Source organism: Biomphalaria glabrata, chromosome 9 (genome assembly GCF_947242115.1).
Source record: "Biomphalaria glabrata chromosome 9, xgBioGlab47.1, whole genome shotgun sequence".
Classification (NCBI taxonomy): Eukaryota; Metazoa; Mollusca; class Gastropoda; family Planorbidae; genus Biomphalaria; species Biomphalaria glabrata.
Genome location: NC_074719.1, coordinates 45,944,931 through 46,008,720, shown reverse-complemented (window position 1 = coordinate 46,008,720; position 63,790 = coordinate 45,944,931). Strand labels below are relative to the sequence as shown.

General features: G+C 36.6%; 2 protein-coding genes across 2 annotated transcripts in view; both read right to left on the bottom strand.

Annotated features, from left to right (window-relative positions):
* Positions 1 to 20,058: 20,058 nt before the first annotated feature.
* Positions 20,059 to 45,203, bottom strand: LOC106068329 (degenerin mec-10-like). The gene is made up of 14 exons (XM_056042659.1): positions 45,086 to 45,203; positions 41,814 to 41,911; positions 37,544 to 37,598; positions 35,834 to 35,922; positions 35,240 to 35,320; positions 34,435 to 34,526; positions 30,876 to 31,039; positions 27,663 to 27,764; positions 26,123 to 26,243; positions 23,633 to 23,711; positions 22,911 to 22,968; positions 22,400 to 22,488; positions 21,115 to 21,190; positions 20,059 to 20,397 (listed from the first exon to the last, which is right to left on the bottom strand). Exons 1-14 carry the CDS (start codon positions 45,137 to 45,139, stop codon positions 20,245 to 20,247), a joined length of 1,311 nt encoding a protein of 436 aa, XP_055898634.1. The 5' UTR covers positions 45,140 to 45,203; the 3' UTR covers positions 20,059 to 20,244.
* An 18,179-nt stretch (positions 45,204 to 63,382) lies between these two features.
* LOC106068328 (mucin-5AC-like) overlaps positions 63,383 to 63,790 on the bottom strand; it is a 19,396-nt gene continuing 18,988 nt past the window's right edge. Inside the window, exon 7 of the mRNA XM_056040773.1 lies at positions 63,383 to 63,581. Coding sequence (XP_055896748.1) covers positions 63,415 to 63,581 — 167 coding nt within the window. The 3' untranslated portion in view covers positions 63,383 to 63,414. The remainder of the gene's footprint in view (positions 63,582 to 63,790) is intronic.

Genomic DNA, 63,790 nt, shown 5'->3' with positions numbered 1-63,790 from the left:
ATCAACAGAACACCAAAACAGCAGATCCCTATAATATGCCCTGTTAGACACTTAGTATATTTAGTTTGTATAAAGACGCACCAAAATTGACGGACTATGAACGCGACTAGTGACGTTAAGATTTAGTTGGGGTTAGAGGCTACATAGAGACATAAAGTCAGTTGGTGATAGGATTTCTGAATGGTAACACGTATCTATCGACACAGCCTCGACTGTGTCCTTTTTGCTGCATAAAAACCACCATCTGAATTGTTTAACGGTTTTGGACTTGACTTCTTCACTTTGTTTGAGTCTATTTTCTTGTTGGTTAATCGCATTGAAATTTACCCGCACAAGAAATCCAGACATCTCTATAGTAATTTGTCGAAGTCAGACAAGCATCAATAACTGCAAGACAGATAGACGTCATCACAGCCCGCAAAAAGAATTGGGAACCAGAGTCCTTGAGTAGAGGAAAGTATCCTAGGTCTCGATTTCTTTTTTTTTTTTGGAACGGAGCAGTCAGTGTTTCTTGCAACGTCAAGGGGGATAACTATCCCATAACAAGGAGAAAAAATTAGCAAAAGTCTTCGTGTGATTGCAGAGAAATTCCCAAATCTACCCCGTGACTTAAATGGAATAGTTTTTTTTTTAAACAGAAAACCGGACACCACTGCTGTTTATGAGTTCATTAAAATTCAGACCACGAAAGAAGAGTTTATTATTTTAAAGTGTATATGTTCATTAAAGCGTAGGCTACTTTCTATTACTGTTTCTGTAGCGTCCAAGATCTAGGTAACAAACTCGAACTATATACAACTACCATATTAAGAGCTCCTCTTTCCGACCGATCCATAGGGCAGATGTGAAGATTATCTGTTTCTGTAGGGGCAGTAAACTAAGGTGTTATGTGGCCAGCACAACGATCAAACACCTTTACTTTCCCTCAACTATTGTCAGGTACCTATTAAAGCTGAGTGGACTCAGGGGGGCAAAATTTAAACTCCCAAACACAAAGGATTCGAACCCTGAATCTCAGGAAGCCAAGCGCTTGACCACACAGCCACCACATCCCCGTCCATACATAGACAGGCTAGTTAGGTACACATCCATACATAGACAAGCCAGTTACTCGGACACGTCCGTACATAGACAGGCTAGTTACACGGACACGTCCGTACATAGACAGGCCAGTTACTCGGACACGTCCGTACATATACAGGCCAGTTACTTGGACACGTCCGTACATAGGCCAGTTACTCTTCTATTGCTGTATGTGTGTGTTGGGGGGGGGGGTCGCGGCAGAGAGGGGGATTGTAAAAAGGGGTCACCGAGCTTAAAAGGTTGAGAACCTCTGTTCTATAGTTGGTTTCGCTCCGTACATAGACAGGCCAGTTACTCGAACACGTCCAGTATTCCCTCTGCCTTGAAGCTCCAACTTGAGTGGCGTTGACACCAACATGGCTTCTCCGCTGTTATAAAGACATGTAAGCACCATGTCTAGCTTTAAAAAAAAATCTCAACTCATTGGCCACATCTGGACAACTCGAGGTCGACCGTTATATCGTTTTGAAAATTTCTCTTTATCAAAAAATTAATTTTGGCTAGAATGTTTTATGGATGAAAATTGACGCCAAAGGGAAAAAAAAACAAACTTGACACCGCTTACGTCACTAGGTTCACAGCAGTACACTAAGACTTTTCTTCGCAAACAAGAAAAAGTTTTAAAGAATCAATAGACCTAATTAAACATTTGCGCACCATCTTATTGTAGATTGATCTATTATGTAACCATGGAAGAAAAATAATTTTTATTAAATGAAAGCTGGCGATGCCGTTTTTTTATCAAGCGTAGGATTGGTGTTTACCATATTGATTGACACCCCGAAATTACAATTTTGTCTATTTTTAAGGACATGAGTTTCAGGAGATTTCCAGGAGCTCCTCGAAAACAAGGAAACCACTGGAACCTTATTATAAATCATAATGGTTTAATTTAATAACGCCATCTTTTTAAGTCCCTTAGGAAAAAATGCGCTTTTTTTTTACTTTGTTACAAGGCCCCACGTTTTACCCTATAACGTAAAGATTTTGCATCACGTGATGCCTGTACTAAGGACTCAATGAATATACTTATTGCATTATTAAATGTAAGAAAATAACCATTTTAGAAGTTACACTGCAAAGACTTTCTTTCATGTCGATTATAGCCCAATCGTTTTAGGGAAAGGGATGCAATGTAAAACGTTACGACGTGAGCTGTGGTTTTCTATACTATTAAGGGGACTTATGAGTCTTTCTGTTCTGATCGCCGTGTACAATTACATTAACAACTGACAGAACGAAAAAGCAACTCTTCAGACTTATAGTATTTACCAGATCGTTCATTTTCGTAGTTACAAAACTATTCCCAAAATGACTATGGGTATATATCCTTCCATAACAAATTATTCGACCGAGCGAGGCTTGGTCACCTGGTACTGTAGTTTTATATTGTTAACCCTTAAAACGCGTGTGGTACTTTAGCCTCCAATCATAAGAATTGTAATTCCATTTTGTATACACTCATTGTATAACATCTCAGCACTTTAAGGGTTAAAGGCGTAACCTAGTTTTCTTTCTTGTATCATTAAACGTCTTTATCTTACCTTCCTTCATTGTGGTACTTGCTGAAAAATTAACAACACTATTATTCAACATAAACACCCATTTTAAGATGAATCAAATTTTTTAAAGGTACATTGAATTGTGGATCAATTAATTTCACAAATGACTATATCATAGTTACATAAATGTACATCTTTCTCTTTAATGTGCCGTAATAACAAATGTATCTAGTTGATCGCTTCTTACTTAATAGAATATGAAAAGATATGGAACAGCACTACTAAGAACATTTACATTTCTTGGAACCCTTGGTCTTTGTTTAGGAAATACGGACAGATCTTCCCGAAAGAATCCCAAATATCAACGACCTCGTTGGTCTACAGCCGCTAGATAGACTCAGAGATTAAATATCGCACTAAAAGTATAAAAGTACCCAAAGGGTTCCAACTGCGATAAGCTGAACATGCAGTCCGTAGGCCTCAAAATCGTCTTCCAAAACAACCTTGTTTCATGGGGAGACGTGTGCTCGAGTGCTACTTCCCAGCTATCTTCCCAGCTATCTTCGAGCTCATGGAAGTTAGAAATAAACCGCAGCTTTTAAATTATAGATTATATAGCGCTATTTTCATGCTAATAGCATGCACAGAGCGCTATCCAATATCATAGGGGGGGGGGGGGGAAGGGGAGGAAAGGGGTAGTAGGAGAAGGCCTACCATGCTGCCCTTAGGCGCTCGGTAAACACAACTCTGCTCGAGTCGGGTGTCGAACTTCGATCCCACCTCATAGGTAGCCAAGTCAAGCCAAGCTCAAGCTTGTAAAATGTTTGACATGTTTCGGATGTTCCTTCAGAGTTGAAGATAGTTTACTTCCTAGTCCCAAACCTCCCGCAGGACGACGGGGGATGGGAGCGGGCAGGATTTGAACCCTCGACCATCGATAAATCCGAACGACAGTCCAGCGCACAAACCGCACGACCAGGCAGCCATCCAAGCGTACTTGGCCTCTCGACCACGCTCATCTTCTTAGAATTTAAGTCATCTTATCTTATCTGCTCTTTTAAAATACAGATGCTACTTCAAAAAAAAAAAAAAAGAAGAAGATTATTACGTCCTACCCGTCATGCATCTAGTCATGCGTGTTAACCAATGACGCAATCATCTTCTTTTTTGAAGTATCGTCTGGCTCTTATAAGATATATGGCTAACAATAAAATAACATTTATACAACTAAACAAATAAAAAGCGGGGAAAACGACCTGAATTCGAACTCTTGGGCTTCGTAGTATTAGAGAGACACAGCTTTATTGCTTTATTCGTTGAGAGAGAGAGAGAGAGAGACAGAGAGAGAGAGACAGACAGACAGAGAGAGAGACAGACAGACAGAGAGAGAGAGACAGACAGACAGAGAGAGAGAGACAGACAGACAGAGAGAGACAGACAGACAGAGAGAGAGAGAGACAGACAGACAGAGAGAGAGAGAGAGACAGACAGACAGAGAGACAGACAGACAGAGAGACAGAGAGAGACACACAAAGACAGAGAGAGACAGACAGACAGACAGAGAGAGAGAGACAGACAGACAGACAGACAGAGAGAGAGACAGAGAGAGAGACAGACATACAGGCAGAGAGAGACACACAAAGACAGAGAGAGAGACAGGCAGAGAGAGAGAGACAGACAGACAGAGAGAGAGAGAGACAGACAGACAGAGAGAGACAGACAGAGAGAGAGACAGAGAGAGACACACAAAGACAGAGAGAGAGAGACAGACAGAGACAGAGAGAGACACACACGCAGATGAGAGACAGACAGACACAGACAGAGAGACAGAGAGAGACAAACACAGACAGACAGAGAGAGAGAGAGAGACAGACAGACAGACAGAGAGACAGAGAGAGACACACAAAGACAGAGAGAGAGACAGACAGAGAGAGAGAGACAGACAGACAGAGAGAGACAGACAGAGAGAGAGACAGACAGACAGAGAGAGACAGAGAGAGACACACAAAGACAGAGAGAGAGACAGACAGAGACAGAGAGACACACACACAGATGAGAGACAGACAAACACAGACAGAGAGAGAGAGACAGAGAGAGGCACACACACACATACAAAGACAGAGAGACAGAGAGAGAGACAGAGAGAAAGCGAGACAGAGTGAGAGAAACACACATACAGAGAGAGAGAGAGACAGAGACACAGAGAGAGACAGCGAGAGTAAAAGTATAAACTGGGGTTTTGTCCGGTTCCGGTTCATCAGAGATTTTTTAAACCCCATGAAAAGGATTACTCCCATTAGCTAAAAGAAATTTCTTAAGCTGGTTTGTTATACTAAATTTATTCATGAAAGAAAAGGTTTAAAGTCATAAAAAAAAGTGGTTGCATATTTAATTTAAAAATCCAATTGTTCGCTTTTTGAAAACAAAATAGTAGCCTCTGCACCAGATCTTTGCAAGATCTAAAATATCAAGGTATCGTATTTTAAATTTATGTTCTAGTGTTTGAGGTCTAAACGGGTTGGACAGACGGAAGGACAGACATACCACACAAAATTAATAGCGGCTTTTCCCCTCTCTGGGTCCGCTAAAACGAAATCAGGAAAGGTGTTTAATAGTAGTCACAGTAAAAACAATCAAGGACTTATACTACCACTGGACACAGAAAGATGTGACGAGACTTGCAGCTGAAGTTTTACTTCACGGTACTTTGTAATTGGCGTCATTATCGTACACATGTATTAGACTAAATAAGCATGAAGACCCTACTAAACTCTTGACACTACAACGCTGCATGAAAATTGTAACGTGACAATTAAGAAAGTAGTTATTTAGTGGTTATTTTGGTTATTGGTATATATTGGTATTGAAATGTATGACATTTTCTTCTTCTTCTTCTTCTAGCCAGCTTTATTGCTGCTGAGCTGTGAGCTTTTTTGCAGACTGTGCCAAGGAAAAAAAAGTGTGCTGTTTTCTTCAGTTGTTCAGCACTGCCGTACAGGGTGTTGGTTATGTTGGGCTGTAGTGGAAGTAGGGTCTGCCTAAGGTGGATTAGGGAGGGGTATTCAAAGAGGATATGGTTTACGGTTTCAAAGGGGTGGGCGCAATGTCTGCAAAGGGGTAGTTGTGTGGAGTTTATTTTGTTCAGGTGGTAATTTAATAGTGGTGTGTGTCCTGTTCTTAGTTGGAAGATTGTAGATTGTTCTTTACGGGGGAGGAAGTTAATACTGTCCAGTTTGTTAGGCGTAGTCATTTCTCTGTACATGGCTCTGCCTGTTTCCTGATGCCCATTGGTTGAGCCACTCCTCTTTGTGATTGTTGATTGTATGACATTTAAATCGAGAGAGACGCACCAAAACGCGAGTAATTTGTGCAATTTCTAATCAGACTTGGACAAGCCCAGGTAACGAGATTGTCCTGGTCTGGACTAAGCGGTCTTATTTAGACTTGGATATCCTTCAGCACCAAAAGTGTAACAGCTTTTCAAAAAAGATCCTTAATAATAGCCATTTTATTAAGCGTTACATAAACAGATAAGAATAGGATTTGGTTGATCAAATTTATCCAATTTGAACGCTGGATGGTCGTTTGGTATGATCTTTCACATTATGTCATGCGGTAGGGTTGGGTTGGATGAATAATCATTTCTGAGGAGACATTGTGAACACAATGATTACTCTATCGCTCACTTCATTGTCATTATTAATACTCTGTTTCTCTCTTACTTTCTCTTATTTTCTTTTTTTCTATCTGTATCTCTTTCTTTCTTTCTTTCTCTTTCTTTCGCTATTTTTATCTCTCATTTTTTCTGTCACCCTCTCTCTCTCCTTGTCTCTATTACTATCTTTCTTTCTTTTTGTATTCTATCTATTTTTTCTCTTTCTCTATATATCATTGTATATATCATTGTGTATATCATTGTATATATCCTTGTGAATATCATTGTGCATATCATTGTGTATATCATTGTGTATTTCATTGTGTATATCATTGTGTATATCATTGTGCATAGCATTGTATATATCATTGTGCATATCATTGTATATATCATTGTGTATATCATTGTGTATATCATTGTGCATATCATTGTGTATATCATTGTGCATATCATTGTGTATATCATTGTGTAAGATCATTGTGAATATCATTGTGTATATCATTGTGTATATCATGGTGTATATCATGGTGTATATCGATGTGTATATCATTGTCTATATCATTGTGTATATTATTGTGTATATCATTGTATATATCATTGTGGATATCATTGTGTATATCATTGTGTATATCATTGTGCAAATCATTGTGTATATCATTGTGTATATCATTGTGTATATCATTGTGTATATCATTGTGCATATCATTGTGTATATCATTGTGTATTTCATTGTGTATATCATTGTGTATATCATTGTGCATATCATTGTATATATCATTGTGCATATCATTGTATATATCATTGTGTATATCATTGTGTATATCATTGTGCATATCATTGTGTATATCATTGTGCATATCTTTGTGTATATCATTGTGTAAGATCATTGTGAATATCATTGAGTATATCGTTGTACATATCATAGTGCATATCATTGTGTATATCATTGTGTATATCATTGTGTATATCATTGTGTATATCATGGTGTATATCATGGTGTATATCGATGTGTATATCATTGTGTACATCATTGTGTATATCATTGTATATATCATTGTGCATATCATTGTGTATATCATTGTGTATATCATTGTGCAAATCATTATGTATATCATTGTATATATCATTGTGTATATCATTGTGTATATCATTATGTATATCATTGTGCATATCATTGTGTATATCATTGTGCATATCATTGTATATATCATTGTGCATATCATTGTATATATCATTGTGTATATCATTGTGTATATCATTGTGCATATCATTGTGTATATCATTGTGCATATCATTGTGTATATCATTGTGTAAGATCATTGTGAATATCATTGAGTATATCATTGTACATATCATAGTGCATATCATTGTGTATATCATTGTGTATATCATTGTGTATATCATTGTGTATATCATGGTGTATATCGATGTGTATATCAATGTGTATATCATTGTGTATATCATTGTGTATATCATTGTATATATCATTGTGCATATCATAGTGTATATCATTGTGTATATCGTTGTGCAAATCATTTTGTATATTATTGTATATATCATTGTGTATATCATTGTGTATATCATTGTGTATATCATTGTGCATATCATTGTGTATATCATTGTGCATATCATTGTGTATATCATTGTGTATATCATTGTGTATATCATTGTGCATATCATTGTGTATATCATTGTGTATATCATTTTGCAAATCATGGTGTATATCATTGTGTATATAATTGTGCATATCATTGTGTAGATCATTGTGCATATCATTGTGTAAATCATTGTGCATATCATAGTGAATATAATTGTGTATATCATTGTATATATCATTGTGTAGATCATTGTGCATATCATTGTGTAGATCATTGTGCATATCATTGTGTAGATCATTGTGCATATCATTGTGTATATCATTGTGTATATCATTGTGTATATCATTGTGCATATCATTGTGTAGATCATTGTGCATATCATTGTGAATATCATTGTGTATATCATTGTATATATCATTGTGTAGATAATTGTGCATATCATTGTGTAGATCATTGTGCATATCATTGTGTATATCATTGTGTATATTATTGTGAATATCATTGAGTATATCATTGTGCATATTATTGTGTATATCATTGTGTATATCATTGTGTATATCATTGTGTATATCATGGTGTATATCGATGTGTATATCATGGTGTATATCGATGTGTATATCATTGTGTATATCATTGTGTATATCATGGTGTATATCGATGTGTATGTCATGGTGTATATCGATGTGTATATCATTGTGTATATCATTGTGTATATCATTGTGTATATCATTGTGTATATCATTGTGTATATCATTGTACATATCATTGTGCAAATCATTTTGTATATTATTGTATATATCATTGTGTATATCATTGTGTATATCATTGTGTATATCATTGTGCATATCATTGTGTATATCATTGTGCATATCATTGTGTATATCATTGTGTATATCATTGTGTATATCATTGTGCATATCATTGTGTATATCATTGTGTATATCATTTTGCAAATCATGGTGTATATCATTGTGTATATAATTGTGCATATCATTGTGTAGATCATTGTGCATATCATTGTGTAAATCATTGTGCATATCATAGTGAATATAATTGTGTATATCATTGTATATATCATTGTGTAGATCATTGTGCATATCATTGTGTAGATCATTGTGCATATCATTGTGTAGATCATTGTGCATATCATTGTGTATATCATTGTGTATATCATTGTGTATATCATTGTGCATATCATTGTGTAGATCATTGTGCATATCATTGTGAATATCATTGTGTATATCATTGTATATATCATTGTGTAGATAATTGTGCATATCATTGTGTAGATCATTGTGCATATCATTGTGTATATCATTGTGTATATTATTGTGAATATCATTGAGTATATCATTGTGCATATTATTGTGTATATCATTGTGTATATCATTGTGTATATCATTGTGTATATCATGGTGTATATCGATGTGTATATCATGGTGTATATCGATGTGTATATCATTGTGTATATCATTGTGTATATCATGGTGTATATCGATGTGTATGTCATGGTGTATATCGATGTGTATATCATTGTGTATATCATTGTGTATATCATTGTGTATATCATTGTGTATATCATTGTGTATATCATTGTACATATCATTGTGTATATCATTGTGTATATCATTGTATATATCATTGTGTATATCATTGTGTAGATCATTGTGCATATCATTGTGTAGATCATTGTGCATATCATTGTGTATATCATTGTGTATATTATTGTGAATATCATTGAGTATATCATTGTGCATATTATTGTGTATATCATTGTGTATATCATTGTGTATATCATTGTGTATATCATGGTGTATATCGATGTGTATATCATGGTGTATATCGATGTGTATATCATTGTGTATATCATTGTGTATATCATGGTGTATATCGATGTGTATGTCATGGTGTATATCGATGTGTATATCATTGTGTATATCATTGTGTATATCATTGTACATATCATTGTGTATATCATTGTGTATATCATTGTATATATCATTGTGTATATCATTGTATATATCATTGTGCATATCATTGTGTATATCATTGTGCATATCATTGTATATATCATTGTGTATATCATTGTGTATATCATTGTGTATATCATTGTACATATCATTGTGTAGATCATTTGTTTTTTAAATGCTAAACCTAGATTTAAATTTTACTGAACGTAACAATGAGAAACAAGAACATTTCTTTAAACTTAACACCCTGAACCCAAACTGTCCATTATTGTGCGTCTGAGAGTCATATATGTAATTATACTATTTAGTATTAACATCTATTTAGTATTAACGACTGCTCTTATGTAAATAGGCTACACGCGTACACTGTTCAAAAATTATGTTGTTGTTTTTTAGAGGGGGGGGGGGGTGTTGCTGCCACCGGAGTCTGACACCCTCGATACTCCATTGTCTCTACCCCAGCCTTTTCGTTACATCAACACACTCTGACCATCACAGTGACCTATTGAACCACTGGACAATGCACACCACGAGGATTTAGCTTAGGGTGACCTTAGTAACACAAACACACATCTGAAATATACAATCGCCAAGATGTAATTTTTTGTGTGTGGACATTTCAACAGGCTTTTGCAATATTCAGGGACTACTACTCGTCTCGGCTTAATATCGGCCTGGAGAAATATCAGTCGATTATCTTTCCTTTTGATGAAATACAAAGGTAACGGAGCGTGTCGGATTATTAAACCAAAATAAATACATAAATATCTGACTGTAAATCTTTGAATTCAAATAATACGACAAGCTGTATACCTATACAATATTTCTTGTTTAGAACTTTCGCAGGTTTGATGTATTGATGAAAGATGAAATGACTATCGATCAATTCTTATCTTATATAATACAGACGTTACTTCAAAAAAGAAGATGATTACGTCCTACGTGTCATGCATTTAGTCATGCACATTAACCAATGACTTAAATTCAGCCAAGTCACTGGTTTTCCTGGCTAGCTCAGGCAACCCATTCCATGCTCTAATAGCACTAGGGAAGAAGGAGTGTTTGTACAAATTTGTCCTAGCATATGGGACGAGGAATGTGCCTTTATCTTTGTGTCTTTCAGATTATTTTATTAAATTTTGTTTTTGTATTTGAAGATTATGGTTCAGTGTTTTTTATGATTGCTACTTTACTTTTGAGTCTTCTGTCCTGAAGGCTTTCTAAATTTAGTGATTTTACTAAAGGTGTTACTCTATTCGTTTGTTATGAATCTCACTGCTCTATTTTGTGTCTGTTCCAGTTTTTTAATGTTTTCTTGAGTTGAGGGGTCCCACACGGAGGATGCATATTCTATTATTGGCCTAACCAAGGTTAAATAACATTTTAGTTTTATGTTCTTATTTGATTTATTTGATTTATAGAAATTTCTTTTAATAAATCCTAATGCTTTGTTTGATTTGTTTTGTAGTTTCATCAATATGTGGATTCCATGACAGTTTTTCATTTATTATAACACCTAGGTATTTTGCTCCGATTTGATTCCCATTTCTGTAATTCATCTAATTCTCTTTTGTAAAATATCTGTGTCTTGTGTTGTTTTTATTGTTCTATATATTATGCAATCGTCTGCAAATAATCTGACTTTTGTTCCTGAAGTAATGCAATTTGGTAAATCATTAATTAAATTAAAAATAGTAGTGAACCCAAGACTGTTCCTTGAGGTACACCTGAGTTTACTGTTATCGGTGTTGATTTAGAGCCATTTATTATTACAGTTTGTTCTCTCCCTATCAGGAAATCTTTAATCCACTGATGCAGTGGACCATTAATGCCGAAATATTTTAATTTTTTAAGCAAACTATGGTGGTGAACTTTGTCAAAAGCCTTAGAAAAATCTAGTAAGATAGCATCTATTTGTTCACTATTTATCTAAACCTTTTGAAAAATCATCAATTAGTCCTATTAGTTGTGTTTCACATGATCTATATTTCCTAAAGCCATGTTGGTATGGTGTGAGGACATTATGTTTGTCTAAGTGGTTTATGATGTTGCTACATATTATGTGTTCTAGGATTTTACATGTGATGCTGGTAAGTGATACTGGTCTGTAGTTTACCGGGTCAGATTTTTCTTCTTTTTTAAATAGGGGGGTGACATTAGCTTCTTTCCAGTCCTTTGGTACTCTGCCCTGGTTAAGTGAAACCTGAAAGAGTATTTTGAACACTGGGGCTAGCTCATTGCTTAGTTCTTTGAGTAATCTAGCTGGAATACCATCAGGTCCAGAAGCTTTATTTGGTTTGATGTTGGCTAATAGTTTTTGAATTCCATTTTCTTGTATTTATTCCATTTCCATTTATTGGTTTGTTTCAATCATTCCATTCTACGAAGTTGTACATCCGGGACCACCCCGGAACAAACGTTCTGGAAGACATGCGTACAAGGTTGGTACACAGTTGGTACACAAAAAGTATGGCAATCTGAGCATTAAAAATAAAAATAAACTTTATAGAATCATAAATGCTGCTGGTAAAATCATTGGCAAAAAAAAAAACAAAAAAAAAACAACATTTGGGCTGTTGTTTGATACGGACATCTATAAAAAAGCTAACAAGATCCTCGAAATAAAGAATCACCCTTTGTGTCAGGATTTTGTGATTTTACCATCACAAAAGAGATACAAGACACCGATGGCAAAGACAAACAGACACAAACACTCTTTTGTTCCCCTGGCAATCAAATCATTAAATAAGAACAATCTGGTATAAACTTTGTCACATGTAAATTATGAGTGAGTCTGGCGTGAATGTATACTTTGGTTTCTTATAGTTATAATGTTTTTTTGTTTGGTGTAATGCACAAATTGTAAGACAAATTTCCGTAAGGACAATAAAGATTATTATTATTAATATTATTATAAAAGTATGACTTAACAAAATACAGTTAGAGCCACGTTCTCTTGTGACAATTAACTAGTTGGACACATAATACTGTCGAAGCATGTCAAGTGATGTACGGGTCAAGATCTTATCAGCTTCACCTATCTCTTAGTGACTTAGTCTGTTGGACCGTTGGGGCATCACACAAGATTTGTCAACCTTCTTTCTCCATTCCTCTCTGTCTTTTACCTTGTGTAGGGTATACTGTAGTTGTGGTCTTTCCATTCTTTTATGTTGTCTACCCAACGCTTTCTCTAATCATCTTTTTCTTCCTCATCAGGTGTGTGAATAAAATGTTTTCTACACTTTTATAGTTCTAGAAGAAACATTTTACTAAAAATAGACACATATTTTTCATTAAAATAGACCACCTCCCCCCCCCCCCAAAAAAAAAAAGCTAATAAATTTTGTTTTTCTGTTTTTCTTTGGTGTTAGAGAAATGTATTTTAGACATAGTTAATTTTCAAGGGAAGATAATTACGCCAGTCGGTCGATGTAATAGTATATTTTATTATTCTTTCTCACCTAACTGACGATACCAGCGTTGATTCCACCAGAATGTGGTAAATAATTACGGAGAGAAAGAGTTAAGCGCCTCCTCGATGTGTCTAGTGCAGATAAGTCTGAACGGAGGTAACACTCAAATGACCACATCCAATAACACTGGCAAAAGGCGAACAATGCAAAAAATACTCGACGCTGATGAATGATATCAAGCAAGGCGTTTAATATCTTCTTCTTATCTTATATAGTGTGTGTTTATAGTTTGTGTTTATAGTGTGTGTTCATAGTGTGTGTTTATATTGTGTGTTTATAGTGTGTGTTTATAGTGTGTGTTTATAGTGTGTGTTCATAGTGTGTGTTTATAGTTAGTGTTTGTAGTGTGTGTTAATAGTGTGTGTTTATAGAGTGTATTTATAGTGTGTGTATATAGTGTGTGTATATAGTGTGTGTATATAGTGTGTTTATAGTGTGTGTTTATAGTGTGTGTTAATAGTGAGTGTTCATAGTGTGTGTTAATAGTGTGTGTTTATAGTGTGTATATAGTGTGTGTATATAGTGTGTGTTAATAGTGTGTGTTTATAGAGTGTATTTATAGAGTGTGTGTATATAGTGTGTGTATATAGTGTGTGTATATAGTGTGTTTATAGTGTGTGTTTATAGTGTGTGTTAATAGTGAGTGTTCATAGTGTGTGTTTATAGAGTGTATTTATAGAGTGTGTGTATATAGTGTGTGTATATAGTGTGTGTATATAGTGTGTTTATAGTGTGTTTATAGTGTGTGTTAATAGTGTTTGTTTATAGAGTATGTTTATAGATTGTGTTTATAGTGTGTGTTTATAGAGTTTGTTTATAGTGTGTGTTTATATTGTGTGTTTATAGAGTATGTTTATAGAGTATGTTTATAGAGTGTGTTTATAGAGTTTGTTTATAGAGTGTGTTTATAGTGTGTGTTTATAGAGTGTTTTTATAGTGTGTGTTTATAGTGTGTGTTTATAGTGTGTGTTTATAGTGTGTGTATATAGTGTACGTTTAATTTCTTTATGATTTCAGCTTCTGTTTTAAAATTATTTATGTTATAGTGTGTGTTTATAGTGTGTTTCTATAGTCTGTTTTTAGTGTGTGTTTATAGTATGTGTTTATAGTGTGTGTATTTAGTGTGTGTTTATTGAATGTGTTTATAGTGTGTGTTCATAGTGTGTGTTTATAGTGTGTGTTTATAGAGAGTTTTTATAGTGTGTGTTTATAGAGTGTGTTTATAGTGCGTGCTTAAAGTGTGTGTTTATAGTGTGTGTTTATAGTGTGTGTATATAGTGTACGTTTAATTTCTGTATGATTTCAACTTCTGTTTTAAAATTATTTTATTCATAAAGAGGAAACCTATTATTTATTTCACATGATTAAGTATTTTGACTGCACGTTGGAATCATGGCCACACACGGATCAATATACAAAATACAAAGACATATAGCCACTCGATTCCGAAAGTAAACTACGGGATATCCAATACTCTCAGAAGTAAAGGAAGCAATTGTGTTTCCCAGAAGTAAAGGAAGCAATTGTGTTCTATAGATATACCATTAGTTCCAACGATTACGGAACATCGACTTGAATTTGTTGGTCTCTTTTTACTTTCAGAATGACCTCGATCCTGACCGCTAATGGACAAGATGAGAATGACCTCGATCCTGACCGCTAATGGACAAGATGAGAATGACCTCGATCCTGACCGCTAATGGACAAGATGAGAATGACCTCGATCCTGACCGCTAATGGACAAGATGAGAATGACCTCGATCCTGACCGCTAATGGACAAGATGAGAATGACCTCGATCCTGACCGCTAATGGACAAGATGAGAATGACCTCGATCCTGACCGCTAATGGACAAGATGAGAATGACCTCGATCCTGACCGCTAATGGACAAGATGAGAATGACCTCGATCCTGACCGCTAATGGACAAGATGAGAATGACCTCGATCCTGACCGCTAATGGACAAGATGAAAATGACGTCAAAATAAAGATCACCAAATATTTTTTCTTATTAGTTGGAAGAAACCCAGAATAAATATTTATTATCTTATAAGATAACAGTTTTGACACACGAATAGACCTACACAGTCACACCAGATATTTCTTGTTTTAGCCAGATTTTGTCAGCTGAAATTATTTATAAGTCTTGACAACCAAACAAATATATGCCTTATCATAATATACCCGCCACACACTGCTATTTTTAATGAATGCAAACGTCTAGGACAGAGTCATGATGGGGCTGTTTTAGGCTAAGGTCTACATTAGATTGTTTTAGACTGATTTCTGGATGGGTCGTTTGCAGTAACATGTATTACTTTTCTTTATAATATTGATATTGACAGCAGAGATAATATATTGCTGAGAGTCTATATATCACTGACACATATGACATCTCTTTTTTTTTTTACACATTTACATCTAGACTGACATATATCACTGACACATATCATTACACAAGTCAGAGCATTGACTTTTATGCAGATCATATGTTACTGACAAATGTCATACAAATCAGAGCATTGGCGTCTGGAGGGGGCATAATTCAGTAACATGTCATAGCATATATTATAAAATCATAAATGTATATTTTCTCTGCATATTTTATATGATATAAGCACAGGTTCATTTGATTCTTAAGACACAATGATACAGAGCTTGTTCTCTGCTACTAATCAGTCAATGTCTAAATTATTTATGGTCCACAATAAATACTAGCAATATGAAGCTTTTGTTTCTATTTTAAGTTTGTTTTGTTTTGTTTTGTTTTTTTAAGAAGAAGATGAAAATCTGTATCACACTTTGACACGGCACAGTGACACTTGGACGTCCACTATGACGTCACGTCAATGCACGGATGCTACAACGGCATATTTGGCGTCCCTTAGAGGTCAGGGTGATGCATTGAGGCGTCTTTGACGTCACGGTGACACATTGACGTCATTAAAACGGAAATACCCGCTGCAGTACGTGTGTTGAAGGTATAGAATGTCTAGACCTCCAGACCAAACATAATTTTAACGACGATTCTAATTCGAAAAAATTATAACGGTCATACCAGAGTTATCCCATTTTTAGCCATTAGACTAGTAATTCTATTCCCCAAATATACATAAACTGTCGAATTTCTAGGAGAATCGTTTGAACAGCCTTCGAGATCTGTGTCCACTCTGGTTTCCTGGTTTTCCCGATGAAAAATTTGAAAGCTGAAAAGAGGAATTGAAAAAAAAAAAAGATTTTATATAAAGCGTTTTCTTTTATACAAGCCAATTCACTTTTAATAAAGTGCCAACATATATAAAGAGTAAGAGATGTAACCAAAGGGGAAACTTTCTTCATTTAGGCTTTGATTGATAGATTGGCCTGTCAATTAGGAAATCAGACCAGGTGACAGAGTCTCGCTCGTGGAATAATTTCCTTCAGAAAGATGTATACCCGAAGTCATTTTGGAAATATTGGTGAAAAAATGAACGATCGGGTGAAGACTATCAATCCGAAGAGTTGCTTTTGTGTTTTGTTAGTTCTACATGTAATTGTACAAGGCGATTAGAACAGAATGTCTCTTAAGGTCCCCCTGTCTCCCTACAGTCTAGAACAATGATGCCCAACCTAATTCGTTCTACGGGCCATTTTAATATCCAACACTCGTGTCGCGGGCCATATCACCGGAAAGGTACAAAAACGAAACTTAATTGACCTCAAACTATTTTATTAGAAACAAGTGGATCTAGTACTTACATTAATTAATGAGATATTTGAGGTGTTGTTTTTTTTTTTTTTACTTATCTGATAATGGCTTCATTTTTCTGCTTAAAACATGAGCGAACATTGTAGCCAGCTTTACCACCGACTCATTTTCTTGTCTCTTTTTGGTAAATATCCCCATCAATCCTCAAGTCTCTAAAATAATCTTTTGTTTCCGGTTCAAGATCAAGAATGCCGCCATATTTGTTTGCAATGCCGTTTATATGTTTTTTGTTTTGTTTCTTGTTGTTTTTCAAAATAGTCACACTTTCTTTCTAAAAAACAACAACAAATACGTTGGCTTATTATCATTTTACACAAAATAGCAAAGATCTGTTACCTTTCTTCTAGTAGACTCTACATCTAGAGTCCTAGCTCATTAACACAAAGTTCATGGACATGGTAACAATCCATTAGGGAAAAAGTGAAGTCCCTAACGTTGGTAAACATGAATTTTTATTTTTTTTTAAAGGGGAATTTTGTACCCTTTGTTTCGGCGGGCCGGATAGAAACACGTCGCGGGCCGGTTCTGGCCCGCGGGCCGTATTTTGGGCATCACTGATCTAGAAAAACCACAGCTCACGCCGTGTCGTTTAACATCTTTTGCATAAAACTATTGGCCTAGTACTGGCTTAGAAGAAAGTCTACACACTTTAACTTCTGAAATGGTTACGTTCATACAATTAGTATATTCATTGTGGCTTTAGTACATAACATCAAGTGATGCAAAATTTCTGTTATATGGTAAAACAGGCACTTTGTAACATATATATATATTTACATATATATATATATATATATTATTATATATATACTCGCTGTCCTGTCTTGAACTGCACTGCCTTACACACGCTGTGTCTATGGTCCACGCAGGCTTATGATCTGATGACCATAACCCGGGTCCTATTCACGTGTAAAGTTCATGCCAGTACTGTTCCTTGCCCTTCGATATAGCACGCTAAACTGTATTACTGGCCTGTGTCACATATGTCAGCTGATCACACACAGTTAACCCTATTGCGTCGCGAATAGGGTTACAATATATATATATATATATAAGTATAGAAATGAATAACATCAATTAAGCAACCTATTTTTATAAATGAATAATACTGACATAAATTAATCTCTGTATCCTGTGGTATCGTACTGTCAGTCGAACTAACAATACAAAAATATGGGAAACAATATCGATACTAGTAAGTAAACGTAACGTTCCCCTTTCAGACCTTGTGGTCTATAGAGCAGATGATGTAAAGGTAATCTGTTTCTGTGGCCTACGGTTAACGAGGCTGTCATGTGGCCAGCACAACGACCAACCGCCTTTACTTTTCCCTAACTAATGTCAGGACATTACCTATTAGAGCTGGGTGGACTCAGATGCGCCCAAAGATCCCGAAATTAAAAATCCCAGTCTTCACCAGGATTCGAACCCCGGTCCCCGGTTCGGAAGTCAAGCGCTTTACCACTCAGCCACTGCGCCTCCATCGATATCGATACTAACACGTATTTTTTTTTTATTATTGGCGGAGGTGATGTTATGGTCGTTGATTGTTTATAGTTCATAGATTCTGATATTCAAGGTGAAAATAGTGAACTCAAGCTTTGAGCTGCATGAGCGGACCACTTCGAGGGTTGATTCTGAGTTTTTGTTTCCACACAAACTATTTTTTAATCTTGCTTTATGTATGCAATGGTATAATTTCAAACTTAATATGTGCATTTTTTTTTCTTTAAACCTTGTTAGTGAGAGCTAGATGAAGAAAACGAAAGAAAGAGAGAAAAAAAGAAAGAGAGAAAGAAAGAAAGAGAGAAAAAAGAAAGAAAGATAGAAAAAAGAAAGAGAGAAAGAAAGAAAGAGAGAAAAAAGAAAGAAAGAGAGAAAAAAAGAAAGAGAGAAAGAAAGAAAGAGAGAAAGAAAGAAAGAAAGAGAGAAAAAAGAAAGAGAGAAAAAAAGAAAGAGAGAAAAAAGAAAGAAAGAGAGAAAAAAAGAAAGAGAGAAAGAAAGAAAGAAAGAGAGAAAAAAGAAAGAGAGAAAGAAAGAAAGAGAGAAAAAAGAAAGAAAGAGAGAAAAAAAGAAAGAGAGAAAGAAAGATAGAAAGAAAGTAAGGAAAAAAGAGAAAGAAAGAAAGAGAGAAAAAAAGAAAGAGAGAAAGAAAGAAAGAGAGAAAGAAAGAAAGAAAGAAAGGAAAAAAGAGAAAGAAAGAAAGAGAGAAAAAAGAAAGAAAGAGAGAAAAAAAGAAAGAGAGAAAGAAAGATAAAAAGAAAGTAAGGAAAAAAGGAAAAGAAAGAAAGAGAGAAAAAATAAAGAAAGAGAGAGAAAGAAAGAGAGAAAGAAAGATAGAAAGAAAGTAAGGAAAAAAGAGAAAGAAAGAAAGAGAGAAAAAATAAAGAAAGAGAGAGAAAGAAAGAGAGAAAGAAAGAGAGAAAGAAAGAAAAAGAGAGAAAGAAAGAGAGAAAGAAAGAAAGAGAGAAAGAAAGAAAAAGAAAGAGAGAAAGAGAGAAAGAAAAAGAGAGAAAGAGAGAAAGAAAGACAGAAAGAGAGAAAGAGAGAGAATGAAAGAAAGAAAGAGAGAAAAAAAAGAAAGAAAGAGAAAAAGAGAAAAAGAAAGAGATAGAGAGAAGTGACTAAGAGAGCGCAAGAGTAGGAGAAAATGATGAAATTGAAAAAGAGAACATTGAACTTTGAAACAAGGATTTTAAAAAAAATGTATAAAATTACTTTTAATCTTTCTATCCAGTAAAACAAAACAAAATACATTTTTAAAAATGTTTTCGTTTGATTTAACAGACAAAACATAATTTTTGAAAGCAATACAATTAACAAATATTAGACTTATCTAAGGTGGAGAACTCAGGGCACTTAAAACTCTCTAAAATGTAAAAGTTACTTTCCTTATTCAATATTAAACAAAGCAATTAATTACCAATACTTCTTTTACAAATTGTTGAATCATATTCCACTACATCACGCTGTGTTAGGTACAAAATGTAATTGTGTAAAGTTTCAATGGCATCGTTCGGTTTCTTTACTAAACAGAGTTAATATCAGCTTTGTAAAAAAAAATAATCAATTTACGTTTAGTGCAAGACATTTTGAATAAAAAACATCATATACATTTTAATCATTATATGTAAAATATTTGTACAACACAGGTGAACATTATCTACAATGTCAAATAGGACAAGCAACCCCAATTCAACAGTAACAGATATAGGTCACATTTTTGGTTTGGTAGGACATAAGCTGAACATTTGCAGTGCGGCTTGAAGAAGCTCCACCACGAAGTGAAAGACTTCGCAGAAACTCAGGACAGACAGACCCAGCCACAGGCCGAGACAACCACCGACATTGCAGAGAAGATCTGTGATCTGTGGAGAGTGAAATACAGGATGGTAAGAGCGGATGTGTCAGATAAGAACCGCACGTGAGAGCAGTTTTAAAAGAGCCGTCGATTAGAGCAGTCAGATTAGAGCCACAGATAAGAGCAGTCAAATTAGAGCCACAGATAAAAGCAGTCAGATAAGAGCCACAGATAAGAGCAGTCAGATAAAAGACATATTTTAGAGCAGTCAGATAAGCGCAACAGACAAGAGCAGTCAAATAAGAGCCGCATGTTGGAGCAGTCAAATAAAAGTCCAATCTCATTTGTGGACCAGTGGTGGGGATGGTGTATCTAGGAGATGGTTTTCCGTGCTGCCCTTAGGCGCTCAGTAAACACAACTCTGCCCGAGTCGGGTGTCGAACCTCGAGCCCCCTTCTAGGTAGCCAAGCCAAGCCAAGTTCAAGCGCACTTGACCTATTGACCACGCTTCCCATAAGATAAGAACAGTCAGATAAGAGCAGTCAGATAAGAGCAGTCAGATAAGAGCAGTCCGTTTAGAGCCACAGATAAGAGCAGTCAGATAAGAGCAGTCAGAAAAAAACAATCAGATAAGAGCAGTCAGATAAGAACAGTCAGAAAAGAGCAGCCAAAAGCCACAAAAAGAGAGAAGTCAGCCTGGGAAATGTTTGTTAGTATGATTGTGAGATCAGGTTTTATGAAATACTTCAAACACTATCTACTGTCAAGATGGATTCGAACTTACGCTCATTGCAGGCTGGACAGAATACGTCTCGACTGACATTGTGTCGTAAAAACTCTTTAAGGCCACAAAATTTTCTCTAGTGGAAACAAAGAAAATAAAAATGCAGAAATTTATATTTTATTGAAATCCATTTAGAAAGAGAAGACCTAAAGGGACATTGAAGTTTTGAAACACTTGCTTTGTAAATGAGGTCCATGAAGTCCTAAGAAAATTTTGACATCATTAATAATACTAGCGATTTTTTACCTGCAAAAATGTTCATAGACTTCTAATACATTTTTATCATAAATCACCTTTCTATGGTGTATTTTACCTGGATATTCTCAAGCTAACACATTTTTACATGGGCATTTCAGATTTTACGTAGACATTCTATACCTAGAACATTTTTACCTGGACATTCTATACCTAGAACATTTTTACCTGGACATTCTCTGCCTAGAACATTTTTACCTGGACATTCTCTACCTAGAACATTTTTACCTGGACATTCTCTACCTAGAACATTTTTACCTGGACATTCTCTGCCTAGAACATTTTTACCTGGACATTCTCTACCTAGAACATTTTTACCTGGACATTCTCTACCTAGAACATTTTTACCTGGACATTCTCTACCTAGAACATTTTTACCTGGACATTCTCTACCTAGAACATTTTTACCTGGACATTCTCTACCTAGAACATTTTTACCTGGACATTCTCTACCTAGAACATTTTTACGTGGACATTCTCTATATAGAACATTTTTTACCTGGATAATTTCTACTTATTACAATTTTTTCTGGGTATTTTCTTCTCATTGGACCTGGACAATCTCCACCTACCACCTCTCTTTATCTTAAAAATTAACGACAATACTTAAAAGAACGATACACTAAATGCCCTTCACGTATCAATGCGTTCATCGAAGACAAGTTGATTAGAGACGCTCTACCCTTGTCTTTTATGAATTTATGAATGGGATGTTTTAGTTTTAATTTTAATAAATCAATTTTGTTAAGATTAAGACCAAAAACTTTTATTTTTTCTAATCTTACGTCACAACAGCTGGGCATTTATTGATAACATTATCTTGGTTGACTAGGTCAGTGGATGTACTGAAATATTTGGCCGAGAGTCTTTCTGAGTATTTCATTAGGTCTTGTTTTTCTATTTTTAAGTTATGGTTTAGTGTTTTATTTATTATAAATGGTAGCGTGGATGAGATTGGACCAAAAGCGCTCTGAGCATGCTATAAGCATGAAAGTAGAGCTATATAAAAGCTATAATAATAATAATTTACCTGAGTTGCACGTCTGTGTGATTTCTCATACTCTGACATCTCTCGGGGGTCATTGAAGTTTTGTTACAGAGATATTCTACCAGAGCTTGCTGGAGTCAAACGAAATTAAGTTAATTTCAAAATCAAATCAAGCTTTTTATGTAGATCCAGATATCTATCTATCTATCTATCTTTCACTGACGCTTCAATGATTTTTTAAAATCTGTACTCCTATAACTTAAGGGTAAAAAATGTGTGTAGTGAGTGAGGCATTATTATATGATATATATCTATATCAATATCTATCTATGAAGGCGCGGTGGCTGAGCGGTAAAGCGCTTAGTTCCCGAACCGGGGTCCCAGGTTCGAATCCTATTGACGGATATTTTTTATTTCGTGATCTTTTTGCGTCCCCCATGGTACCTTAAAAGTAAAGGTGGTTGGTCGTTTTGCTGGTCACGTGATACCTACGTTAACCCTTGGCAACAGAAACAGAACTATATATATATATATACAGATACACAAATCTCACCCCGAGTATAGAAGTTGGCCATTCTGATGATGTCATTCGAAAAGTGTAAGTCTCGGTGCTGGGAAAGCAATGAAAGAAATAAAATATATGTATTAGGGATTTTAATGGTAAATTTAACAAGGTCAAGGACTCTAAATGGAGGAAAAAAACAACCCCCCCCCCAAAAAAAAAAAAAAACAACACTTGATTCTGGAGTACTACAATGTGCACTCAAATTATCATGCAGTAATCTAAAAAAAATTACATATCAAAATTTCGTTTGTCCTGTACATCGGATACAAGGAAACGCTATCTATTAAATTAATAGTTTTTTTTTTTCTCTCAGGATTACAAAAACTCCACAAAAGACTATAATCTATTGTTGGATGAAAGCCCAATGTGTGAAATGTATCGAGATGTTGGTATTTAATTCCAGAGTTTGTGAATGGTGACAGTGAAACAAAGTTGTTTGATAATTGTTGATAAGGTTGTGGCTAAGAGTTGATAAATGTTGATTCTAGTTAAATGTTGAAATAGTTCAAAGCTGCTAGTAGAAACATTTCTAATAATTGATTACATCTAACGATAATTAAATATCGATGACACTAGATGATTGAACTTTGATGACATGTATGGTTGAATGTCGCTGAAAGTAATTCATTGATATGAATAATAACTGAAGAAAGTTGATAAATGATAGATAATATTTGATGATGGTTAATGAAATTTGATGAAAGTTTTACCTGCATTCGTCATCACATTCGTCGCAGGTAAGAGTATTATTATAAACACCAGTGTACACATCATTCTGACAAAGATAACCTGCAAAAGTTACAATATAAAATACATAATATCAGGTCAAAGGGAACTAGGATCAGGCAAACGTTAGTAAGAGTCTTTTTTTATAGTGTAATCAAGAGGAAGGTGAGCGGATGATTTAGGGTTGTGTAGGCTGAATAGATTCTGATGAAATCACAAGGTGGTCTAATTTAATAAAGAGATGTGTCAGAGTTTAAAAGAGGTACAAGGCAGTTCGACGTGAAGAATCTTTAGTGAGCTAGTTCTTGTTACAAAGCTTATATCAACTCGGTCTGTCTGTCGGTCTGTCTGTCTGTCACAAATTTTTTTTCACGTTATTTCTCCAACGTCCCCTTCTCGGGTGATGTTGAAACTTTGCACAATCATTCTTTGTCCCTTACGAAACATGAATCGATTCGAAAAATGTATCCGTTAATCAATCAATTAGTGATAATTAATTTGGTTAAAAAGGGAATAAGGGAAAATAATCTTACAGTATTGAAAGATATAGCTAAAAAAATGTGAAGCTATTTGTCATATAAAAGGTTAGTTGTTTTTAAAGTATTTAAAAAAATATTTTGTTTGTTTAAAGTATCACTTTAATTTGTGTTTCTATCTATATATCTATACCGGAGTAAAAAGATCTGTGTGCTAAAAAATATATATACTCAGTTTTATTTAAAAGGGAAGTTTGTTCAAGTTTATGTCAAGCTCTTCATTTAGACTTTGATGCGCCTACATCGGTTTGGTTGTACTGGCTGTTAGAAGCTACAGACCAACATACCTCTCTATCAGCGGTTCTCAACCTTTTATGCTCGGCGACCCTTTTTTACAATTACCCACTCTGCTTCGACTCCCCCCCCCCGCCCACACACATACATACAGCAATAGAAGAATAGACAATAAGTGTCCATATTTTCGACGGTCTTAGGCGACCCCTGGCAAATCGTCAATCGACCCCCAAGGGGATCGCGTCCCACAGGTTGAGAACCCCTGCTCTATATGAAGCCCATTTCATGACAGGTATCGTACTGAGACCTATTCCTTTAGAGCCCTGGAGAGACATCGAAAGCAACACACGAGTACCAACATTTTCTTCCGTACAATTGAATATTTGTTTTCATAATTTGAGAAGAACTTGAAGAAAATTACTATTGATTCTTCGTAACAGAAGATATATATACATATATAAGAACATATCAAGATTAAAGGATTGCTGTTTGGTCGTACAGTGTTAGGCACCTAGTTTCTATTATTAGTTAGTTAGAGACGCACCATTGAAGACGTATATTGAACGGGACTAGTGACGCTTGGGATATTTTGGGTTAGAGACTGGAAAATCAGTTAGTGATAGGATTCTCTTCGGTAATGACATGTTCTATTTGACAGAGACTCTGACTGTGGCCTTTTATTGGATTAAACTTATTATTCATTGTTCATCAGTGTTGACCACATCTTTTCACTAGTTAAAAATAGAAGTGTGTTATCTTTGTGCTGTTGTTTAACTACATTGAATACACCCCGAACGAGAAACCCAAACGCTTGCTGAGTAATTGATTGAAATCTAACAAACATCTACAGTTGACTTCCGTACAGGATAAACATCCATCACAATGGGATCAGGACTGTCGTTCGGTCGTCTCGGGTTCAAACCCTGCCCGCTCCCATCCATCTTCGAGAGGTTTCGACTAGGAAGTAAATTATCTTCAACGCTGAAGAAACATCCGAAACATGTAAACCATCCGAAACATGCAAAACAGTATGTATTAAGTCCGAAAACATTTTTACAAACATCAAGTGTAATACATTGACTGATGGACAGATTGTGTTATGTATTGACTTCACTGGATGACATGTAGAGAAAATGTGTGATTGTAATAATAGTCCTCAGAAAATGTTTACTATTTTGAGTTGATTGCGCAGGGATGTTATAATGCAAACTAAACATTTTGAATAATGATGGAAAATGTATACATTATCATTTAAAACATCAAATTTTCTTTGTTCAACAATTAGATGTTACATGTCGTCAAATGCAGTCAGAAACAGAACAACAGTCAGAAACAAAACAACAGTCAGAATCAGAACAACAGTCAGAAACAGAACAACAGTCAGAAACAGAACAGTAATTAAAAACAAAACATCAATCAAGGGAAAACAGACAGGAACAGAACATCAAACAAGGGCAGAACATCAATCAGAAAAAGAAGAACAATCAGAAACAGAACATCAAACAAGGGCAGAACATCAATCAGTGGTGAAAATCAGAAACAGAACATCCATCAGAAACAACAATTATGGGAAAAACTTCAATTAAAAGAAGATTTTTGTGAGTCAGAATAAAAGAAACTAAATGAAGAACCAGAGCTACTAATAATGAAGGCAATGAGAAGTAGAAAGCTAATTGATTAGAATTAAAATGTCCGCAGACTTACTTTTAAGGTTGTCAGAGCAGAAACCGGAAACTTTCTCGTCTCCGGTAATCTCCAAATATTCTTTAGGCATACAGCGACATTTTTCAATGACGTAATTATATCTGCACAAATCTTGACAAAACTGAATAAAAATTTAAAAAATACAGAGATTCATTGCTCCCTTTAATACCCTCAAAAAGACAAAACAGAAATCTAAATTATTTTTATCAAAAGATGATAAAAACTTTGTTTGTTTGCAACATCTTTTACATGCTTCGAATGTTCCTTGAGATCTGAAGTCTATGACGTCATAGCCTAAAGTTCCATCACGAAGACGGGAGTTGCTAGTGTTATGGTTCGAACCAGAGACAGTCCAAAGCGCTTACCACACGACTAGACAGAAGGATTATTTGAGATAAGATAGTCCATTTGTTTCACTGGCCAAGATGGACATTAGTGAAATCTAGTTGTCATAGTGTCTAATCTCTTTCAGTTTCCCAAGCAGATATTAGGTAACTCATTTAGAACTAGATACAATCAAAAGATCTCCAGAACTAGGATTGGTTTAGTAGCTAATCTCTTAATTACTTGCCCACCCACACTTGTTTTACAAAGCTTATATCAACTCAATCTGTCCGTCTGTCTGTCTGGCAAAAAGTTTAAACATGTTTTTTCTCCCACTTCCCATTCTCGGATCAAGTTAAAACTTTACACAGTTATTCACTGAACCTGACAAGACGTGAATCAATTAAATAAAAACAAAACAATTAGTTAAATCATTATTGGTGGTTAATTATTTTATTTTTGATATCGAAATTAGAGAAATAAATGCTACTTAATAAGAGATATGGGTGCTTATAATCTCCCTTTATTACGTTTCGACACGTTTTTCCCCCCTACGTTCCATTCTTGGATCAAGTTAAAATTGTGCATAATTATTCATAGTTGATGACATCACACAATTCAATCCAAAAATTAATCACTTAGTTAATCAATTAGAACTAATTAATTAATTTGTTTCATAGAGCATAAAGGGAGATAAATTGCAGTAATTGGCGGATCTTTCCTTTGGATAGGTTTTTTTTTACTCTTGCCTGTCATACATTTTAAGACGAGTCTTGTATCTGCCAATTATGTGAAACTACAATAGTTTGCCTGGTGACAACGTACAATTAGCTGCGAATGTCTTGTGCATTTCAAAATTACCTACAATCTACTTGCCCACTGCCCCACATATTATTATTATTATAGCTTTTATATAGCGCTACTTGTATAGCATGCTCAGAGCGCTTTTGGTCCAATCTCATTTGTGGACCAGTGGGGGGGGGGTATCTAGGAGTTGGTTTTCCGTGCTGCCTTTAGGCGCTCTACAACTCTGCCCGAGTCGGGTATCGAACCTCGAGCCCCCTTCTAGGTAGCCAAGCTAAGCCAAGTTCAAGCGCACTTCGCCTTTCGACCACATATCAGCTCCCCCACCTCTCAGCCAACTCAAGACAGTAAAATTGGAAACAGGTGTAGAGACATAGAAGTAGATATGAGTACAACCAAATCAACATTTTACCTCATATTCATAGGTGTAATTATAATCTTGAAGATAGTTTCTGTCGTAATTGCAGTTCTCCAGACAATCACCATAAGGCTTCGGTAAATACTGTGTTTTCACCTAGAGATAAATTGGTACAATTGGCAGCATCACATACAGATAAATGAAAAAAAAACATAAAACTAGTACATACGTGTATTAAGATTGCGCTTTTAATAAACTGTATAAAAAGACCTTGATTGAGCCAATTTTTGTTCCATTTAAAGACCAAAACTCTCTTATACATGTATTTGTACATTAGTTCCGTTTTGCACATCTGTATAATTTAAAAAGAGATTTTAACAATGTTTTTTAAAAAATACTTGACTAAAATAAGTGAGGTCGTTTTATAGACCAAGATTTAGACCTTTCTAAATGTTTTCACAAGAGGTGTATGCTACTAGATCAATTCAAAACGTTGTTTTAAAGAATATATATTTCAATACGCCTTTGCCAATGCGAGTTTAGAATTCTAATTCGTGTTTCTTACACCAGAACGGTGAAAACTCTTGAGAATTCTGCTGAGATCTCTATGCATGGACAAAATCAGACCAATCAGGGCCGCAATGTGAGGTCTTGCTAAACACGCTATCAAGTCTGCTAGAAGGCTGTAGAACAGGGGTTCTCAACCTGTGGATCGCGACCCCCTTGGGGGGTCGATTGACGATTTGCCAGGGGTCGCCTAAGACCATCAAAAATAAGGATTGTTGTTGTCTATTCTTCTATTGCTGTGTGTGTCTATTGGGGGGGGGGGCGCGGCAGTGTGGTATATTGTAAAAAGGGGTCGCCGAGCTTAAAAGGTTGAGAACCGCTGCTGTAGAAGCTGAACTTTTTAATACAATTTTATTTGAAAATGTGCTACTCTTGTAACTAAGAGAAAGGATGCATTGCTGACTCCAGGAGAATGGCATGCTGATGCTCGAAAAGAAAACAAAAAATGACCCTAAAAACTTAAGAATTCTTCCACTCCCCGTAAACATCAATTTTTCGCTCTTGGGGAAGCAAACATACATTTTTGGGTCTAGGGAATGCAAACATACATTTTTGGGTCTAGGGAATGCAAACATACATTTTTGGGTCTAGGGAATGCAAACATCAATTTTTTTGGTCTTGGGGCTGCAAACATCAATATTTGGGTCTAGGGAATGCAAACATCAATTTTTGCGTCTAGGGGATGCAAACATCAATTTTTGCGTCTAGGGGATGCAAACATCAATTTTTGCGTCTAGGGGATGCAAACATCAATTTTTGCGTCTAGGGGATGCAAACATCAATTTTTGCGTCTAGGGGATGCAAACATCAATTTTTGGGGGGTTTAAGGGAGGGGTAGAGTACGTAAACGTTTAGTCAGAAACACAGAAAGGCAGTTTTGTGAAATCATGGCTACTGTGATGTATTTTCTTCTTGCTAAATCTACTTGTAGAGAGACACATGAAATCAATGCAAAGAACTTAACAATTTAACACTCAGCTTAAATATCTGTTTAAAATTGTTAAAATTTAGTTTGTCCTTATAGATCTATGGTTTATGTTTGTAATGATATCACAGCGACTTGAGCCTACATTTTGTTAGTTAACAGCGCTCTATAAATTAAATGTTTATTATTATGCTAGAAACGAACGAGTAGTCATTCTCTGGCGCTGCCAGGGTCGAGTTTCGTTAAAGAGAAACAAAATACATCGTAGTCTTTTTATCAATGTCCACTGTCTGGTGATGTGGCAGGTCTGCAGCAGTACCGCCCTCTGACAGGCAACGAGAATGTTCCTAGAAATTTTAAGGGCCTTGAAGGTGTCTGTGAAGTCAGTTGTTATTATCCATTCGGTTGATAGAACAATGGTGTATATTATTATTTTGGATAACTTCTATAAACGCTTAATCTCCAAGCCTAGGTTCCCATATTTTCTTTGTTTTTCCATTTTCCATAGTGATTTGTCAGTGTAGCAGGTAGCATTGAAGACCTCTCTGTACTTCAGTGTATTTCTAAGCACTTTGGTGTACTTCTATGCACCTCAGTGTACTACTCTGCACTTCAGTGTACTTCTCTGCACTTCAGTGTACTTCTCTGCAATTCAATGTACTTCTCTGCACTTCAATGTATTTCACTGCTTTTCAGTGTACTTCTCTGCTTTTCAGTGTACTTCTCTGCTTTTCAGTGTACTTCTCTGCTTTTCAGTGTACTTCTCTGCACTTCAGTGTACTTGTATGCCCTCTTCCGTAACGACCTATACACATCTTGCTCCAGAAGTATCGACTATACTGACTCTAGTCCTCTCCAGTTTACTCTACTTTAGTTAACTTGCATCGAGTCATAAACACGTCTTTTTTTCTACTGTCTCGCACTGAAACAACTGTACCGAAGCGTGTCGTTTTACATACACTCTCTGGTTTATATAAGGTCCAGACAAGATTCTAGACTATCGTTTGACATACACTCTCTGGTTTATTTAAGGTCCAGACATGATTCTAGACTATGACAGAAACGTGCACTATCTGCCTCGATTTCATCCTAAAACATCACGTGACCATATCACAAGCTTGACTGTTTACAATCGCAAGTTCTAGAAACAGGATGATATGAGACACATGACCTGTAAGGGTCACGCATTCTGTAGTTAGTTTATATATAAGGTCAGTCAGATTGTGTAACCATTGTTGGACAAATTATTCCTTTAAATAGCTTCCCACCTGGAAATTGGACATTTAATGTTCTAGTTATCTAGCATACGTAGAGAAGTAACCATTATTATTATAGCTTTTTTATTTTTATTTAGCTCTACTTTCATGCTTATAGCATGCTCAGAGCGCTTTGGTCCAATTTCATTTGTGGACCAGTGTGTGGGGGGGAGGTGGTATCTAGGAATTGGTTTTCCGTGCTGCCTTTAGGCCTCAGTAAACGCAACTCTACCCAAGTCGGGAGTCGAACCTCGAGCCCCCTTCTAGGTAGCCAAGACAAGCCAAGTTCAAGCGCACTTAGCCTCCCGACCACTCTTCCCACCATAACATCACCTGTAACCCTTTTTACCAATTTTACTGTAAGTTTATCTAGGACATCACTAAACTGTTTTCATTTACTGACAGCCATGTCTTCTTTTACAATGGTAATTATTTTTCTGTGCTTCCCACAGAGAAAATGTTTAAGGCTTACTACACTGCTTGGTGTAGTTCAAATGTTTAAGATAAAATCTTACCCACCAATTTCATTGCAATATTTGATAGAGTACCAGGTGAAACCTGAAACCCGTCTTCCTTGGGGTAAGGAAACGATTGTTTGCTATGAAGAACAACCTGTAAACCTTTGGTCTCTATAAGTTCTGGGATATATTCGTCTGGCTCCAAGAAGAACCCAATATCCAAACCTGGAATGAAAACATGATTTATATTTAGTAACTGTGTGTTTGAATATTATTTTAATTTAAATGATACATCTACATCTATATACAAGATGACCTACTTATAGGTATAACATGTTTACGCAGTATAACAGTCCGAACAATGGACAAAAAAGAATCACAGGAACTACTTTCAGACGTGAGAGAATCATAGGAACTACTTTCAGACGTGAGAGAATCATAGGAACTACTTTCAGACGTGAGAGAATCATAGGAACTTTCAGACGTGAGAGAATCATAGGAACTACTTTCAGACGTGAGAGAATCATAGGAACTACTTTCAGACGTGAGAGAATCATAGGAACTACTTTCAGACGTGAGAGAATCATAGGAACTTTCAGACGTGAGAGAATAACTTAAGTGTTCGTCTTATGATAGGACGTTTCTTACATTAAGAAAAATCCAATTTCCTTGAACATAATACATGCAATATAATTCATACTGTATTGATATACAATTTTACTTCAATATTTACTAGGAGAAGGAAAACTCTGAAATCAAACCTCTGTTGTCTTGCAGCTATACCCAATCATGGGAAAGGCTTCAGGAGTCAACCCTAAGGAAAAAACAGGAGCTGGCGACCCTAAGGCAGCTTTCAGCACCCGGTGCTACACTCTGGCAGAACCTGCGACGCCGCTGACCCCAAACTGTATCGGCACTGCCGTTCCTTTTGATACATCAGCTGCGTGGAGAGGGGGGAACTGATGTGTGGGCGACATCGTTCCGACCACAGCTAATGCCCAGGCATTCATCTCATTTCCATGAGATGGTCCATATTCGCATCGCGACTGAAGGAAGCCATATATATATATATATATATATATATAAATATATATATATATATATATATATATATATATATATATATATATATATATATATATATATATATATATTAAGAGTGCACAGGATAGCATTTTTTTTATGTTCGCCAGGAGTCGGAGCCGAATAACGTAACTTCATGTATTATAAATAGCTAAATATTAAACATTTTACTAAAATTATTAATAGTATATATTTTATATCTTGCTTTGTTTTTCATCTTTTTGTTTTAAACGCTATTACTCATTGATGAATTAAAGTTGATCAGTATTTATTAACCGATACTACAAACTAATACATGTAGCTCGTTAGTCGATGTACAATATGTACCTGTGTATTGAACTGATTTTTAAACTCTTAAAGGTAAAGTGCAGTCTGGGTTGTGTAGTGGGTAGATGCATGTGTTCATCTACTTCGGACCATGTACTTGTCATCGAGATTGTGTTTTAAAGGCCACAAACCGCTTCCCGTCGTTGGGTTTAGGGCCTGATACATGGTGGGTAAGTACATGTCGTTAGTAATTACAGTAAGAAATAAAAGTTACTTGGCACTCCCTAATTATTAAGAATATCAACTTACGAAATCAAGGCCCACAACTCAGTAGAACGATTTATAGTTAACACGTATGGAAAAGTAATTCAACATGAACATTAATTTATCTTATCTTATTATCTTATATGATAAAGACGTTACTTCAAAAAAGAAGATGATTACGTCCTACGCGTTTTGCATTCAGTCATGCAAATTAACCAATGACCTAATTTACAGTGTCCACATGCTGTCTTAGTATGTTGCGTTTATCTCTTTAAATATAACCATTTTACGCTAATATACACAAATCTGAGCCTTGTACTTTAACCTGCATCAAAATTAGTTACTGGCTTACTGGGCTATGAAATCTCGTGGATTTCTTAGTAAAAGGTCTCTCTTGTAGTCCAGCCTCGTGTTTAGAGATTTTTCTCCAAGTAAACAAATTCATTACCTGGTTACCCGTGTAGAGATATGGCTTGAAGTCCAGCCCACTAATTAAGATTGACCACCAAGTAAACAAATTCATTACCTGGTTACCCGTGTAGAGATATGGCTTGAAGTCCAGCCCACTAATTAAGATTGACCACCAAGTAAACAAATTCATTACCTGGTTACCCGTGTAGAGATATGGCTTGAAGTCCAGCCCACTAATTAAGATTGACCACCAAGTAAACAAATTCATTACCTGGTTACCCGTGTAGAGATATGGCTTGAAGTCCAGCCCACTAATTAAGATTGACCACCAAGTAAACAAATTCATTACCTGGTTACCCGTGAAGAGATATGGCTTGAAGTCCAGCCCACTAATTAAGATTGACCACCAAGTAAACAAATTCATTACCTGGTTACCCGTGTAGAGATATGGCTTGAAGTCCAGCCCACTAATTAAGATTGACCACCAAGTAAACAAATTCATTACCTGGTTACCCGTGTAGAGATATGGCTTGAAGTCCAGCCCACTAATTAAGATTGACCACCAAGTAAACAAATTCATTACCTGGTTACCCGTGTAGAGATATGGCTTGAAGTCCAGCCCACTAATTAAGATTGACCACCAAGTAAACAAATTCATTACCTGGTTACCCGTGAAGAGATATGGCTTGAAGTCCAGCCCACTAATTAAGATTGACCACCAAGTAAACAAATTCATTACCTGGTTACCCGTGAAGAGGTATGGCTTGAAGTCCAGCCCACTAATTAAGATTGACCACCAAGTAAACAAATTCATTACCTGGTTACCCGTGTAGAGGTATGGCTTGAAGTCCAGCCCACTAATTAAGATTTACCACCAAGTAAACAAATTCAGTATCCTTGTGTGACCTCTAGACAGTGTCATTATGTTGACATTAACTCTTTCTCTCCTGACTAACGATACCAGCGTTGATTCCACCAGAATGTAGTAAACAATTACGGAGAGAAAGAGTTAAACCTACATCGTATTTAACTTGTGGTCACCTGTCTATCAATAAACTCAATGTGATGGACGATACACTAAATAAACAAACAAACAAAAAATGGGGTGGGAGTTGTTCATCTCTACATGTCGAGATATAACCGCATAGCTAGACAGACGTCTGGTCAGCGTGACATAAGTCAAGGAATGTAAAATGTTAACAGGTTAACTAAACCACTCAAAGGTCAAGACAAAATGAAAAACAAATGTGCAAGCCATTGCTACACTGCCTGTAAATCGCATTTATAATGTAAAGCTTCATTTCTATTCATATTAGCACGAATAGTCTTTTTAATAAGAGATGTTAGGTTTGGAAGCCAAGCTCTTTACCACTAAATCAACTAACTCAGTCACTGTCTCTAATTGACATGTACTAAGTCACTGACACTGGGGCGTAATCCTTTTCTCTTTAGAAGGAACATCTCTAGCTTATAAGAGAAAACACAATTTAACTCTTTCTCTCCGTAATTATTTACCACATACTGGTGGAATCAACGTTGGGATCGTCAGTTAGGAGAGAAAGAGTTAAATACTTATTGGCTAATTTGATTATTACCTTCTTTTGGCCCTTCGCTCTCTTGACGGTATTTTAATGTATTTAGAGTGAAACAATTGCCAAACTCGTTCGATGAAAAAAGTTTGAAGTCACTGAAAAAGGAAAAAAAAAACTATGGAAGCACAATGACGTCAATGTTTATAATTTCTTACATAACTTTAAAAAAAAACAATGTTTATCTATGGGAAAGAACTCCGCACACACAACTATATGTCTCAATTATATAGACGTTATTTCTTTTATATGGGCACGGTAGTAGAGTGGTTATGATCACGGCTTCCGAACATGGGGGTCCCGGGTTCCAAACTTGGTGAATTATGGGATTTTGAATTTTGAAAATTTAAGGGGAAACCTTAGTCCACCCAGCTCTAATGGGTACCTGACGTTAGTTTGGGAAAGTAAAGGCAGTTGATTGTTGTGCTGGCCACATGACACCCTCGTTAACCGTTGGCCGAAGAAACAGATCATCTTAACATTCGGAATATACGAAGAGATGTTTTCCATTCTATTCTCTTGGATTCCAAGACAAATGAAATAAATGAGGGTGACTTGTTACCAGCACAACAACCAACCGCTTTTTGACACGTAACCCTAATTTCCCCCTAATTAATTTCAGCTAACCACCATTCTTGGTTGGACTCAGGGGCGTCCATAAGCCCCAAGATTTGAAATTCCAGTCTTCTCTGAGACTCCCGAAACTCCCCAGTTTGGGAGCCAATCTTTTTACTGCTCTTCCACCACGCAGCTCTAAGATATATTGGCACCATTAAATCAAAGGAACAAGAATAAATCCCTTCAAACAAACCTGACATTACAAGAGTCTCCACCAATGAAACACCAGAGCAACATGTCATCAATCTGGTGACCAGCCTCCTTTCTCACTTCGCTGTAAGAAACATTAAGAAACAGCAAGAAACAGAAAGAAACATAAAGAAACAGAAAGAAACAGCAAGAAAAAAATTACAAACATTATTGTAAAACGAAAAAAGTGACTTAAATTATTTTTTTTATTTCAAAATCAATTACTGAATCTGATAGTGAGCAATAATTTATAATTCTTTTTATTACTCTATTTAAATCAGAACTTCATGGAACCAGGAACCACAAACCTGGAACCTGAACTTTTGCGCTTCGAAGTCTAGATTTAATTTAAAAAACCTGTCATTGGAATTATCCATCTAAAAAATGGCTTAGTCAGCCATAGTGTAACAATAACTGAATTGTTTATTAAATGTGAAGACGATTTAATTTTATTAAAAGATTATCTAAGCGTGTATGTAATTGTCCTAGCTAAAGAAATAAGAAATGTGCATTTATCTATCTGTCTTTATGGTATTGAATTTATTTCCCCATGTAGTAGGCCATTAGTCAATGAAAGCCAGTCTGATCTAAAACTGACCTGTCCAGCCTGTTCATCTCATAGACAAAACGTTCAAAACCGACCAGTTCACTTTGTACAGTCATATCTCCAGAACTCCCTTTATCGCTCTGTGTGAATGAAGTTTGTTAAGATATCTATTAGAGTTAAAATACAAAGCTTAGATACAATACAGATGTATAGTCAGATCTGTGCATTGGACCATAGATAAAATACTGGATTTAGAAAATATAGAGGTGTAATACTACTACTACTAATAATAGTAATAATAACACTTGTCTTCGAGTCCGAAGATTAAGGAGGAATGCAGTATTTCCGGTGGCTGTGCAGCCCTAGCTGTGACCGAAATATTTTGCAACATCTAGCGCAGTCATAATCATTGTCCGCCTTCTACGCCTGTCCTCGGCAGCGGATTTTCTTTTGGTCTAATATATGTAACCCACAGCCTCCAGCTGTCTTGTTCCGAAGCCGCACGCAACAAGGTGATCTCTTCTATGTCAGTTAAAGCAAGTTGGCGCCTAAGCTGGACTGTACCAAGCAAAGCGGTGTTCTGTTTTCATATTTGTCACTAGCACATATATATATAGACTTACAGGGATCTATAATTTCGGGATTTCTAGGACGCCTCTGAGTCCACATAGCTCTAATGGGTATCTGACATTAGTTGGGAACAAGTAAAGGCGGCCACATGAATCTCACATGATACCCTCGTTACCAGTAGGCCACAGAAACAGATGACTTTTACATCATCTGCCTTATAGATCAAAAGGTCTGAAAGGGGAACTTTACTTAATCTTTACTTATAGAACGGTTCCTAGCGCGGTTGATGAAAGAAGAGGGTTCGGCATAGGGCTAGCTACTCTACCCTGTAGAAAAACCACTAGCTACAGAAACACCAAACAGCAAATCTAGTCACGGAACTGGGAGAAGATGGACCTCTAGCCGGAAGGCTTATGACGCATGACGGTGAAAGCCAGAGTCATCTGGAAGCCGACAGGCCGAAGACCATCATCTCTACCAGGACCACCACCACCATCGGTACATGGAACGTCAGGACCCTGAATGAGACTGGGGAGACAGCGCAACTGGCAGCAGAGATGAAAAGATACAACCTCACCATCTTAGGAATCAGCGAGTCAAGATGAACTGATTACGGCCAGAAAAGACTCACTGAGCTAACAGCTGATACATTCAAGGATGTACTTATCTTATCTTATAAAATACAGACGTTACTTCAAAAAAAAGAAGATGATTACTTTCTACGCGTGTCCCTAGTCAATCTAGTCATGCATATTAACCAATGATCTAAATTCTGCCAAGTCACTGGTTTTCCTGGCTAGTTCAGGCAACTCATTCCATGCTCTAATAGCACTAGGGAAGAGGGAGAATTAGTACAAATCTGTCCTAGCATATGGAATAAGGAATGTGCCTTTATCTTTGTGTCTTTCTATTTAATTAGGTTTAGTTTTTTTTTGTATTTGAAGATGATGGTTCAGTGTTTTATGTATAGTTGCTACTTTACTTTTAAGACTTCTCTCTTGAAGGCTTTCTAAATTTAGTGATTTTACTAAAGTGATAAATGGGTAGGGGAGGGAAGAAAGAGAGAGCGAGGGAAAGTTATAGAGGGAGAGAGAGAAAGGAGAAAGAAAGAGAAAAAGACATTGAAAAAAAGAGAGGTAGAGAGAGAAAAAAAATATTTAAAATGTAGTGTAATATGCTTTACTAGCTTACCTTATCATCTTGAAGGTATGTGGATAATAGGTTGATCCATATTTCATTAGTTTCACTGTTCAGTAACAATAATATAATATAATATAATATAATATAATATAATATAATATAATATAATATAATATAATATAATATAATATAATATAATATAATATAATATAATATATATATATAATTCTCTTCTTCCCTCAACAGCTTAAACGAGTAGTAAGGAGTAAAGGAAAGATCACTCTTTTATTTCTGTGTTACGGTCGTAGCATGGTGTGAATGAAAATGGTGCGAATTTGAATATTAAATGGAAGTGGTATTAAAAAGGTGCAAACCGGAAGGGATGGATAGGAAGAGAGTTGGAAAATATGGTGTTTATTTCATTTGTGATCATATTAAGTATTTTTAGATTAACATTGCGGTCGCATTGGTTGCAGTGGCCTAAGGCCGGCCCTGCAAAATAGCGGCGTATGCTACGCCACCGGTCGACTAGTATAATATATTATAATATAGGTATGGTCAAACTAGGCAGCCGTCTAGAGCCTCCAATTGATGGGTGCCTTGCATAAGGACTCATAGTAAAACATTTTTTTTAGAGAAAACCTTGCGAAACATGGAGATCAAATCTCAAACATAGTATAACTCTAGAGCTCTATGTCTGCTAGCCTCGTTCTCAACATAGTATAACTCTATAGCTCTATGTCTATTAGCCTAGCTCTAAGTCTCTACTATCAATCAATGTTTATTCGCGAATGTTTAGATCTACTTGTTCTATTTTATATGGTAGAGGACCATTGTTATTTCCTTTTGATGAAATGCCGAAACGATTTCTAGTCTGTGGTGATCTAAGCAATGAGCTAGCCCCAGTGTTCAAAATACTCTTTCAGGCTTCACTTAACCAGGGCAGAGTACCAAAGGACTGGAAAGAAGCTAATGTCACCCCCCTATTTAAAAAAGGAGAAAAATCTGACCCAGGAAACTACAGACCAGTATCACTTACCAGCATCACATGTAAAATCCTAGAACACATAATATGTAGCAACATCATAAACCACTTAGACTAACATAATGTCCTCACACCATACCAACATGGCTTTAGGAAATATAGATCATGTGAAACCCAACTAATAGGACTAATTGATGATTTTTCAAAAGGTTTAGATAATAGTGAACAAATAGATGCTATCTTACTAGATTTTTCTAAGGCTTTTGACAAAGTTCACCACCATAGTATGCTTAAAAAATTAAAATATTTCGGCATTAACGGTCCACTGCATCAGTGGATTAAAGATTTTCTGATAGGGAGAGAACAAACTGTAATAATAAATGGCTCTAAATCAACACCGATAACAGTAAACTCAGGTGTACCTCAAGGAACAGTCTTGGGTCCACTACTATTTTTAATTTACATAAATGATTTACCAAATTGCATTACTTCAGGAACAAAAGTCAGATTATTTGCAGACGATTGCATAATATATAGAACAATAAAAACAACACAAGACACAGATATTTTACAAAGAGAATTAGATGAATTACAGAAATGGGAATCAAATTGGAGCATGTCTTTCCACCCAGAAAAATGTCAGTTGTTAAGAGTAACAAAAAAAAACTAAAACAAATTAATTCCACTTATCTTATTCATGGCAAACCAGTAACACAGACTAAAAACGCAAAATACCTAGGTGTTATAATAAATGAAAAACTGTCATGGAATCCACATATTGATGAAACTACAAAAAAATCAAACAAAGCATTAGGATTTATTAAAAGAAATTTCTATAAATCAAATAAGAACATAAAACTAAAATGTTATTTAACCTTGGTTAGGCCAATAATAGAATATGCATCCTCCGTTTGGGACCCCTCAACTCAAGAAAACATTAAGAAACTAGAACAGACACAAAATAGAGCAGTGCGATTCATAACAAACGAATATTCACATTTGACCAGAGTAACACCTTTAGTAAAATCACTAAATTTAGAAAGCCTTCAGGACAGAAGGCTCAAAAGTAAAGTAGCAATCATATATAAAACGCTGAACCATAATCTTCAAATACAAAAACAAAATTTAATAAAATACTCTGAAAGACACAAAGATAAAGGCACATTTCTCGTCCCCTATGCTAGGACAAATTTGTACAAATACTCCTTCTTCCCTAGTGCTATTAGAGCATGGAATGGGTTGCCTGAGCTAGCCAGGAAAACCAGTGACTTGGCAGAATTTAAGTCATTGGTTAATATGCATGACTAAATGCATGACGCGTAGGACGTAATCATCTTCTTTTTTGAAGTAACGTCTGTATTATATAAGATAAGATCATGAGTTGTTCATGAAGCTTATTCGTGCAATATGAATTACACTTAATTGTTGATCCTACAGTATACGCTTTGGACCCCTAAGACCAGGGGTGGGCAACCTTTTTCTGCCGAGGGACACATTAAAAATAAGTTGTGGACTGGGGGGCCGCATATATATATATATATATATATATATATATATATATATATATATATATATTTGCACTCCCAATTGAGGAATTATAACAAGAGTTAGCAATTTCTTGAACTAATTTTACGAATGATTTTTTTTTTTAATTTTGTGATTGTCCATTTCAATCACAACATTTCATTACATGCATATATCTGTACTTTATGTGAAGTATATAATTGTTTACTCTCGTGAATAATGTTCCGTAGCCATGGAACTTACTTGACTGCTGTCGAATTGAGGTCAGTTAGTGATATTTGATATTTTGAGATTTTGGCACCTCAATAAGCATTGACCTGATTTAACACTTGATAATTTTCAAACAAAAAAAAAGCTTGTTCAAATATGAATATGGTTTCAAATAATGTAAAAGTTTAGCAGTAACGTTTTATTGAAGTGCGGATATACAGCTTCAGGCACCATGAACTCCCACGAAAGAACTGACTAGAACTTCACTTTCAGGTCATAATTTGCTTGGAGGTATGTCATCTGGAGCTGAATCAGCTTCTGCATTAAATGGTGAGCTGAGGATATTGAAAACTGGTTCCAAGTTCTTGACGTCTTAAAATTTGCTTTCAAAGTCCACAATCAAGGAATCCAAATAAGTCGTGTACATTTCAACCATTTCACTAGAAATAGATTCACCTTTCAGATAAGTAAGGAAAATGATAAAACCTTAATTTCACTTGCTGGCCTTAAGAAATGGAATAGCTTTGATGGAAAAGATTTAAGATGCACATACATTTCATGTGCAAACAACAGATTATAATTTCCCCAATGCTAAACATGAAGTCTGTCTTCCACTCTTCATTAGAAATATTAGTAACGAAGTCATAGTCAATGTCCTTCTAGGAACTTAGCAATTTCCATGAGATTCCATATTATTTCTAATGTTAGGCCTGTGGATACTACTGTGTTATCGAACATCGGAATGTTTTGTTTCCAAATCTTCGGGTACTTTTCGAAAATTCCAGTCAGGGCCGGCCTTAGATAATTGGGTAGGCGAAGTGAATTTGGTGGCCCCAAATTAAATAGAAAAATATAAATTAACTGCAAAAAAAATAATTATGCAGTTTATTAAAAACCTAGTGTACTTCAACAATAAATTAGTTAATTACTGACATTAAATAATGACATCTGCGGTGCACTTACAAATGGTAGGCCTTACACAGATGCATTGTTTACGTATGTCCTGGCCTAGTCACATTAATGGTATTCAAAACAGATTTGTGTAAAGTTTTCCGTAATGAGTTTATGGATGGGGTATTGCTCTTTATGTTATTACATAGTCTGTTTTTCTCAGTCAAAGCAGGATCTCCATCAGTTGTTACCCTTGGCATCTTGTACAAGCCAACCCAACACTTTCAAGACAGTTCTTCATAGCATTGAAAACATACTGGCCTGGGCTTGTGTCTTTGACTGAATTTTTCGAAATGGGCATTTAAAATAGTCTTCGTTTACCTTGAACTTTTTAGAAGGACGTTTAGGGACAATGGACGTTTAGCTTCTTCTTTATAATTGATAAGAATCAAAAGTTTTAATAATTTCTATAGATATTTAGAATTATTTCTTTTTAATATATTTGCATTTATATATGCGTAATGTGATTTCTTTAGGTGTTCGAGGGCCGAATAAAACACTTCGGCGGCCGCATGTGGCCCGCGGGCCATAATTTGCCCACCCCTGCCTAAGACAATGTCACCTAAGTATTGACATTTAAATATTTGCCTTCCTAAAAACAAGGTCTACAACTCTGTCATTGAATGAAGTCTACATCTTCTTATGAGTTACCTGCTCTTGGATGTGTTGTATTTACTAATAATTTCCACTAATTTGTCTAAACTCTTGTTTTGAACGTACTGTACTAGTCCTGGTGACGTGTCCTTTAGCTGTAGACAGAATACAGACGAATATAATTTTACAATAATATATGTAAGTAAATTAAAGACGTGTCAGTTCTTAACCATTGGTAGTGTCTTATCTTATCTTATATGATTACGTCCTACACGTCATGCATTCAGTCATGCATATTAACCAATGGCTTAAATTCTGCCAAGTCACTGGTTTTCCTGGCTAGCTCAGGCAACCCATTCCATGCTCTAATAGCACTAGGGAAGAAGGAGCCTTTGTGCAAATTTGTCCTAGCATATGGAACGAGGAATGTGCCGTCGTGTGTGTGTCTTTCTGAGTATTTTATTAAATTTTATTAAATTTTGTCTTTGTATTTGAAGATTGTGGTTCAGTGTTTTATGTGTAATTGCTACTTTACTTTTGCGTCTTCTGTCCTGAAGTCTCTCTAAATTTAGTGATTTTAATAAAGGTGTTACTCTAGTCAAATGGGAATATTCGTTTGTTATGAATATTTTGTGTCTGTTCCAGTTTCTTAATGTTTTCTTGAGTTGAGGGGTCTTATTGGCCTAACCAAGTGTCCTGGCTATGATTTTGTGTGCTGTGCAAATCCAACACTATTTCATTCAACCAGTCTAAACTAGCTAAGGAACTTCACAATTAAAAATGATCTTCTTCTTCTTCTTCTTCTTCTAGCCAGCTCTATTGCTGCTGAGCTGTGAGCTCTTTTGCAGACTGTGCCAAGGAAAAAAAGTGTGCTGTTTTCTTCAGTTGTTCAGCACTGCCGTACAGGGTGTTGGTTATGTTGGGCTGTAGTGGAAGTAGGGTCTGCCTAATGTGGATTAGGAAGGGGCATTCAAAGAGGATATGGTTTACGGTTTCATAAGGGTGGGCGCAGTGTCTGCAAAGGGGGAGTTGTGTGAAGTTAATTTTGTTCAGATGGTAATTTAATAGAAGTGTGAGTCCTGTTCTTAGTTGGAAAATTGTAGATTGTTCTTTGCGGGGGAGGGAAAAAAATGATATACGTAATCAAGACTTCTGAAGAATTCAACTGATGTATTTATTAACAAATGGGAGGCTCGTCTTGTCTCACTAGCCGTCGTTTTCTGATCAGTCTCTAGCACTATTCTTCCAACTCTACGCAATAGCCATCTTGTTCTCCATGTCCCCGCATTCTGCCACGTCATTCGTCTGTCTCTTTACGTCACCACTTTTACCGTCGCTAAAAAACAATACACAATATATATTCATTTAAAAAATCTAAAATAATCTATAAACTAAACTAGGTCACTGTAGTAGAAATTATCATAAAATGTAACACTGTGTGGGCTTTCTTTGTCATTTCTACAGAATGTCTAGGCAAAATAGGAAATCGAGAATGATTTTGTACTTTACCTAAAAAACGCCCGGCATTTTATTAAGTGACTAGGCACTCTATAGAATGCCTGTGTTGGGCACTTTGACGCTAACTTGGAAATCTCTTATGGAGATATTTGAGGCCTGACTCTGAACGCGTGAAAATTGAGGCTACAGAAGTAAGTGGGTCATGTGATGTTGACCCAAATCAGTGTCTTCCATACAAAATTTAACTAATTTTTGTTTAAATAGACAACTTTTTTTATCATTAAGCATTGATAGCTTTTGAGCTGTTTCTTGCATCACTAACGACACATTTTTTTTTGAATAGCCTTTCTACAGCGCAAGCTTTAAGCTTACAGCATGTTCAGAGCGCTATGGTCCAATCTCATTTGTGGATTAGTTGGGGGGGGGGGGGGCGGTGGGTATCTGGGAGAATGTTTTCCGTGCTGCCTTTAGGCACTCAGTAACCAAAACTCTGCTCGAGTGTCGAACTCGATCCCATTTGATAATTAGCTAAACCAAGCCCATGCGTACTTTGCCGCTTGACCACACTCCTCCACTTTGTTCATCACAATGACACTTGCCCAAGTTGCAAATTGAAACAAGATAACTTTTAAAAGTTCCAAAGCACAAACCAATGTTTACTCTTGTTTAATTTAACAAAAAGTTTAGAAACAGATAAAGGCATTTAGAGATAGATGGAGGCGTGGTGGCTGAGTGGTGAAGCGCTTGGCTTTGGGGATCCTGGGTTCGAATCCTGGTGAAGACTGGAATTTGTAATTTCAGGATCCTTAAGGCACCCAAGTTTGACAGCACCTTGCTACGCCACTGTCTCAGTGCTATATTTTGCATTGTAACAAAAATAACAGATAATTGCTTGTCGTAGCAGAGATATGATTGAAGCTTGAGGTTTTATAGAAATAGCACTCAGTGTCTCAGCCTATTTAGTACTTCAGCCTATCTAGTACTTCAGCCTATCTAGTATTTCAGCCTATCTAGTACTTCCTTCAACATATCTAGTACTTCAGCCCATCTAGTACTTCAGCCTATACAGTACTTCAGCCTATACAGTACTTCAGCTTATCTAGTACTTCAGCTTATCTAGTACTTCAGCCCATCTTGTACTTCAGCCCATCTTGTACTTCAGCCTATCTAGTATTTCAGCCTATCTAGTACTTCAGCCTATCTAGTACTTCCGCCTATCTAGTTCTTCAGCCTATCTAGTATTTCAGCCTATCTAGTACTTCAGCCTATCTAGTATTTCAGCCTATCTAGTTCTTCAGCCTATCTAGTACTTCAGCCTATCTAGTAGGACGTAGGACGTAATCATCTTCTTTTTTGAAGGAACGTCTGTATTATATAAGATAGTACTTCAGCCTATCTAGTACTTCAGCCTATCTAGTACTTCAACCTATCTAGTACTTCAGCTTATCTAGTACTTCAGCCTATCTAGTACTTCAGCCTATCTAGTACTTCAGCCTATCTAGTACTTCAACCTATCTAGTACTTCAGCTTATCTAGTACTTCAGCCTATCTAGTACTTCAGCCTATCTAGTACTTCAACCTATCTAGTACTTCAGCTTATCTAGTACTTCAGCCTATCTAGTACTTCAGCCTATCTTGTATTTCAGCCTATCTAGTACTTCAGCCTATCTAGTACTTCAGCCTATCCAGTACTTCAGCCTATCTAGTACTTCAGCCTATCTAGTACTTCAGCCTATCTAGTACTTCAGCCTATCTAGTACTTCAGCCTATCTACTACTTCACCCTATCCAGTACTTCAGCCTATCTAAGTACTTCAGCCTATCTAAGTACTTCAGCCTATCTAGTACTTCAGCCTATCCAGTACTTCTTACCTTTGAGGATCGAACCGGGTTTTGATTGCAGAATGTTATAAAGGGAAGCTCCATCTGTTTAGCTATAGATCTATTGATGGAGGCTACTGTGTTGTAGCTCAGATAATTGGCTATTATGCTGTAGATAATAAATAGTAGAACTTTTTTTTAAAAAGGTGATTTCCTGTATGTAGATCAGATTTTAATTATTAGATAGACATCATAGCAGTACTAATATAAATACAAGTATGAAGCTAATTGCTGATAGAAGCCACGAATGGTATACTCTCCATTCGAGAGCTCCGTACCAAGTGACCACCATTATCTCCCCTTCCTTCCAAAAAAAAACAACTTTGGTTTTGTGTTTTGCTAGCCCCGCATTTATCACCCGCAGGTTTACGGTCACACTTTGAAACTATAACTAATGCATCCCCTACTTCAAGAAATCAATACATGCTTAAAGTGGTGTCAGAAGCTGCTATTGTATAGAGGTGTCTCGGTGGAGGCAGTTATTACTTTCAATCAATCTTCTTTCAGTAACATTACGCAACTTCTTTTCATCGCTAATAAGATAGCAATTAAAACTAAACAATATATATATATATATATTGCAAAATATATAGTATAATAAGAAAGGCTGTATAAAAAACAAGGTTACAATGATAGTTTGTATTGAAAGATATACTCAAAATTGGCCCCCGAAGTGGTCCACCCAGGCAGGTAAAAAGGAAGGTTTCAATACTTTCAGAAAGAACATCAGAATGAAATTCCATCAAAGACAAATGACAGAGAAGAATGAAGAAAAAAAAATCAAAAATAAAAAAAAAAAAAAAAAAGACCAAAAAAAAAAAAGATAAAAAAAAAAATAAAAAAAAAAAAAAAAGATCCCCAAAAAAAACTGAAAAAAAAACAGATCCAAAAAAACAAAAAAAAAAAACAAAAAAAAACAAAAACAAAAAAAAAAGATCCAAAAAAAAAAATAATTAACAAAAAAAACAAACTTTAATTCTAAAGTTACAAATCCAAAACCAAAAAAAAAAATCCAAAAAAAAATTTACCAAAAAAAAAAAAAAAAAATCCAAAAAAAAAAAGATCCAAATAAAAAAAAGATTAAAAAAAAAAAGCTAAATAAAAAGAAAAAAAAAGATCCAAAAAAAACAAAAAACAAAAAAAAAAAGATTAAAAAAAAAAAATTAACCAAAAAAAAAACTTTAATTCTTAAGTTACAAATCCAAAACCAAAAAAAAAAAAAAGATCCAAAAAAAAAAATTGCCCCCAAAAAAAAAGATCCAAAAAAAAAAAAAATTAACCAAAAAAAAAAAAAAACAAAAAAAAAAAAAAAAAAAAAGACCAAAAAAAGAAACAGAAAAAAAAAATCCAAAAATTTACCCCAAAAAAAAAGACTCAAAAAAAAAAAAAAAAAAAAAAAATCCAAAAAAAAAAAAATTAACTAAACAACAAAAAAAAAAAAAGACCAAAAAAAAAAAAAGATTAAAAAAAAAATCAAAAAAAAAAAAAAAATAGATCGAAAAACATATTAACCAAAAAAAAAGATCAAAAAAAAAAAAAAAAAGATCCAATACAAAAATATCCAAAAAAAATATAAAAAATTAACCAAAATAAAAAAAAAAGATCCAAAAAAAAAAAGATTCAAAAAAAAAAAAAATAAAACAAAAAAAAAAAAAGATCGAAAAACAAATTAACGAAAAAAAAAAGATCCAAAAAAAAAAAATAAAAAAATAAAAAAAAAGATCCAAAAAAAAAAAAAAAAAAAACTAAAAAAAAAAAAATAAACCAAAAAAAAAAAAAAGATCCAAAAAAAAAAAAAAATTACGCCAAAAAAAAAAAAATAAAAAAAAAATCCCCCCCCCCCCCCACAAAAATAAGACCCCCCCAAAAAAATGTAAACAAAAGCTTTTAAACATTTTTTCTTGGCAGTTTTCGTTTCCTGGTGTGTACACATTTGCAAAGCATTGCGTTTTTAAATTAAAGAAAACAATTAATTAACTAAAGGCTTAATATTTTTTCTTTTAGATTCTTGTTTTGTCCGGTACTAGAAATACATGTGCGAAAATTCATTTTGATCCGAAATCGGGTGTGAGAGAAATAACGTGCATATAATTGTACCCAGACAGACAGACAGACAGAGTGAGTTGATATTAAACTATGTAAAATTATCCATTGCAATAAAGTCTCGCATAGAACTAGAGTATTTCTAGAGTTAGCGGTGCATTACCTATACGAGTGGTATGCCAAGGCCCCAACTGCAGCAAGAAACAGAATGCTCCATATAAATTTGGCCACGTAACTGTTTGATATTTTGATAAGTCTTATCCCATTGATGGAGGTTTTATCCGCGTATTCAGAAAAGACTAGAAATATCGGAACTTTGGCTTTGACGTCAGTTGATCTTTCCTTTTCCGTGGGACGACTATCTGTTTCATTGTGATCTTTCCAGGCAGGTTTAGGTTCAGTAACAAAGGACGAGGTTTGATTCATGGCCTTGACCTGTGCAATAAGAAATTTCGGATGCATTCATATTATCAATTAATTCATTCACATCTGTGATTTTATTCATATCTTTAAATCATTCATATCACTGATACATTCATATCTTTGATTCATTCATATCACTGACTCATTCATTTAATTGATTCATTAATATCAGCGATTCATTAATATCAGCGATTCATTCATATCAATGATTCATTCATATCATTGATTCATTTAAATTATTGATACATTTACATCACTTATTCATTCATATCATTGATTCATTCATATCTTTGTTTAATTCATATCATAGATTCATTCCTATCATTGATTCATTCATATCATTGATTCATTCATATCATTTATTCATTCATATCATTGATTCATTCATATCTTATATTCATTCATATCATTGATTTGTTTATATCATCTATCCATTCATAGCCTTGATTCATTCATGTCATTGATTCGTTCATATCATTGATTCATTCACATTATTGATTCATTCATTTCTGATTCATTTATATTATTGACTTCTTCATAGTATTGATTCATACGATTTTTCAAATTAACTTTTCATTGATATTGTCAATGTATTGACCTCCGTAGTTCATTAATTTTATTGATTTGTTTCATCGATAAATTGATACTATTAAACTATTCATATCATCGGATGATTGGTGTCACTGATACATTTGTACATTAAATCAATACAATTATATCATTATCATCGATTTATTAGTTTATTTATACATTCTTATCAACAATACATTTATACATCTGATTTATTTCTAGAATCATTTCATTTATAGAGATCCAATAAATCATTCTTATATTCGAATTTATATTGTCAATATTTTACAGGGCCCTTTTTTTCTTTATGATAATTACTTTTATTTTAATACATAAAAAAAGGAAATTAACTTACTGTGCATTCACGTGTCTCATAAATCCTGATTAGGAAATCAATAATAAGCCCATGTTAATTCCATTTAACTTATGAATTCCACTCTGTCCATAAGTCAGACAGTTTCCAAACTCAAACGATTTGTAACAGAAAGGTGAAAAGACCTAGCCATGATACGGGATATCTAAATTGATATTGATCAGGCGAGCTGCAACTTAAGTCTCGAAGTGAAAGCAAATAGTGTCTAGACCCAAGCTAGATGTAGACTTTGCATTATTGATGGAGGTCAGTGTATTGTTGAGTTGAGTTGCATATGATATATGTGACAAAGTCGAGAGAGCTCAATCAATTGTGACTTCTACACTACGAATATTAATATTTTAGACGGGCAAGTGTTTAAAACAAAACACGATCTATATTTTAAGAGTAGACAAGGGGGTCCTGGGTTCGAACCTCGGTGAAGACTGGGATTTTTTAATTTCGGGATTTTTAGGGTGCCCTTGAGTCTTTAATGGGTGCCTGACTTTAGTGGGGGAAAGTAAAGGCGGTTGGTCGTTGTGCTTGTCATATGACACTGCTCATTAACCATTGGCCAAAGCAAGAGATGACCTTTAACGTCATCTGCCCACTAGACCGCATGGTCCGAAAGGGAAACTTTTGCTTTTTTACTAGACGGTTAGTGTTAGCCCGCTTTAAATTGCTTTTAAAAGTAAAGTTACTTTGAGTTAAAACATGTACCGGAATGTGGTTTTAAAAAATGAATTTATACCATGAATTCAAAAAATAAACTAAACTAATTATTCACATGCTATTGAAAAATGAAAAAAGAAGGCCTGTATAAGGATCGAGCCCACGACCTTTACGTTATTCACGCTACTCTCTATCAACCTTGCTTACAAGAAATACTACTAAATGCCAGGCAATATTTTACTTGAGATGTTGACCACCTTCCATCTACGTTTTGACTGAAGAAAGTGTGTGCCAGTAGTCGAGGGGAATGAGGGGGTTGGGCTGGGATGTAATGTGTGGAAAGAGGTGTGCAGAGGGTGTTAACAAACCACCAAAAAATGGTTTAAGTATGAGAAAGACGACTCAACAATATTATGCATTGTGATTTGAGCTCTAGACCTTTATAATTAGAAGCCAAACTCTTTTGCACTTAACCATCAAGGACACTAATAAACAATTAAGGTAGTAAATACTAGTCAATATTTTATTACATTATGTGTCAAAATGCCCGTACCCATTAGAGTTGGGTGGACTCAGGGGCACCATAAAAATCCCGAAATTCAAAATCCGAGTCTTCAAGATTTGAACCCAGGACCCCGGGCTCGGAACCCAAGCGCTTAATCACTTAGCCACCGCAACTCTGGCTTTTAAAGAACCAGCGAGAAATGTGTACTTTTTCGAAACAAAATTAGGACACAGTGGCAGTTTTTTCAATGACAGGGTTACGCAAACTACGGCCCGAGATCCAATTTCTTTCTGGCCGCGCGAAACTTCTGGCATAATAAATCCGCAAAGGATTGGTCAATTGGACTTATTTTATAAATACATGACGTGCCTTCAGGGAGATCTTACTACGCATAGGGTTTCCTGTTAATTGAATTGTTGTTCCTGGTTTGGATGTTCCTTCTAAATTGTGAATACATGTCACACATATAAAGCGGAGATTGGGACATTTACAATGAGAGAAGATGTTGAATTAATTCTAACGAAGTATGAGACAGCACTGACCAGGGCACGAGCTATTGACCCTCCGATACGATAATGTCACCTGAAAGCAAACCAATGCTAAGCATATTAGCCACTAGACCATCCCCAGTCTTACAGTGGGACGTTTAGGCTAAGATGTAGATTATCTTCAACTCTAAAGGAACATCCACAAAAATTCTATACACCATAATGCTAGGTTAACGGTAACATACTCCGCCCAGCCCGACCCCAGCGTCTTGCCCAAACTCTCCGAGAAAATTCGGGGGAAGGTGGTGAGCAAGGTTCGAACCGTTTGACCCTCAAGACGACAGTTCAAAGTGCGTACCACACGACCACACAGCCTCCTAATCTAGTCGTTCATGCTAATTAGGGACTAAAACTTAGTTGTCTTCTTAGCTGGACACCCCATCCCCCACCCAATGCCCTAATGCCACAAGGAAAGGAATTCGACATTCTTATACTGTGATGCTGCCAACCAAACCATGCATGGAAACGTATTTGACCCAGGAGTCCAAAAAGGTTGACCGCCCTTGCATTACTGCATCTCACCCCTTTCTAGAAATGAGATTTTCCCACTTCGTATGCAGCACTTGAATGCACTCAGCTGTTCAGTTTAATTTGTGTCAGAATGCAAGCAATTCATGGTTGGTATTGATCGCATTGATCTACTACTGGCTGCGTTCATCGAGGCGGCTCTCACCGCAGGATGATGGTAGAATCATTGAGGCGAGGCCTCCACGAGACAGTAAATATTGCAAACTTTGCCACTCACGTTAATGGCTGTGTTGTGACAATGGCTGCTGCCTATCACAAATATTTAGTGACACGTTAAATTGAACATGGACACGAAACGAAACAAAAAAAATGAGACTAGTCACTTTATGCAGAGAGAAAGAGAGAGACTGAGAGGGAGACAGAGAGTGACAAAAAGCTAGAGAGATGGGCAAAGATGAACAGAAAGAAAAAGAGATAGTGACAGAGACAGTGACAGACAGAATGTCAGAGGTTGACAGAGAAAAAGAAAGACAGAAAGAGACAGAAGTAGAAACGGAGGGGCTGTAAACGAAAAAGGTACTCAGCGAGAGACAGAGGCTTAGAGAAGGAGACAATTTAATTTGAAACAAAAAAGGCAGTAAAAGAGACAAAAATAGAGATAAAAAAGACATAGAGAATAAGAAAGAGAGAGAGAGAATCAGAGCCAAAGATAGATGTATTAAGAATAAAGACATAGAAAAAAAGAGAGAGAGAGAGAGAGAGAAAAAGTAGATAAAAAGTAAACAGAATAAATCTTTGTTGTATGACACAGGAGGAGGATTTCCTTAAATGCATAAATATTGTTAAATGTGTAGCTTATTGCCTTGCCGTTTTAGGGCTCATACTAGAATTAGCATCAAGAGCTTCTTGAATGTGGGGCCCCTTGCCGTTTTAGGGCTCATACTAGAATTAGCATCAAGAGCTTCTTGAGTGTGGGGCCCCTTGCCGTTTTAGGGCTCATACTAGAATTAGCATCAAGAGCTTCTTGAATGTGGCCCCCCCTTGCCGTTTTAGGGCTCATACTAGAATTAGCATCAAGAGCTTCTTGAATGTGGGGCCCCTTGCCGTTTTAGGGCTCATACTAGAATTAGCATCAAGAGCTTCTTGAATGTGGCCCCCCCTTGCCGTTTTAGGGCTCATACTAGAATTAGCATCAAGAGCTTCTTGAATGTGGGGCCCCTTGCCGTTTTAGGGCTCATACTAGAATTAGCATCAAGAGCTTCTTGAATGTGGGGCCCCTTGCCGTTTTAGGGCTCATGCTAGAATTAGCATCAAGAGCTTCTTGAATGTGGGGCCCCTTGCCGTTTTAAGGCTCATACTAGAATTAGCATCAAGAGCTTCTTGAATGTGGGGCCCCTTGCGTTTTAGGGCTCTTGCTAGAATTAGCATCAAGAGCTTCTTGAATGTGGGGCCCTTTGCCGTTTTAGGGCTCATGCTAGAATTAGCATCAAGAGCTTCTTGAATGTGGGGCCCCTTGCCGTTTTAGGGCTCATACTAGAATTAGCATCAAGAGCTTCTTGAATGTGGGGCCCCTTGCCGTTATAGGGCTCATACTAGAATTAGCATCAAGAGCTTCTTGAATGTGGGGCCCCTGGCCGTTTTAGGGCTCATACTAGAATTAGCATCAAGAGCTTCTTGAATGTGGGGCCCCTTGCCGTTTTAGGGCTCATACTAGAATTAGCAAGAGCTTCTTGAGTGTGGTGCCCCTTGCCGTTTTAGGGCTCATACTAGAATTAGCATCAAGAGCTTCTTGAATGTGGGGCCCCTTGCCGTTTTAAGGCTCATACTAGAATTAGCATCAAGAGCTTCTTGAATGTGGGGCCCCTTGCGTTTTAGGGCTCATGCTAGAATTAGCATCAAGACCTTCTTGAATGTGGGGCCCCTTGCCGTTTTAGGGCTCATACTAGAATTAGCATCAAGAGCTTCTTGAGTGTGGTGCCCCTTGCCGTTTTAGGGCTCATACTAGAATTAGCATCAAGAGCTTCTTGAATGTGGGGCCCCTTGCCGTTTTAAGGCTCATACTAGAATTAGCATCAAGAGCTTCTTGAATGTGGGGCCCCTTGCCGTTTTAGGGCTCATACTAGAATTAGCATCAAGAGCTACTTGAATGTGGGGCCCCTTGCCGTTTTAGTGCTCATACTAGAATTAGCATCAAGAGCTTCTTGAATGTGGGGCCCCTTGCCGTTTTAGGGCTCATGCTAGAATTAGCATCAAGAGCTTCTTGAATGTGGGGCCCCTTGCCGTTTTAGGGCTCATACTAGAATTAGCATCAAGAGCTTCTTGAATGTGGGGCCCCTTGCCGTTTTAGGGCTCATGCTAGAATTAGCATCAAGAGCTTCTTGAATGTGGGGCCCCTTGCCGTTTTAAGGCTCATACTAGAATTAGCATCAAGAGCTTCTTGAATGTGGGGCCCCTTGCGTTTTAGGGCTCTTGCTAGAATTAGCATCAAGAGCTTCTTGAATGTGGGGCCCTTTGCCGTTTTAGGGCTCATGCTAGAATTAGCATCAAGAGCTTCTTGAATGTGGGGCCCCTTGCCGTTTTAGGGCTCATACTAGAATTAGCATCAAGAGCTTCTTGAATGTGGGGCCCCTTGCCGTTATAGGGCTCATACTAGAATTAGCATCAAGAGCTTCTTGAATGTGGGGCCCCTGGCCGTTTTAGGGCTCATACTAGAATTAGCATCAAGAGCTTCTTGAATGTGGGGCCCCTTGCCGTTTTAGGGCTCATACTAGAATTAGCAAGAGCTTCTTGAGTGTGGTGCCCCTTGCCGTTTTAGGGCTCATACTAGAATTAGCATCAAGAGCTTCTTGAATGTGGGGCCCCTTGCCGTTTTAAGGCTCATACTAGAATTAGCATCAAGAGCTTCTTGAATGTGGGGCCCCTTGCGTTTTAGGGCTCATGCTAGAATTAGCATCAAGACCTTCTTGAATGTGGGGCCCCTTGCCGTTTTAGGGCTCATACTAGAATTAGCATCAAGAGCTTCTTGAGTGTGGTGCCCCTTGCCGTTTTAAGGCTCATACTAGAATTAGCATCAAGAGCTTCTTGAATGTGGGGCCCCTTGCCGTTTTAAGGCTCATACTAGAATTAGCATCAAGAGCTTCTTGAATGTGGGGCCCCTTGCCGTTTTAGGGCTCATACTAGAATTAGCATCAAGAGCTTCTTGAATGTGGGGCCCCTTGCCGTTTTAGTGCTCATACTAGAATTAGCATCAAGAGCTTCTTGAATGTGGGGCCCCTTGCCGTTTTAGGGCTCATGCTAGAATTAGCATCAAGAGCTTCTTGAATGTGGGGCCCCTTGCCGTTTTAGGGCTCATACTAGAATTAGCATCAAGAGCTTCTTGAATGTGGGGCCCCTTGCCGTTTTAGGGCTCATGCTAGAATTAGCATCAAGAGCTTCTTGAATGTGGGGCCCCTTGCCGTTTTAGGGCTCATACTAGAATTAGCATCAAGAGCTTCTTGAGTGTGGTGCCCCTTGCCGTTTTAGGGCTCATACTAGAATTAGCATCAAGAGCTTCTTGAATGTGGGGCCCCTTGCCGTTTTAAGGCTCATACTAGAATTAGCATCAAGAGCTTCTTGAATGTGGGGCCCCTTGCCGTTTTAGGGCTCATACTAGAATTAGCATCAAGAGCTTCTTGAATGTGGGGCCCCTTGCCGTTTTAGTGCTCATACTAGAATTAGCATCAAGAGCTTCTTGAATGTGGGGCCCCTTGCCGTTTTAGGGCTCATGCTAGAATTAGCATCAAGAGCTTCTTGAATGTGGGGCCCCTTGCCGTTTTAGGGCTCATACTAGAATTAGCATCAAGAGCTTCTTGAATGTGGGGCCCCTTGCCGTTTTAGGACTCATGCTAGAATTAGCATCAAGAGCTTCTTGAATGTGGGGCCCCTTGCCGTTTTAGGGCTCATACTAGAATTAGCATCAAGAGCTTCTTGAATGTGGGGCCCCTTGCCGTTATAGGGCTCATACTAGAATTAGCATCAAGAGCTTCTTGAATATGGGGCCCCTTGCCGTTTTAGGGCTCATACTAGAATTAGCATCAAGAGCTTCTTGAATGTGGGGCCCCTTGCCGTTATAGGGCTCATACTAGAATTAGCATCAAGAGCTTCTTGAATGTGGGGCCCCTGGCCGTTTTAGGGCTCATACTAGAATTAGCATCAAGAGCTTCTTGAATGTGGGGCCCCTTGCCGTTTTAGGGCTCATACTAGAATTAGCATCAAGAGCTTCTTGAGTGTGGTGCCCCTTGCCGTTTTAGGGCTCATACTAGAATTAGCATCAAGAGCTTCTTGAATATGGGGCCCCTTGCCGTTTTAAGGCTCATACTAGAATTAGCATCAAGAGCTTCTTGAATGTGGGGCCCCTTGCCGTTTTAGGGCTCATATTAGAATTAGCATCAAGAGCTTCTTGAATGTGGGGCCCCTTGCCGTTTTAGGGCTCATACTACAATTAGCATCAAGAGCTTCTTGAATGTGGGGCCCCTTGCCGTTATAGGGCTCATACTAGAATTAGCATCAAGAGCTTCTTGAATATGGGGCCCCTTGCCGTTTTAGGGCTCATACTAGAATTAGCATCAAGAGCTTCTTGAATGTGGGGCCCCTTGCCGTTATAGGGCTCATACTAGAATTAGCATCAAGAGCTTCTTGAATGTGGGGCCCCTGGCCGTTTTAGGGCTCATACTAGAATTAGCATCAAAAGCTTCTTGAGTGTGGGGCCCCTTGCCGTTTTAGGGCTCATACTAGAATTAGCACCAAGAGCTTCTTGAATGTGGGGCCCCTTGCCGTTTTAGTGCTCATACTAGAATTAGCATCAAAGCTTCTTGAATGTGGGGCCCCTTGCCGTTTTAGGGCTCATACTAGAATTAGCATCAAGAGCTTCTTGAATGTGGGGCCCCTTGCCGTTTAGGGCTCATACTAGAATTAGCATCAAGAGCTTCTTGAGTGTGGGGCCCCTTGCATCAAGAGCTTCTTGAATGTGGGGCCCCTTGCCGTTTTAGGGCTCATACTAGAATTAGCATCAAGAGCTTTTTGAATGTGGGGCCCCCTTGTCTTCCCCTTACATGTAAACAAACAAAAAAAAAACAAAAAAAAAACTAAAATAGTACAGATGAAGAAAAAAAAATGACGCTAAGAAGCTTCTCTTATGTTTGGACTCCCATGACCATTCTCGAGTCAAATATAGACTTTACGTGATTTTTTATGTAGTTAAAAAAAAACATGAATAAATTAAAAAACAAGGTTACAAAGACAGTTTGCGTGGAATAGGGGTGCACCGGATAGTCGCTCCGGCTCCGGCTTCTGAAGAATATTCGGCATTTTTTCACTATTCGGCGATATTCGGCTACGATCGAATATCACTGCCAAATAGTACGGTGACCCGTCAAAATAACGCGGACAAAATAGCGCCGACAAAATAGCTCGAAATTTCCCGACAAAGTAGCGCAAGACAAAATAGCGCGGACTTCAATATGATGTGTATAAAAGTACCGGATTATTAGTCATTTAATGTCATGGGCAGCATTTTTGTTGATGTCTCTGTCTTTTTCAGTATTAATAGATCTGAAAGTATGCCATATTTGCAGAGAACGAGAGTACTTAAAATTGTATATCATTCCCCCTTTTTCACCTTTCATTAAAATGCATAACTTGCTAAAAATAGGATTTTGAAATGTGGTGACCAGACAAAATAGGAAAGGGAAATACGAAAGTGTGTTCTACTAGAATCAGAAATCTGCAGCATCTTTCTTTGATCGAAACAGGGCGTCTTTTGCCGCAACAGTGGCAAACTTTTAGGTGTGTCAGGATTAGTTAAGATGGCGATCACATTTCTTATCTTGCCAAATGTTTGTTTAATCTCAGGCTGTGACTGACCAATTCAATCTCTGATTTTGCTATTTCCTGTCCGTCTTTGTCTAACACCATCACATAAATATCAAATACAGGAGCGTCTATTTGGATTGTAGTCCTGAATCAACTTCCCGTCTCACCCACGCACACCCTTCCTGAGACAAGAAACTTTGCCTACCTCTCGTTATGGTCTATTCTCATGGTCTATTCTTTTCCAGGACAAAATTCAGTTGTTTTTTTTAAACGCATACGCATGTTTGTCAAGATGCTGTTAGCCCTTTCGTTGGTTCCACCTGCCGATGTAAATACTGCCTTTGTAGAATTAAATGAAGCTGAAGCCAGATTTCGTAGGGAATTTGTATGACTATTGGGAGGACAACTATAGTGGTCAAAACCGCAGAATTTAATTCATTGGTTAATATGCATGACTGAATGCCTGACGCGTAGGACGTAATCATCTTTTTTGAAGTAACGTCTGTATTGTTGTAAACCTGGTGGTGACACAGATGGGGGTAGTGCTGTGTATTTTTAGCCAACCCAAATCGCCACAGTCCAGCGCAGGACGAGCGGTCAACCGAGACCAGTGACAGTACTCGCCAGTTCGACAAGGACCAGTGTCGTAAATATTACGCACGCAAGTCACGGCGAAATCGATCAACCGGAGTGGTCAAGAAGGTTCGAGTAGGCCAGTAGAGACACTATCTAAAAGCGAGTTTGTCAGAAAGACTTCACTTCACGTTACCTCGCAAAGTGACCAGTACGAGAGTACGAGGCGAGAACCAGCACGGTGTGTGAAGTCAGGCGTAACAAGACTAGGTTTTTGTAAAGACAGTGTTAATGTTGTTGCCAATTGCGATGTATTTGTCATTAAACTGACTGATACTTTGGAGCCCTGAGTTGTGAGGTTCTTTAAGTTCGTTGTGTCGTGTGGTGCAGTGAGATGAGAGCCTGGATAGTAGGAGAGACGTAACAGAATTATATAAGATAAGACAAGAGTGACTCCGAGATTTTCAATAGCATCATGGAATCTTAGAGATTATGTACAGGACAATCTACCACGAACAAACAATATTTTTTGTGTGTGTAAATGTAGTAACAGTATGACAGAACCTATTTAACATGGCAACACAAATGTAAAAAAAAAATATTATTTTTTCACAAAAAATCTAAAACCCATTACTAAAATATGTTAAAATATGGAAAAAAGTAATCCCTCATACTAAAGAGCCTCCCGTGTTTTGTTACTATTAATAGTGAATAGTTGTAAAAGTGGTGTTTTTTTTTTTTAAACAAGCTGCTTGCATAAGTGATTTAAAAAATTAGATTTTTCGCTTTAAGAAGTAGCCTTTGCATCAGAACTTTCAATGGACTAAAATATTTGGATGTTGGATTTTCAATATCTTTTCTAGTTTACGAGATCTAAACGGGACAGACGAACGGACAGACATTTCTCACATAACTAATTGCGTCTTTTCCCATTTCGGGGAGCGCTAAGAATAACCAATTTTTCAGTTAATTACTTGTAATGAGTCAATTTGTTTGATATAAAAAGAGAGAAAATATTACAGTACTGAGATATACGGCTGCAAATGTGAAGTTATTACCCTAAGATTAGATTTCTTTTAACCATTTATTGAAATCCTGCTTTTTTTTCAAGCTATTAGTTGTAGTATGTTGAGAATCAGCCAAAGTTACATCCCTTTGTGTACATTTTCATTCATTTAAATTTGTGCTGCTTAATGTGAGTGATTCAGCGAATCAAAACAATGAATCATGCCCGAGAGATACGGAGATACGGGACTAGGAGAGGAATATTGACATTGTTTTTATTCTATATTACATTCGTATTTACTCAATCCTGTGACATTTATATTTAGACCCCTTTGTGGCAGTAGTACGCAACGTACGCATGGACCCGCAACGTACGCTTGGACCCGCAACGTACGCATGGACCCGCAACGTACGCACGGACCCGGGTTCCAAGAAAAGGATGGTGGCCCCCCCCCCTCTCTCCCGTAAGATAAGGCGAAAACCAAATTGAGTCATCCTGGAGGCCTTCATGTTGAACATGACACAGGCTGCCACAGTGTTGTCTCCCAAAATATACTTAGTATGGTGATGTAGTGAAGGCCATTAAAGATGCTAGGCGTTCACTGCAAAGATCTATTGATGCATGAGCTGTGGTCGGTCGTTGCCAGTAGTCTACTAAACCAATATAGCTGAATTATATTTTAAATTATAGAACTTGAATGAATTTGGAATGAACTTCTTGTTTTGTGTACAAAACTAAATACAACTTTTTTTTTTTACAATATAGACAAAGTCAACTTGAGATGAAATGAAATTAACTGATGTTTAAACATAATCTCACAATAAAAACAAGTCCTTGCACTTTGACATCATGGAGTCTTAACATAGCTAATGTCAGAGCTGCTATGCATTGTTCGATAAGACTAACAATCAATGCTCCCTTACTTCATAAAACAATAAATGCTCCCTATAATTATCAACGGAGACGCTTGACTTCCGAATCAGGGTGCCGGGCTCGAATCCTGGTGAAGACTAGTATTTTTTATTTCGGGTGCCTTTGAGTTCACCCAGCTCTAATGGGTACCTGACATTTGAAAAGTAAAGGCGATTGGTCGTTGTGCTGGCCACATGACACCTTCGTTAACCGTAGGCCACAGAAACAGATGACCATTACACATCTGTCCTATAGACCACAAGGTATGAAAGGGGAACTTAACTTTTTTTTTTCTTCATTTAACAGTAAATGCTCCCGTTCTACATCGAACAAATAATGCTCCCGTTGTACATGTAACAATTAATGCACCGTTTCTTCATCTAACAATTAATGCTCCCGTACTACATCTAACAATTAATGCTCCCTTTATTCATTATCACCTTAGTAACAAACACACACATACACACACTCACTCCATAACAGAATGCAAGCGCAACATGAAGCTCTCCGAAACCGACACCAACAGATGGAAGAAAGAAAACCATGGATAGATCCATATGAAGAGACATCATAAAGGAAGGGTCCCGTATCGGAGAAGGGTGTACACACCAGAAAAAGGAAAATGCTGAAAACTTTGCAGCGTCTGGTGATTATAGTGCTTGAGCAGAGGCAAATGGGGCTAATGGCGTCCAAGGCCAATGAAAATTAGGGGACATTTATAAGTCTTTAAGATTTAAAATAAAGTTTTGTCTAAAAATTAAAATGTATTAAGTTTATCTTTAGTAGTAATAAAATTTGAAGATCAACTGTATATAAATATAAATAAAAACCTTAATTAATTGTTCGTCATTTTCTATTCATCAGCTTGATTCATATTCCTCAGCTTGATTCATATTCCTCAGCTTGATTCATATTCCTCAGCTTGATTCATATTCATCAGCTTGATTCATATTCCTCAGCTTGATTCATATTCATCAGCTTGATTCATATTCCTCAGCTTGATTCATATTCATCAGCTTGATTTATATTACTCATCTTGATTCATATTCATCGGCTTGATTCATATTCATCAGCTTGATAATCAGTCAAAACAGTAGCCTCTCCATCGATAGAAACAGAAATCTCTCAATCGATCAAAACAGAAGCGTCTACATCTACCGAAAAAAGCCTCTCCACCTTAGGTTACGTGCTAGAATTTATTCACATTTTATATACTCATATCGAGTTGAATGAGTAAGAAGTAAAAAGTTATTCACATCCAATCGTTTAATAGTAATGGTCCTTTATAAATCTTGAATACAAATTACAAATAAAAGCTCTATGGGGCTAATCATCTTCTTTTTTGAAGTAACGTCTGTATTATGTAAGATAAGAAGATAATGGCGCCCAAGGCCAATGAAAAAAAAATAAATAAAAACACAGGACAATGGACAGCCCAGTGATCGTCAAGTTTGGACAGTTTATGAACAATTTTAACGTGACCTGTTGTGTGAACCATAAACTTATGTTAGTGTCTTATGTGTTGGCAATGTCATCTCTTCAGTACTGAATAAAAAAATATAAATTAAAATAAAAAAAAAAAAATAATAATAAAAAAGCCCCAAAAAGAGGCAAAGAAAATAGGCCTAAGGCCCAAGGATTCCTATGATGACAAAGCTAAAATTAAATAGCGTAATGCTGAGGTTTCCTCTAAAAAAAAACTATCATAAACTAAACTGACTACAATGTCTCAATAAACCTTGACTGCTCGCCAGTGTCATACAGTCTCGATATAGATGCGTTAACACATTTGTTTTGTGTGTTAGTGTAAGTTTAAGCATAATCCGAATTTAAAAAAAAATACACACCAATAAATCTGACAGTATTAGAATCCTTAGGTGTTGTTTTTTTTTAAACCCAAAGTTTCAGAAATGTGAAAATACTTGTTTCGAAAAAATAGTATTACAAAGAAATTTTATTTTCACACAAATTCAGATGCTACGCATAAAGGATTCTACTACTGTCACATTTATTCACGTGTATTTTTTTAAAAATTCAGATTATGCTTGAACTTGCAACAAGCCACTCAACAAAAGTGTACCTACATCGAGATCTTAGATCACTGCCGAGCAGTCAAGGCTATTAAAACATTGTATTCACTTTAGTTTATGGTAGGTTCTTGACAGAAGTTCTGAAAGATTTTGTTAACAGAAATCGAAATACTAGCAAATAAAGTATGGATGTGGCAAACATTTTACTTCTTACTCAATCAACTCGATATGAGTGTATAAAATATGAATAAATTCTAGATCGTAACCTAAAATGGAGAGGCTTATTTTTGGTAGATGTAAAGGTTTCTGTTTCACCCATTTGAGAGGCTTCTGTGGTGAACGATTTCGGTCGATGGAGAGATGAGAGGTTTCTCTATTGATAACTGAAGAGGCTTCTGTATTGACCGATGGAGAGACCTTTCTTTTGAACGTAGGAGAGGCTTCTGTTTTGACTGATGAAGATACTTCATTTTTAACCTATGTTTCAACCAATTGAGAGGCTTCTGCTTCATTCGATACAGAGGCTTTTGTTTTGACCGACGAAGAGACTTCTGTTTTAACAAATGCAAGGCTTCTTTTTTTCCGATGCGGAGGCTTCTGTTGAGGCTTCGTTTGTGATCAAAATGAGAGACTTTTGTTTTGTTTGATGGAGAGGCTTCTGCTTCAATCGATGGCGAAACTTCTGTTTCAACCAATGCAGATGCTTCTTTTCAATCGATGGAGAAATATTACGCAAACTGCAGGGGCCCCCCAAATGATGGAAAATTCCTTGCTTCGCCTCTGTAGTAATTTTCATCGGATCGCTTTTTTTTTTTCACAAAGCTTATATCAATTCACTTTGTCTGTCTGCATCACATTTTGAACAGGTCTACTCTCCCACTTCTCAGGAAATGAAAAATAAATACATATATAAATTATTTATTGGTAATTGCTTGTGGAAGGAGTCAGACCCAAGGACCGCCCAAGACTAACATATAGAGATGTCTGCAAGCGAGACATGAGAGCCTCAGGCATCAGCGAAAGTATGTGGGAAAACATAGCCAAAGACCGGAGTGCATGGAGAAAGACTGTGCGTGCTGGGACAACCCTTGCTGAGAACAAAAGAATTGAAGCGGCTTTAATCAAGAGGGATAAAAAGAAGGCTGCCCTGTCTGCTAGCCCTAAATCAGAGGTATACACATGTACGAATTGTGGCAATGTCTGCCGCTCTAGAATTGGCTTGATTAGCCACACCAGATTCAGTTCTGTCTCAAGATTAAACCACAACCTGTGACTCATCTGGGCGTATCTATTATCTTTCGAGACAAAAGGAGCCATATATTGGTAATTAATTAATTTATTTGGATATTGATTTACGGAGATATAATCCCTTACTATGATAATAATTGTGACTTTAAATATACATTTCATTTCCTAATATAAGCTTTGTTTAAAAAGAAGTTAGCAATATTTTGATTAAATTCCCTCTACGTTAACCGTGCATTAGTTAAGGGGAGAGTATTTCAAGTCAATATAGTTATGCCTGCCATTCTGGATTGCCTCCCCATGTCGATATTAGAAATATAAAGAAAAATCTTTTTAATTAAATACGATAACATTTTTAAAATCTTTTTTTTTTAGATCTAAACAGACAGATGAAAGGACAGAGCGACTGCCTATACCTTGTTGGGGGGGGGGGGGTTAGCGGAGTTGTAGGGCGCTTGGCTTCCGCATTGGAAGATCATGGGTTCGATACCCGGTGAACACTGGGATTTTAAATTTCGGGATTATTTGAGCGTGTATGAGTCCACAATCTCTGCGCCTCTGCGTTTGCGAAATGTGTCTTCAAGTACTAGATCCACGGGCTTCTAATCAAATAGTTTCAGGTCAATTTCTTTTCGTTTCTGTACCTTGTAGTTCATGTGGCCCGCGACACGAGTGTCGGAAATTAAAATTTGCCCGCAGGTCGAATTAGATTGGGCATCACTGACATTGAAAAATAGACTCAAGATGAAGACAATTTTCCAGGCTCTAACAAAAATGGTATATTTAGTTATTAATAAAAAATCACTAGATGTATATTTGCTAAACAAACAATAAACAAAATTTAATTTAATCTTCATATCTTATATAATACAGACGTTACTTCAAAAAAAGAAAATGATTACGTCCTACGCGTCATGCATTCAGTCATGCATATTAACCAATGACTTAAATTCTGCCAAATCACTGGTTTTCCTGGCCAGCTCAGGCAAACCATTCCATGATCTAATATCACTAGGGAAGAAGGAGTATTTGTAATAGAAATCACTAGTTGTATATTTGCTAAACAAACAGTAAACAAAAAGTTGATCCGTTTTTCTAATTTTCTAATTTATTTGTTGCCGGTTTATTGATTAAATTTCTTGATCATTTCCGCCTGCTTTTCGGTCATATTGAACGTGTTGCATCGGTCGCTAGAGCAGAAGCAGACGACATCATCATTGTTAGTTCTGCAGCCCCTAGGTGGCACTTCAAAGCTGAAGTAATAATTTTTGGAGCAACTGCGAACTACATCTGTTCCAAAAAAAAAGATTGGTATTAGTATCGCCTATTAAATATGGGAAAATTTATGTAATACATATTGTAAGAAGGTATGTAATGAATATGGTTTAAAATGTTTTAACTAAAAAAGACGTTTTGATCAAATCAGAGGCGTCGCTGTGACTGGTGTCATTCAGCTCAGTTGTTTAATAGTTTCGACCATCCCATACACCTTTTGTTTT

What these genes read in the sequence shown, in the direction of transcription:
- LOC106068329 (XM_056042659.1), bottom strand. Translation starts at nt 45,139, where the DNA reads ATGGAGCTTCCCTTTATAACATTCTGCAATCAAAACCCGGTTCGATCC. An exon ending in GAGATGAACAGGCTGGACAG is followed by an intron (nt 35,321 to 35,833) that starts GTCAGTTTTAGA and finishes TGTTTCTTACAG; the next exon opens with CGAAGTGAGAAAGGAGGCTG. An exon ending in GGCCAACTTCTATACTCGGG is followed by an intron (nt 22,489 to 22,910) that starts GTGAGATTTGTG and finishes GTTTGACTCCAG; the next exon opens with CAAGCTCTGGTAGAATATCT.